Source organism: Mus caroli, unplaced genomic scaffold (genome assembly GCF_978045245.1).
Source record: "Mus caroli unplaced genomic scaffold, Mus_caroli_1 scaffold_3, whole genome shotgun sequence".
Lineage (NCBI taxonomy): Eukaryota > Metazoa > Chordata > Mammalia > Rodentia > Muridae > Mus > Mus caroli.
The window spans coordinates 78258251-78330339 of NW_028227258.1; the positions used below are offsets into that span (position 1 = coordinate 78258251).

At 44.1% G+C, this 72089-nt stretch overlaps 2 protein-coding genes across 3 annotated transcripts; one reads left to right on the plus strand and one right to left on the minus strand.

The window, feature by feature from the left end:
- The first annotated feature begins 1102 nt into the window (after positions 1-1102).
- Positions 1103-6528, plus strand: Tlr2 (toll like receptor 2). 2 transcript variants are annotated; one of them, XM_029474778.2, is made up of 3 exons: positions 1103-1256; positions 1639-1851; positions 4017-6528. In XM_029474778.2, the coding sequence occupies exon 3, from the start codon at positions 4032-4034 to the stop codon at positions 6384-6386; it is 2355 nt and encodes a 784-aa protein (XP_029330638.1). In that variant the 5' UTR covers positions 1103-1256; positions 1639-1851; positions 4017-4031; the 3' UTR covers positions 6387-6528. The 2 variants fall into 2 exon arrangements, with proteins under 2 accessions (XP_029330638.1, XP_021014121.1); XM_021158462.2 differs by having other exon boundaries at positions 1104-1256; positions 1639-1886.
- A 3362-nt stretch (positions 6529-9890) lies between these two features.
- Rnf175 (ring finger protein 175) lies at positions 9891-45393 on the minus strand. The gene is given in 9 exon segments (XM_085836065.1): positions 9891-10011; positions 12192-12293; positions 18931-19064; positions 23165-23214; positions 23217-23275; positions 27233-27345; positions 28912-28928; positions 31186-31322; positions 45140-45393. Coding segments are annotated over 9 exon segments (987 nt in total).
- Between the last annotated feature and the right edge of the window lie 26696 nt (positions 45394-72089).

Consider the following 72089-nt stretch of genomic DNA (forward strand, 5'->3'; position numbering starts at 1 on the left):
GAAAGTGGGGGTGAGGTTGCTTGCTCTGCATCCAATCTCACCTTGCCGAGGTCAAGTGGGATCACAGGCACCAGAGGCAGGTGATTAACTTGTTTTAAAGTAGGGGGTTTCCCCTTACACCTGGAATATGGAGCCACATCTCCATCATGAAGCAAACCAATCTACACTGTTTTCAGAATCACTTTGAGAGGCAGCTATGGGATAGAGAAAGGGAAGCACTTAGCTTCAAGGCCATAGATAGAAGTGAGGGCCCCGGATCTTCCCCATGCTTTGAAGGAGGGCTGTTCTGGGGGCCATGGAAAGAGAAAAATATCTGTGCCATCCTTATCCGTTCATATCCTGAGCACAATGCTGCCATGGAGGCTGGTAGACTCTGTTATCGGATGCTGAGCAGAAATGGATCCCAGAGACATAAGGGCAGGGGAGGACAAAGTGTTGAAAAGGAGGAGAAAGAGAAAATATTCCTGAGCCCAAATTGCAACCTGTGAGGATGGAGAGATAGCAAAAGAGTTCAAAAGATGCGTTTGAGGGAGAAGTGAGATTTTGAGATTAGAGTAGTTAGTTAGAACCTGGGTCATGGCAGCCCTGGCTGTCTAGCCAATCCTTCTGGGCCTCAATCGGGTATTTAAATAATTATCAGTAGACAGCAGAAATATAGCTATTCAGTGTAGCCACATCAGGAAGACAACTAACTAATGAGGGTGTACGATGCCCCCATCCTAAGTTCAGGATCCTGTCACCACAGGTTTAGATTTAGATAATACAGAAAATATCCATAAGTAGGCAGTTTTGGTCAAGGTGTGCTACCCCCCAGTCATTCAGCCATCATTGTCCAGGCCTCCAGTGTTTTCCTCATGGTGAACTGATAAAAACTCCCTGTGACTGGTACAGGGCTGTAATTTTTAACTGGAACATTCCAATAATCAAAGAGAGAGTGTGTCTCTTCAACTCAGCCAAAAGTCGAGCTGGGAGGCAGCTTTCTCTTTTGGACACTTGGGGAATTCCCACACGGAGCCTCTGGACTCTCAGTTCTGTTTTGCCTGCCCTGTGGCTCCTGCCAGCACTGATGCCAGGCTCCGCTCCCCTTGCAGACCCCTGTGGGCGGCGCCTGCCGCACCGGGGGCGGTGCTGGCGACCGGGAAGTTCGGGCCCTGGCCTGGGGACATCCCCTTCCCTCACTTCCCGGTCTTCAGTCTTCCTAGGCTGGTGCCCAGATGGCTAGTGGGCACGGGGAGCGGCGGCTGGAGGACTCCTAGGTAGGTGGGTCGTTCCTGCTGCCGGGTTGCTGCACCCCTCCCCGGGCAGGGTCGAATCGACCGGGCGGCCGCTGTGCTGTGTGGGGACCTGGTTTCCAAAGTGAAGCACCTGCGCCCCCAGCCGGGCCGGTCAGCTTTGGGGCCAGATGTTTGTTTCCTGCTGTGATCCCTGCAGGAAGAGGGACACCCAGGGAAGAGGGGGGCACCGGAGAGCTGCAGCCACTGTCCCAGAGCCCGCGGCTGTGTGACCTGCGTCTTTACAGCCTTTCTGGCCCTGGGGTCACAGAAGGGAGTGTCTGTAGTTTCTCTGAACCCTGGGAAGCTAGGGTGAACGGTGGCGCTGTCCCAACTTACATCCAGTCCATCCCTCTCTTGTCCCCAGGCTCCGGGCAGGCGGTCACTGGCAGGAGATGTGTCCACAATCATAGTTTCGGAAGGTGAAGGTTGGACGGCAGTCTCTGCGACCTAAAAGTGGAAAAGATGTCGTTCAAGGAGGTGCAGACTGTTTCCTTCTGACCAGGATCTTGTTTCTGAGCGTAGGGGCTTCACTTCTCTGCTTTTCATTTACCTCTGGAGCATCCGAATTGCATCACAGGTCAGAAGACAACTTACCGAAACCTCAGACAAAGAGTGAGTGGAGTCTTTTAAGAAGGATCTTATGACTTCTTCAGTTCTATAAATCTTGTGTTTACATCTTAGATGTGAGGAAAAGGCTTTTCTAGTTTCAAAAAGGAGAAATAATATTTCAGGTGTAAAACGCTCAGATTGCCTGGATGCTTTTGGTCTGACAGAAAGTTCTTCAGCAAAGAGCAAATGGTAGGTAAGGTGGCTGGACTTAGACGGAGAGACCCTTTTCCTCCCCAAAAGGGAAATATTATGAGTACTGGAAAATATCTTATTTCATTACATTCGAAGGTTTTTTTTTCCTGTTCTAAGCAAAGAAGATTTGCACCTTAAACCTTTAATTAGTGAATACAAAAACTTCCAGACATTGACAGTATGTTTTGGAAATTTCTAAGCTACCAGGTTTTTGTTTGTTTGTTTGTTTGTTCTAAATTTATAAGTTAACATTTAACGGGATAAGTGCCCAATGAAAAATCACCCTCCCATTTAAAGAAGTGAAGCTTAAGGGAGGACACTTAACATAGGGAAAAAATTCATAACGTTCATAATGCAACGATTGGAAGCCTCCACATATTAATTATATTAAATAGAAGGTACTCCACTTAAATGATCAAGTTAGTAGTGTCAAGAAAGAGTTAACAACTACAACCTACAATCCTCGGCTGGCTTATCTTTTTTGAGATGGTCTCAGGCCTTATGGGCTGAGACCGCAACTCATCGTGTGATTGTGGATGTCTTTGAACTACTGACTTCCTGTCTCCACCTGCCAGAGTCGGAGGTGTCCACCACTGTGCCCTGTTTATTTAGTCCTGGGGGTCAAACACATTAGCATACTAGCAAAGTGCTACAGACAAGCTGCATCCCAGGCCCATTGCCTGCTGTGTCTGAGATAGATTCCTTAGGGGCACTAAAGGGGAAAATGTACAACCAGCTATCGAGAGAAAGCTGTGGGAGGGAGGTGGATCTGCAGTAAGGAGCACTTGCTGCTCTCTCAGAGGACCTGGGCTCAGTTCCCAACACCCACATGGTTATAGGGGCTCTCATGTCTTCATTTGGTCCAGAGGGCACTGTACACACACGGTGCACATGTGCACATTCAGGCAAAACACTCACAGACTCATACCTATACCATAAAGTGGCACTTGCCACCAGGCCTGATGACCGGAGCTCAATCCCCAGAACCCACATGGTGGAAAGAGAGAACTGGCTTCCTCAAATTGTCCTCTGACTTCCACGTTTGGGTAGTAGTGCACGTATGCCATCCCCCAGCCATTACAGAAGCATAAAATGTATTTTGGGAAATTGTTGCGTTACTTCACTGAGCAAAGATGACCACAGTATGTGTGGTTGCATGGAACAGCTACAGGGTATAGGGCCCAGAAGGTGCCCTGGGAGACGAGCCTTGGATTCTCCCAGGAAAGCATACTGGGGAAGTGAGGCAAACTATCTTATTTCCTTTTCATTCATCTAAGTAGCCAATCCGGGATTGGACACAGCTTTCTGAGAACTTAACTCAGCAGAATGAGAAGGTTCTGGGGGCCTGAATGTCTCCCTCAACTGGGCAGACTATTGACGCCTCTCTGCCTAGGGCTCTAGACATTCCTTTTGTCTGGTAGTAGTAGGAGCAAGGCAGAGTGAGTGGGCATGAGAGTAGACTGTTTCCGTGCCCAGTGAGAGATCATGGACCAAGGGAGCAATGAGTTGAGTAAGAGACATCCTTGGTGAGCGTTAAAGACAGGAGCCCGCCACCAGAGAGCCATAGGCCACATCTAGTTCATTTCTTTAACTACTGACTTGTTCATTCTCATCCATCTGTTTATGTTCAACCCACATTTATTGAGTCCTGTGTTGTTGTTGTTGTTGTTTTTGCCTCCCAGATGATTGTTTTTGCATTTCTTCATCTGCTAGTGCTACTGTATATAACAAAATTAATTTTTAATTTTCATTCATGTATTGTGTTTGCCTGTAACTTATTCCTTGCATGAGAGAGAGAGAGAGAGACAGAGAGACAGAGACAGAGACAGAGACAGAGGCACAGAGACAGAGACAGAGAGACACAGAGAGAATGTGAATAAGCGTGATAATAATGATATGCCCTCAGACACACTCACTCACATGAGCTTCGTTTGTTTTAAGGTCAAATCTCAGAGGATGCTACGAGCTCTTTGGCTCTTCTGGATCTTGGTGGCCATAATAGTCCTCTTCAGCAAAGGGTGCTCTGCTCAGGAGTCTCTGTCATGTGATGCTTCTGGGGAGTGTGATGGCCGCTCCAGGTCTTTCACCTCTATTCCCTCCGGACTCACAGCAGCCATGAAGAGCCTTGACCTGTCTTTCAACAAGATCACCTACATTGGCCATGGTGACCTCCGAGCGTGTGTGAACCTCCAGGTTCTGAGGTTGAAGTCCAGCAGAATCAACACAATAGAGGGAGATGCCTTTTATTCTCTGGGCAGTCTTGAACATTTGGATTTGTCTGATAATCACCTATCTAGTTTATCTTCTTCCTGGTTCAGGCCCCTTTCCTCTTTGAAATACTTAGACTTAATGGGAAATCCTTACCAGACACTGGGGGTAACAGCTCTCTTTCCCAATCTCACAAATTTACAAACCCTCAGGGTAGGACATGTAAAGACTTTCAGTGAGATAAGGAGAATAGATTTTGCTGGGCTGACTTCTCTCAATGAACTTGAAATTAAGGCATTAAATCTCCGGAATTATCAGTCCCAAAGTCTAAAGTCGATCCGAGACATCCATCACCTGACTCTTCATTTAAGTGAGTCTGCTTTCCTGCTGGAGATTTTTGCAGATATTCTGAGTTCTGTGAGATATTTAGAACTAAGAGATACTAATTTGGCCAGGTTCCAATTTTCAGCACTGCCCGTAGGTGAAATCAGTTCGCCGATGAGGAAGCTGGCATTCCAAAACTCGGTTCTCACGGATGAAAGCTTTAACGAACTCCTGAAGCTGTTGCGTTACATCTTGGAACTGTCGGAGGTAGAGTTTGACGACTGTACCCTCAATGGGCTCGGCGATTTCAACCCCTCGGAGTCAGACTTAGTGAGAGAGCTAGGTAAAGTAGAAACAGTCACAATCCGGAGGTTGCACATCCCCCAGTTCTATTTGTTTTATGACCTGAGTACTGTCTATTCCCTCCTGGAGAAGGTGAAGCGAATCACAGTAGAGAACAGCAAGGTCTTCCTGGTTCCCTGCTCGTTCTCGCAGCATTTAAAATCATTAGAATTCTTAGACCTCAGCGAAAATCTGATGGTTGAAGAATATTTGAAGAACTCAGCCTGTAATGGAGCCTGGCCTTCTCTACAAACCTTAGTTTTGAGCCAGAATCATTTGAGATCAATGCAAAAAACAGGAGAGATTTTGCTGACTCTGAAAAACCTGACTGCCCTTGACATCAGCAGGAACACTTTTCATCCTATGCCTGACAGCTGTCAGTGGCCAGAAAAGATGCGCTTCCTGAATTTGTCCAGTACAGGGATCTGGGTGGTAAAAACGTGCATTCCTCAGACGCTGGAGGTGTTGGATGTTAGTAACAACAATCTTGATTCATTTTCTTTGTTCTTGCCTCGGCTGCAAGAGCTCTATATTTCCAGAAATAAGCTGAAAACGCTCCCAGATGCTTCATTGTTCCCTGTGTTGCTGGTCATGAAAATCAGAGAGAATGCAGTAAGTACTTTCTCTAAAGACCAACTTGGTTCTTTTCCCAAACTGGAGACTCTGGAAGCAGGCGACAACCACTTCATCTGCTCCTGCGAACTCCTATCCTTCACTATGGACACGCCAGCTCTGGCTCAAGTCCTGGTTGACTGGCCAGACAGCTACAAGTGTGACTCTCCGCCTCGCCTGCACGGCCACAGGCTTCAGGATGCCCGGCCCTCCGTCTTGGAGTGTCACCAGGCTGCACTGGTGTCTGGAGTCTGCTGTGCCCTTCTCCTGTTGATCCTGCTCGTAGGTGCCCTGTGCCACCATTTCCACGGACTGTGGTACCTGAGAATGATGTGGGCGTGGCTCCAGGCCAAGAGGAAGCCCAAGAAAGCTCCCTGCAGGGACGTTTGCTATGATGCCTTTGTTTCCTACAGTGAGCAGGATTCCTATTGGGTGGAGAACCTCATGGTCCAGCAGCTGGAGAACTCTGACCCGCCCTTTAAGCTGTGTCTCCACAAGCGGGACTTTGTTCCGGGCAAATGGATCATTGACAACATCATCGATTCCATCGAAAAGAGCCACAAAACTGTGTTTGTGCTTTCTGAGAACTTCGTACGGAGCGAGTGGTGCAAGTACGAACTGGACTTCTCCCACTTCAGGCTCTTTGACGAGAACAATGACGCGGCCATCCTTGTTTTGCTGGAGCCCATTGAGAAGAAAGCCATTCCCCAGCGCTTCTGCAAACTGCGCAAGATAATGAACACCAAGACCTACCTGGAGTGGCCCTTGGATGAAGGCCAGCAGGAAGTGTTTTGGGTAAATCTGAGAACTGCAATAAAGTCCTAGATTCTCCACCCAGTTCCTGACTTCCTTAACTAAGGTCTTTGTGACACAAACTGTAACAAAGTTTATAAGTAACATAGAATTGTATTATTGAGGATATTAACTATGAGTTTTGTCTTGAATACTGTTATATAAATATGTGACATCAGGAGACCGGTTTCTCTGTTTTTCTTTATCTCTTTCCTGTATTGATATCTGAATAACCTGTTCACTTAGAACATCTGGAGACAGCACATTTAGACTGACGGTTTAGTGCCTGTATCCAGTCTGAAAAAGAAAATGTGAGCAAAAGATTTTTAAAATAATTATATGCTCAGAGGCTTCTTATGATTCAAAATAACTCCATATGTGGTAGATTCCACTGCCTTGAACGTTTATAAGTAAGGTTTGATCATGTATCACATTTTAACGGAATATTCTTTACTAAGGGTTCTTCACTGATTCTCGGCAACTTTCTTCTTGTGCTGGGAACCACAAGCACAAGGAAATGAACCTCCTTGACCCCTTTCAAATTCTTGGCCAGAGCTGGGTTTATGTGGTTAATTGGGTTTTGGAGTCAGAGATACTTAGGTAAACAGATGTGTGATTTTGAGCAAGTCACTTGGCCTAACCCAAAACTTTTTCCCATCCTTAAAAATGGGCAGCAAGGTCTGTGCATGCTGGATTATGCACAGGGCTTGAGCTGAGGTAGAAGAAAACCATACTTCCTGGTTGCCATTGTGGCCAGAAGGATTATGGAGGCAAGGCTATCAGACTTATCCAAAAGGGACCTAGGGGTACTGTGACGTTAGATAGTTGTAGATAGTTGCTACTGATGTTACTGTTTTATAGGAAATTATTTATTTTTATAGGACTGTTCATATGTAGATATGTTCCTATTATGTACACTAGCAGAGAGATTAGAGACCCTGTTCATAGAAAAATGACCTTAAGGAAGAAGTTCACTAGTGTGTAATGAGCTTTAGTGTGGGAAATTATACAATGTTTCTTTCTTTCACAAGCTCCCAGGAGAGAACTGGGCAGAAAACATAGGCCAGCCTGTGAAATAAGTGAACATATTCAGATTATTGTTATCCTTGAGGAGAAACCACAGAAATCCATCACAGCAATAAATGTACTTCCTACTATCCCACTTCACACAGGCGTCTCCACATCACCAAATGACCCAGAAAGGCCAAACAAAAACTCGTTTCTCTCTCTATAACTATATATTTAGCCAGAGAAGTGTTGACTTGATCCATTATCAATTTTAAATAATTTAAACCACAATAGAAATGGCTTCATTGTTTGGTAAGTTTAAAATGACCTTTAATCTTCATTATTCATAGAAATGAAAACTACTTTCAGCGAAGTGGCCGGATGCAAAATTACACACACACACACACACACACACACACACACACACACACACACACACACCAATAACCTCCTATAACCAGTAGTAGACACACTCAATTTCTTTCTTCAATGTCTTAACCATTTTCATTGTAGAGGTGTTTTCAGTTGTCAGTGAAATTTAATGCCCACCTCTAGGGGGTTCTTTTAGGCTACTGTCAATGGTGACATTGTTTGCCTGGCTGAAGAAGACACTAAGGTCTGCTCTGCTCATAGATGCAAAGTATTTCATTATGAAAGTGGCATTTCTATCAAAAGCAGACGACAGAGCCATTGTGACACCAATGAAAGCTCATATATTGTTCTTCATAAAATTAGGAAAAAAGTCTCCACAATTCATTTGGAAGGAAAAAAAAAAAAAAACCCCTACATGATGAAAGTCATCCTAAGCGAAAGGAACGCTGCTAGAAGTGTCACCATAGCTGATTTCAAACTATACTGGAGAGCCATAATAATAAAATTAGCATAGTAGCAGCACCAAAATAGACATGTGTGCCAGTGGGATAAAGTAGAGATTCCAGCTATAATACAGACAGGACAAAAGGCTGAATCTTCAGCAAAAGATGCTAGGAAAACTGTGTATCTATACACAGAAGAATATAGCTGCACTTTATCTTCCAGTCTGTACAAAAATCAACTCTAAATAGAGCAAGTACCTCAATATAAAAATCTCTGAAACTGATAAAGGAAATGGTACCAAGAAGTGGGTTCTTTGCATTGATATTTTTACCTTTTGTAGGCCTTTGAAACTAGTTTGTGGGAATAATGTGGAAGAAATTGGAACTATAGGTGCAACAAGTCCTTGCTTGCTATACTCAGAGATTACTGGCCATTCCACTAGGCTTTTGAAATACCAGAATGGCAATAGAAATGCAGACAGTACTATCGGTTATTTTTTTATTGCTGGGATAAAACACTATGACCAAGGCATCTTTGAGAAGGAAGGGTTTATTTGGGCTTGTGGCTCCAAAGAATAAGAGTGTATCACCATTATGACGGGGCAGAATGGCAGCAGGCAGGAATGGCTACTAAAGCAACAAGCTGAGAGCTCATATCTTGAACTACAAGTGTGAAGTAGAGAGAATAAACTTGGAGTAATACAAGTCTTTAAACTCTTAAAGCTGATTCCAGTGGCTGACTTCCTCTAACACTGCCACACTTTCTAGGCCTCCCAATCAATGGCATCAATAGTGAACCAAGCACTTAAACACTGAGCCTATGGAAAGCATTCTCATTCAAAGTACTATCAGAGTCCAGCTTGGACCAGTTCATTCCAACTGGTCTTATGTATTCTGTTGGCTAAGTTCTTGTTGCCACATGGACTTACTTCTGCAACAAATATTTCTGAATGGTTCCTCTTGCTGGGCACTGCTTTAAGTTCTGCTGTAGGAGATGCAACAGATGAAACTTGGCTTTGTGGAGTGGAAGACAAACAGAAGCATTTGATTTTAGCTACTGGTGCATTCTCCAAAGGAGGCACCATTAGGTACCAAGATGGAATTGTGCTGCTGCCCATCCGTGTGTGCACATATGGGCAGGTGTTTGTGAACCGAGAAGTGATTATTTCTCCTTTATTTTGGCCCTTAGGTGGCATGAATTTGGCAGTACTTGGGGTCTCAGAAAAGCCACAGCCCTGCTGGTAGAGCTTTGAGGGTAGATATGTGTGTATAGAGAGGCTTCACAATATCGGAGCTGTTGCATGCTAGAAAATATGAAGGATAGAAAAGACAAACTCCTTAAGCTGCTGAGTACTTAACATCACTACAGACTTTCAGATGATGTTGAACTGATGGTCATCACTGTGTATGTGACACATGCTACAAGTCTCTGAAACAGTGGGCATAACACCCATGGAGGGAAGAGATGTAGCAAGTGTGCTTCCTGCATGGGTGAGAGGATATTACCGGAGAGATGAAAAAGCATGTGTGCTTATTCCATTGCTCAGCTTTTAATTCTTTCCACAGAGATAAATCATGTTAAGTGTGACATCAGACTTTGTTTCCTGACCTCTTTGGATCATCTCCACCGTCCAAACAGAATGCCAATATTGAAAGCAGCAGCAGGGATTTAAAAATATCCCCAGAATGCAATGCAGTGTGGAAGTCTGTGATGCTATTCCGGCTTCAGGAAATAGTTAATGCCTTGAACTTGTCTAATCACCACAGGCTGCCAGGCCACCAAGTAACGGAGCCAATCCAAGATCTTTGCATATAGCATGTGTGTGCATTCCCAGCTGAGGCTTAGTTAAGGGGTTGTTCTCTATAGAGCAAAGCAGAAGAAACACCCATTAATATCACTTATAAATATGATTAACAATGTCTCAAAGGGGCAATTACTCCTGTAAATTCAATATGCTCTACTAAAAGAGCTTAGTATGCTAGGCCCCCTGACGGGTGTGGTCCCAGCCACAAGAGAGACTGAGGCAGGAGACATGCGTGAGCATGCGGGTTTGCAGCCGGTCTGGGCAATACTTTGAGAGGCTGCTTCTTGAAAAAGAAACAAAAATAAGTAAATATATAAATAAACATCCACAGTATCTGCATCATTCTGGTTACTGTTATTTACATTACATTCAATTTCTGAAAGAAAGTTGAGATGAAGGCCAAACAGTGATATAAGGGTACGGGAGATACTGCAAAAAGGAAAAAGAGAAGTCTGTGGAAAACCAAGCAACACAGGTGCAAAAACCTGAGCTCCACATTCCCAGCCGTGGACACAGCAGAGAAGATTGGGGACAGTGCAAGAGTAGCATTAGTTCGTTCTATATATTAGTTCACATATCTTTTGTTTTCTCTGTAATCACGAATAAATTGTACCAAGAGAGCTTAAGTGATGTGCAGTATCACTGATAGCAACATTACAAATGAAGGCTGGCTTTTTATCGCAGGCTTGCCTTACATGAACCTCAGTAAACGGAGTGTATGTTACATCCTGTGGTTTGTTCTCTCTAGGAATACAAAGAAGCACGATCCCTCTTTGTTATTTAAAGTACAGTTTAAAGTGGTAACTGGCTTTGTGACAGGCGGACTCACCACAGTGTTGTAAGTTATTAACTGAAAGCTCTTGAGCCCTGTCAATTCACACTAGAAGGGAACTTCAGGAGGAACAGTAGATGAAGAAGGAGAGGAGATAGCTTGCACACAGTGGACTTGTGGCTTCAGGCTGGGCTAAGCCTGTGGGTGGGGCAGGGAGTCGCACAGGTGGCCTCAACCACAGCCGGGCCTTAAGACCCAAAGACACACCGATGGGGCTCTTCTTGTGTCCTAGCTGAACGAGTCCAGGTCTGTAGTAGTTAGCGATGGCGCACTATCAAGAGTTACCATATAGCCTCGTGCTATGGGTTGCTGAGGAACAGAGGAGGAAGAGTGAGGACCTTGCCTCCTCAGCACTGTGGAGCCTCTGACTGAGCACGTACAGGACAGCCTTCATGAGAAGACAAGGCTGATACCACCTTCGCAGGGCCCTTCTGTTTAAGAGGTGACATGCTCGAGTCCCTTTGATCCTTAGAACAGATGTATTACAGCCTTGGGACAGAGATGTGGGGGACTGTGTCTTTCTAGTTAATTCTGGTTGAGGGCTGTTACCTTCTTGTGGTCTTAATGGGACTTGCATTTATTCTCCCGGGCATCCTGTATTAGTTTCTGGGACGGCAGAGATGACTCTGTGGTTAAGAGCACTGGCTGCTCTTCCCCGAGGATCCCAGCATTCACATGGTGATTACAACTACTTGTAACTCCAATTACAAGACACCCAGTGCTTCCTTTCTGGCCTCTGACGGCACCAGGTGCACATGCAGGCAAAACACTGAAACACAAGCTTTTCTTTCTTCTTGAAAGTCCTAATTGTTGCTATCAACTTCCTGAGTCTATGGGTCTTTGTGTCCTTCCAATATCATTATTGCCAGGATTTAGCCTAAAAAGTGAGGAAGCATAGGAAGAAATTTAAAAACCTAAGATGTAGGAAAAGAAGTCAAGTCATTTTGGGTAAAGATAAAATTTGTTCTGTGCCCAAGCACCCCTCTCCACACTAACTCACAGTTTTAGCTTTTAAAGTTTCAATTTTAATTTATTTATGATTTACCCACAAACCCACTCAACCTAATTATTTGCTCACCAATCCATTCATCATCTCCACTATTCTTTTTCATACTGTGCCAATTTATTTTAAAAATTGCCCCAACACATTTCCACTAAGTCTCTCAACAGGGAAAGTCTGAGCCATATCGGGTGCAATGATCTTGGGTATTTAATCTCCTAGCCAGAGTTGGAACACAGGCACAGAAAACTAAAGGAAAAGCCGTGTGGAAATAGGTTGTTAGGCAACAAAAGTTTTCTGCCACAGCCTTATGAAGATGATGGCAGTTCGTCCCTGGACATGCTTAAGCTACTGTTTTGTGCACGTCTAGAAGGATACTGGCTACTGATCATCTTCTTCAGATCTACCTTCTCTTTGCAGATAGGGCAAGTCTGCTTCTTCCTGACGATACGCCAGCCTCGGATGCAGAATTCATGAAAGCTGGGGTAGCTCGTTAGGGAAGTTCAGTAAAGAGCAATGCCCGGTGGTGATCGGGAAAGGACTGTTCTGTCTAGGAGCAGCAGGCCACTGTGACTCACTCTGAGTGCGCATATCCCCACTTTAGGGAGAGCAGGAGACAGGGAGGATGGAAAGGCGGCTGCAGCAGCTTTATGGCTCTGTTGGATTTACTTAACATCTTGGCCTTGTTTGTCCTTGTTCTCGCCTTACTTGACTATAGTAAAAATTAGATGAGGACTACAAGGATACTTTTGTATAGTATTTTGTATGCAAATGCATCTTTGCACTCCCCCGATGCCTGTATTTGTGTGTTCCCCACACACATGCTCTGCAATTCCCAATCTGTGCATTACTGGTTATCTTATATGAGTCCTACTGGTAGGCACTGGGGTTATGTGTGTTCTTAAGCTTAGAGTTGTTCTCACTCCTTCCCTCCCCTTGTCTCCCTCCTGACTGAATCCAGGGCCTCATGCGTGATAAACAGTACCACTAAATTACAAATATTTCTAATAACTTCTTAAATGATTTCCCCTTCAACTTTAAAAATTACAGATAAAGGACCATTATTTTAGTACAATATAAACACAACAAACATCTCATCCTCTAGCAAGTACAGATTCATTTATGCACAGCATCTGTAGAAAGTCTTCCCAGTGTCCTTCAGCAGGCATGAATCTCGCTTTCTGACAGGATCGGAGACAGATCTTAAGATACCATAACTTGCTGCATGCATGTCTGGTCTCTCATAGGTTACAGGTTACCACATGACCATGGGCTATTCACCTTTTTCCCCGTGCTAAGCAGGAATGTAGGAAATGTTTACCAAATGAGGGTTCAAATGGACCTTTCAAAACTAACCATTCTTGGAAATTAAGATTTCCATGAAAAAAAAATTCCATGTTTTCCAGGATTGTGGATTTGAAAAAATGGTTGATGGTAAGTACTGATTGATTTACAGTTATTGGTCGGAATGTGGTTTGGAGGCCAAGAGCATATTTATTTTTGGCCAGTCTGCTACCCATCTATGTTGACAGCAATGCTATAGAACATCTCTCCCTTAAAAAAAAACAAAACCCAGAGGACTGTGAAGGTGGAACCCTGGCAAGGCCACTGATCTAAATCCTCCAGACTAGCACTCCATGCAACTAAGAGTTTCCACTATTTTGTGCTTTGGAATCTTGGACATTTTTGTAATGTCCTTGGATTAGCACAAAGTGGTATGTTCTGAGAAGGGTTGTGAACTCACATACAGACTGCCTTTAAAAAGGCTGGCGTAGAGCCACACCTTCCAGACAGGTACAGAGTTCTGGGATCACGAGGCCAGCATCAAACATTCCCTCTTCTGAATTGTGCTCTTTCATCTTCAGCGTTTCTGTGCTGGAAGCTTGCACACTGGCAGAGCTGCTGCAGAGCGAGACTCAGATACTCTGACCTGGCTAATGTGACTCACATTTGCTCCCTCCTCACTAATATGACTCATGCTAAAATGGGCCATTAATAATACTCCCCGAAAAGCATACTTAAAGGTGACTACATTTTAGATTACACATGCACACGTGTATAGCAATCCCTAAGGGCTTTTAGAGGTGAAGAGAGAAAATATTTCCACTTGAAATTGGCAGAAGAGGCTCTGTTCCAACATTTGAAAAGTAAATCATACTTAAAGCTAGGGCCAGACTTGGAAAATTTCTACAGAGAATGATGGTTTCTTGGTGTGTGTGTGTGTGTGTGTGTCGCACAAAAGGAAAAAAAAAACACTGCAGAATTCCATATGGGATATCTTTGTGTTTCTTCCCTGAAGGTTTTAAGGCTTAAATGTTGAAGAAAGGTTTACATTACATTTGAGATGCATTTGGATCCGTTTCTGACTTTTAGCACTGCATCAGTGGAAAGTGTCCAGATTAAACAGGACTGCATCACCAGCCACGCATATCGAAGGCATTAGGCTTGATTGACTGGATTAGGTGGGCGGCAGTGGCAAAGGATAGCCGGTCCAAGCATCTCATCACACCAGGGCTTTGATCTGATCATGCATATGGGGACAGTGCTATACAAACAATGCTGTGATGTAAAGATGAGCAATGCTTTACTGTATACTTAGGAACAAATGAAAATATGGACTGCTGGCCAACCCAAAGACAATGTTGGGGTATCTACAACAACAGACTTGGACAACATGGGTTTCTTTGTTCAAGGTGTCCTAAGATAGCATTTTGTAGTTAGGGCTGCTCTCACAGAAACCTAGTTTATAGGTCCAGGCTTAGCCATTGTAGTCTGGATGGGAAATATCCTTCATGGGTTCATGTGCTCAAGTACTTGTTCCCAAGGAGGTGGTACCATATTGGAAGGCTGTAGAATCATGAAGGGGTGAGGCTTCGTGGCAGAAGGATGCCACTAGGGGTGGATCATTGAAGGTTACCATCTGTCTTTGGTTCCAGCCTTGCCCTCTGCATTATGGTCAGCCATGATAAACAGCACATACCACATGTTGCTGCCCCCATGCATACCCTGCCATGATGAACCCAAGCCCTCTGAAACTGTAAAACCAGCCTTGCTTCTCTCAAGTTATTTCTGTGAAGCAGCTTGCCTATAGTCACACAAAGGTAACCGATATGGATTCCTACCAGTCCAGACCCTGCAGCCAACAGAGAGCAGTTTGAGCAGGAACCCACAGGTAGACGAGCTGGGTGTTCTGAAAACAAGATGCCAAATGCTAGTCTCTCTCTCTCTCTCTCTCTCTCTCTCTCTCTCTCTCTCTCTCTCTCTCTCTCTCTCTCTCTCTCTCTCTGTTGGACTACCTTATGGCACCAGTCTTCTTAAAGGTCCCTGCCCAGAAGTCTTATAAGAGATCTTCTCTTCTCTTCTCTTCTCTTCTCTTCTCTTCTCTTCTCTTCTCTTCTCTTCTCTTCTCTTCTCTTCTCTTCTCTTCTCTTCTCTTCTCTTCTCTTCTCTTCTCTTCTCTTCTCTTCTCTTCTCCTCTCCTCTCCTCTCCTCTCCTCTCCTCTCCTCTCCTCTCCTCTCCTCTCCTCTCCTCTCCTCTCCTCTCCTCTCCTCTCCTCTCCTCTCCTCTCCTCTCCTCTCCTCTCCTCTCCTTTTCTCTTTTCTTTTAATTTATAGATTTTTTATTAAGTATTTTCTTTATTTACATTTCAAATGTTATCCCTTTTCCTGGATTCCCCTCCAAAACACCCCTATCCCATCTCCCTCCTCCTGCTCACCAACCTACCCTCTTCTGCTTCCTGGCCTTGGCATTCCCCTACACAGGGGCATAGAGCCTTCACAGGACTAAGGGCTTTCCCTCCCATTGATGACCTACAAGGTAATTCTCTGCTACATATGTGGCTGGAGCCATGGGTCCCGCCATGTGTACTCTTTGGTTGGTGATTTAGTTCCTGGGAGCTCTGGGCGGTACTGTTTGGTTCATATTATTGTTCCACCTATGGGGCTGTAAACCCCTTCAGCTCCTTGGGTACTTCCTTTAGTTCCTCCATTGGGGACCTTGTGCTCAGTCCAATGGTTGGCTGAGAACATCCACCTCTGTATTTGACAGGCACTGGCAGAGCCTCTCAGGAGACAGCTATATCAGGCTCCTGTCAGCAAGCTCTTGTTGGCATCCACAATAGTGTCTGGGTTTGGTGACTGTATATGGGATAGATCCCCAGGTGGGGCAGTCTCTGGGTGCTCTTTCCTTCAGTCTCTGCTTCACACTTTGTCTCTACAACTCCTCTCATGGGTATTTTGTTCTCCCTTCTAAGAAAGACCAAAGTATCCACACTTTGGTCTTCCTTCTTCTTGAGCTTCATGTGGTCTGTGAATTGTATCTTGGGTGTTCTGAGATTCTGGACTAATATCCACTTATCAGTGACTGTATACCATGTGTGTTCTTTTGTGATTGGGTTTCCTCACTCAGGATGATATTTTTCAAGTTCCATCCTTTTGCCTAAGAATTAAAAAATTCATTGTTTTTAATAGCCGGGTAGTACTCCATTGTGTTAATGTACCATATTTTCTGTATCCATTAATCTGTTGAGGGACATCTGGGTTCTTTCCAGATTCTGGCTATTATTAATAAGGCTGCTATGAACATAGTGGAACATGTGTCCTTATTTCATGTTGGAGCATTTTCTGGATATATGCCCAGGAGTGGTATTTCCGGGTCCTCAGGTAGTACTATGTCCAATTTTCTGAGGAACCACCAAGCTGATTTCCAGAGTGCTTGTACCAGTTGCAATCCCACCACCAATGGAGGAGTGTTCCTCTTTCTCCACATATTTGCCAACATCAGCTGTCACCTGAATTTTTGATCTTAGCCATTCTGTCTGGTGTGAGGTTGAATCTCAGGGTTGTCTTGATTTGCATCTGTTGAATTTGTTGAAAAAAAAAAGATTATTTTCTTACTTTTTCTAGAGTGTAGTTTCCCTCCTTGTGTTGGCATTTTCCATTTATTATCCTTTGTAGGGCTGGATTTGTGGAAAGATATTGTGTAAATTTAGTTTTGTCATGGAATATCTTGGTTTCTCCATCTATGGTAATTGAGAGTTTTGCTGGGTATAGCAGCCTGGGCTGTCATTTGTGTTCTCTTAGGGTCTGTATTACATCTGCCCAGGATCTTCTAGCTTTCATAGTCTCTGGTGAGAAGTCTGGATTAATTCTAATAGGCCTGCCTTTATATGTTACTTGACCTTTTTCCCTTACTGCCTTTAATTCTTGGTTTAGTGCATTTGGTGTTTTGATTATTATGTGACTGGAGGAATTTCTTTTCTGGTCCAATCTATTTGGAGTTCTGTAGGCTTCTTGTATATTCATGGGTATCTCTTTCTTTAGGTTAGGGAATATTTTTTCCTATAATTTTGTTGAAGATATTTACTGGCCCTTTAGGCTGGGAATCTTCACTCTCTTCTACACCTATTATTCTTAGGTTTGGTCTTCTCATTGTATCCTGGATTTCCTTGATATTTTGGGTTAGGAGCTTTTTGAATTTTGCATTTTCTTTGACTGTTGTGAAAATGTTTTCTGTGGTATCTTCTGCACCTGAGATTCTCCCTTCTGTCTCTTGTATTCTGTTGGTGATGCTTGCATCTATGACTCCTGGTCTTTTTCCTAGGTTTTCTATCTCCAGTGTTTTCTCCCTTTGTGATTTCTTTATTGTTTATATTTCGTTTTTAGATCCTGGATGGTTTTTTTCAGTTCCTTCACCTATTTGGTTGTATTTTCCTGTAATTCTTTAAGGGATTTTTGTGTTTCCTCTTTAAGATCTTCTACTTGTTTACCTGTGTTCTCTTGTATTTCTTTAAGGGAGTTATTTATGTCCTTCCTAAATTCCTCTATCATCATCATGAGATGTAACTTTAAATTAGAGTCTTGCTTTTCTGGTGTGTTGTGGTAGCCAGGGTGGGAGAACTGGGTTCTAATGATGCCAAGTAGTCTTGGTTTCTGTTGCTAATGTTCTTGTGCTTGCCTTTTGCCATCTGGTTATCTCTGGTGTTAGCTGGTCTTGCTGTCTCTGACTTTGGCTTATCCCTCCTGCAAGCTAGTGTGTCAGTACTCCTGGGAGACCAGTTCTCTCCAGGATGAATGTGGGTATGGAGAGCTGTAGCACAGGGTCAACTCTGGGGTGCAGAGAGAGTCCAGAAAGATCCTGTCCCTAGCTGATCCTTGGTTCCTGTGTCCTGATGGCTCTGTGAGGGTCCCTTTTGGGCCAGGAATTTGAAGAGAAGTGGAGGTCTTGCTCACAGGTGTGTAGGCACGTCTGGGAGACCAGCTCTCTCCTGGAGGTATTTGTGTATGTAGCTCTATGGCACAGGATCAGCTCTGGGCACAGACAGAGACTGGAAGACTCTTGTCCCAGGCAGCCCCTCCATTCTTGTGTCCTGAGGGTTCCGGGCAGGTTCCTTTGAGCAGCAGTGGTGGTCCTACCTGCACTCACAGGCCTGTCTGTACTCCTGGGAGTCTCCCTCCCTCCCAGCGCTATTTGGGTATGGAGCACTGTGGCAGAGGATCTAGTACAGGCAGAGACAGAAACCGGAAGGCCGAGCTTTGGTTTTCTTCTTCCCCTTTCTGTTGCTACATGTGAGCTCCTTATACATTATTTCCAGTCAAAGTGGAGTTTGAATGTGTTGTTCTACCAAGATTTAAACATCAGGCTCTATAGGAACAGTCTTGGGTTCTCCCCCACACCTGATACACTCCACAGGGTTTTGTGATGCTGGCCTCCTGCATGTTAAACATGTACCCTGGCATCCAGTGATACCCCAAATTATGCATGGCTCTTTTCACTCTCAGCCTACTTCTGCCTCTGTTTTTCTTTTTCTTCACATGCTCACTCATGGCTTCTACCTGCTTCTCCAGGCAGCACCCTACTCAAATGACCAGCTTTCCTGCCCATGTGAGATGAAGAGCCTTCCTTTAAAAGGAAATTAATATAAAGGAGAAGGCTCATCTTAATCACCCGTTCACTATTCAGCATGTGGATCATCAGAAAGCCTCAAGAAAAGATAGGGTCAGAGGACAAAGGTTTGAAGGTGGGAGCTATGCAAGGCAGAGGAAACAGAGATGGAAGGAGAGGTTGGGAAGCCAAAAGCTCCAGGAAATCCAAGAAAGGGTTCCGTAGAAAGGATGCATGTGGCTACATGACAACTGGTAAGTGTTTTCAATGAGCCCTTCTTCGTCAAGTGCCACAAGGATCTTCTGCCTGCAAATCTCACAGATGTCGCCAGACAGGCTCTTGGTGGGGATCCCATTGACACTGAAGAACTACCAGGAAGGAAAAAGAACAGCATTGGTGAGGATAGACCCTGCCATCGAGTGCACACAGGACAGCCAATGAAGATACAGAATCAGACAGTTGTTGGCGGCACCTGTGGTCTTCATTGCTTCTGAACTGTGATCGTTTGTTTATGCTTTGCTCAGGGAGTGGCACTATTAGCAGGTGTGACCCTGTTGGAGTAGGTGTGGCCTTGTTGGAGTAGGTGTGTTACTGTAGGCATGGGTTTTACCCTTATCCTAGCTGCCTGGAAGCCAGTCTTCCACTAGCAACCTTCAGATGAAGATGAGGAACTCTCAGCTCTGCCTGCACCATACCTGCCTAGATGCTGCCATGCTCCCACCTTGATGATAATGGACTGAACCTCTGAATTTGTAAGCCAGCCTCAAATATATGTTGTCCTTTGTAAGACTTGCCTTGGTCATGGTATCTGTTCACAGCAGTAAACCCTAACTAAAACAGAACTGAACTAGTATCTGAGATGCCTTTTCCTGTAAGGACAATGTTCAGAGGGACTGATCATTCCTGGTAGGGCCCATTAGCACCAACAAACCTGGTGCACTTAGCTATAGCCATCCATCAAACTTCTGACCTTATTCTGCCTCTGAGTGGCAGTTATTGTCCACAGTAGCAAATCTGAGCTGAGCTTATCCAGTTCCTGGATCTTCCCTTCCAGTTTACTCTGGGAGAGTCCCTTTTAGAGACCCAGAAAATCCAAGCATATATTTCCCTTTCAAAACTCTCACATTATTATCTGAGCACTCAGCCTGATCAGCCCCTGAAAATAATGCATTTAGAATGTGAACTTGGGATTCTTTCTTTTTCCCAGAGCCTTGGATGACACTCTGATCAATAGTGGTAACACATCAGAATTCCCACGAGGTGAAAAGCATTTTGTTTGAACGTAGCATTCATCTTATAACACTGAGGAGGCATTCTGTAAGTGCCTTTCCACCCTCCTGCACTTGTTCATGTTTTATATCAATCTGACCTCTGGGCTATTTGCTTTATACTCCAGGCAATAATCTAGCTGTGAATGTAGGAGGCTTTTTGCCCTTTGGCCTCCCTGTCATTGTGGGTGTTGCTATTTTCAGTACTTTCTTACCCTAGGGTGCTATGATATGTTCCACACTCATACTGAATATTCCTTACCCAGTTCTATAATTAACTATTTCTCTAAGAAACCCTGGTTCCTTTTATTGTGGGGAGGTATGATAAGCCAGGATCTGGGCATTGGGGTGCCATTGCTTCTATGATCTCTTGGATAAGACGATGAGGAAATGTATCTATACTTACTGACTTGTGTCTATATACATGCCTATAAATATTTTTATATGTATTTGTCTGTACCTATAGTAAAGAACACATATTCATACTGATAGTTGCAATTCTAACTTTATGTTGTTCAGTTCTAACCCCATGGCTAATGTGGTTGTGATGGTTTACTTATGCTCAGCCCAGGGAGTGCCACTATTGGAAGGAATGACCCTGTTAGGTGTGTCACTGTGAGTGTGGGATTTAAGACCCTCATCTTAGGTGCCTGGAAGTAATTATTCTGTTAGCAGCCAGACAAAGATGTGGAATTCTCAGTTCATTCTGTAGCATTCCTGCTTGAATACTGCCATGCTCCTGCCTTAATGATAATGGACTGAACCTCTGAACCTGTAAGCCGGGCCCAATTAAAACTTGTTCTTATAAGAGTTGCCTTGGTCATGGTGTCTGTTCACAGCAGTAAAATCCTAAGACAAGGAGAAACTCAGACTCCAATATCAGCTATTCTTTTATCTAATGGTTCCATTGCAGAATACACATCTAGAACAATCAGACTCATTAGTCCATAGATCTGTCGATGATGATCACTGAGAGTACAGTGCTATGCACAGCTCTCTCTGCTTTTAGACCTAAAATTTCCACTCAGTTTAAAGTCAGCAGAAGCCCCACCCTGTCAACATTTTCAATAAAGTTCGCTTACTTCCATCACACTATGTTTTATCTTGGGATTCTCTGAGCTCCTAAATAGTTTTTAGAAGTTTGCTTGCAAGAAGATATATCCCTTTTTTTTATGTCATTCTGTGAATTTTTTGAAAAGGCAATGCCATTTATCCATCAATTTAGTATCAAACAATTCCACTATTACAAAAAATCTCCTGGAGCTCAGTCAACCCTCTCCGCCCCTAACAAGCATCTCTGCAATTGTACCTCTTCCAAAATGTCCTATGAATGGGATCAGATCATATATAGCCTTTGGAATGGCTCCTCTCACTCAAAAATATGCATTTTAAGGCCCATCCATTTGTGGATAGTTTAATCGATTACTCCTTTTTCTTAGCTTTATTTTATTTTATTTTTTAAACAAAACAGAAGCATATATAGGCTCCACTCCCAGTGATTCTGACTTAATTGATCTGGTGTGAGACTAATACACTGTCATGGCTATAGAGTTTTTTTTTTCTTTCTCACTTCAGTTACAAACACATGTATAAGTGTGTGCCTTTGTGTGTACACAAGAACACCCATATGTATATACCAACTTACTGGTGACTATAAAAATTTCCTGTTGTTTTAAAAATAGATTTTGGAGCTAGAATGAAGATGATTGGTGGTGATAATGTTTAGGCCTGAGGGGTTGGACCACGCAAGAAGTATAGAGAGTTGGTGCTTGATGACTGGGCTGTCCTGTCCACCATTGAAGCTCTTCTTCTTGGTCCATGGGAGAAAAGAACACACGCAATCTTTATCTTCTTCTGGTACTCAAGAACAAGCATGAGAGAGGCATCCGAGATTATCTTAGAGATAAGATGTCTGGATTTTATTGGAACTGGGAGCAAAAATGTTGCTTCCTGTACACATCTTGAGAAGGGCGGTTTTCTGCATCTGTCCCCTAGGCAATGCAGGGCAGAGGAACTGCAAAGGTGTGGTACTTAAAACTTCACATCTCAGAAGTTGGGTTGTAGACTCTAGAAAGAAGGTACAGTTGAGCCTACGGTAGACAGGGAGGATATTAGGAGCCCAGGAAGTCAGATTCATGTCCATTTAAGTCCTGATTCACAATGGGCAAAAGGAGAGCCCAGACCCCACTCTCTGCTTCTCACACAGATTCCCCACGTCACGTTAGCTGTGCACAGGACACAGGAGGAGCAAGATGGGAACTTTTAGGAACACGGAGCCCTTGGTTTGTGAGTGTTCAGAAATGCACACATGCCACAGGGTCTAGAAGCCACCTCACCAAGACCTATGTCCATTCTGAATTTTAACCTTAAAAGCATTAAAAACTATTTAAGCTTTAAAAGTAATCCAGTTACCGAGGTACACTCAGAGCACATTTATCACTTTTTATATTTCTACTTTTCACGTGCTGCATAATGGTGACGAATCTCCATGCCAAGATTACCCTGAGTTGATTCTAAAATGTTTTTGTGCAGCATCAAATACAGATTATATCCTTTCCTTCCGTGACTAAGAAGTCAACTTAGGGCTTCACATGTGTTAGTCAAGAGCTTTACTCTTGAGCTATATCCTGACTCCTGAAATGTCACTTTTATCCCATTAGATGAAGTTTCAGTCAGAATTAAGTGGTTTCTCTTATGACTCATCTTTAATTAATTCCTTAAATGTTGGCAATTAGAATATGCTAGACATGATAACTCGAATAAGTAACACATTTTACAAAATATCACATTTCCCAAGTACTTTTATACAAAGAATGCATTTTCTTCTCATTTAGAAATTATTTAGTGTGTGTGTGTGTGTGTGTGTGTGTGTGTGTGGTGTGGAGTAGATGGGCACATGTCACTGGCTTATATATGAAGGACAGAAGACAACTTGCAGGAGTCAGTTCACTCCTTCCACCATATGGAGTCCAGATCCTGAAGTCATGTCATTAGTCTTATCAGCAAGGGCCTTTATCCACTGAGCCATCTTGTTGGCCATAGGGATGTATTTTCTAATAAAGTAACAACAAATAGTTCTTGATAGAATGTGACTCCAGGGAGCAATGGGTCTGGAGAACCATGACAGTGCTGAAGGGACTGATGTAGAAGATGGGGCTGCTTCTTCCTCCATTTAAGTCAATAAATCAAACAAAGAAAACTCCACTAAGAGTAGATGCCATGTGGTCTGAGTAGATCTCAGCAAAGTCCATATTCCATAGTAAAGGCCATAGAACAAGGATCCAATCCCCAAATCCATGCAGTCTTTGAGTCTATGGAAAAAGCAATGTAGAAGGAAGTAAGAATGTGGCATTTTGGTTGGGTAGGAGAGGGCAGGCGCTTGGGAAATACTAACACCATAATATTTTACAGAGTAGGTATGCATTTGCTCAATAACTCGGTTTTGTTGCTGTTCTTGTTATCTTCCTTTTTTAAAACTGGAGACTAAAAAGTTCTCTTTATCAAATTGTACCACCCAGCTCCAATGGACAGAGGACAAAGGAATTCCTTTGGGTGATATGCCCCAAACCTACCACGAATGAATGAACTCTTGGGTAGTAGTGAGCCTTACGTGTGATGTGTTTTTTTCCTACACATGCACACACATGTATCTATTATGAAGTTAAATTTACAAATTAAACACAGTAAGAAGTTTAAAAAAATGAACAATGGCCAGGCAGTGGTGGCTCATGCCTTTAATCCCAGCACTTAGGAGACAGAGGAAGGTGGATTTCTGAGTTCGAGGCCAGCCTGGTCTACAGAGTGAGTTCCAGGACAGCCAGGGCTAACACAGAGAAACCCTGTCTTGAAAAACCAAAAAAGAAAAAAAAAATGAACAATGAAATAATGAACACAGTGTAGTAAATGTCTGTGCTTTGAGGGTAAGCTTTATGCAATGTGGGACTTGGACACAGGTATCATGATTCATTGATTGCTGATCAAATAACTGAGTTGGCTGCTCAGCAACTAACAGGTCTGTAGCATTCACATAGGCCCTGGACAAAGGGTGATTCAGGTTTCAGTGAGGTGGAGCAGAGGGGAGAAGGATTTCAAAGGCTGCTGAGCTCAGAAAGTCAGGGAAGTCAACGTTACTATTTATTTACAGAATTCCCCACTTAATGTATTGCATCTTTGTAGCTCATGAGTAGCTGAAGCTGCAGAAAGTGAAACCTCAGATAGACAGGGGCTGCTATAGTCATGAAATGCTTCTTTGTAATGCAGTACTTAGACAAACCTGTTCTAACTGGTTTTAATTTTTGCTGGACACAGAAAGGCCTGGGCAATTTATAAAAACTGTCTGCAGCTCGGTCTTCATGTGGCTCCGGAACAACTGGAGCGAGGGCTATCTCTATGGCTGTTGCCTGTCTGTGGGATACATTTTTCTAGCTGAGCTGTCTTGTCTGGCCATGGTGGGAGAGGATGAGGCTAGCTTTGCAGAGACTTGATGTGCCAGGGTCTAGGGACCCACCAGGGGCAGGAGGAGAAGGGGAGGGGCATGTGGGGAGGGATTGTGACAGAGGGGCAGTGATAGGGATGGAAAGTGAAATAACAACAACAACAACAATAATAATAACTGTCTGCAGATGATACTGTATCCAAGTTACATTATAATCTCAGGATAGAATCCTAAATCTCGGGGCGACAGCTGCAAATTTTTGATGGTCCCTTGACCCCAAGGAACTCCAAGGGCAGCTAAGATCAGATCATAAGCCATTAGAGAAGTAGTTCCTAGACATAACATAGATTAGAATCATCTGGGGGCGGGGGAAGGTTTTCTGATGTACTGATGCATGGGGCCTCCCTCGAAGGCTTCTGAGGTCCTGTGTACTGGAGTTGTAAAGGAAACTTTGCTGGGGCAGCTGTAAGGACATCAAAGGCCGAGGATCTCTGCCATAGACTCTGGGCTCTGTGGAATGTTTACAAATATTTTGACTTACCTAAAAAGAGGTCTAGAAAAAATATCATTCCTTCTTCTCATGAGAAAGCATGAAGCCTGGACAGACATTACCTGGTAGGCAAGAAGGAAGCTCAGGGCTTCAGGCCCTTTGTTTCTACGTTGTAGCTGCCACACAGCAACAAGCCTGTGGCTCTACAAGTTGAGTTATCTTTCAAATACACTAGGATTCCCTGTGACAGTCTCCTCCCACATTCTAAAGGAAAGATCTTAAATAACAAACAAACTAACCAACCCATACAATTAGCCCTGATCATAATTCATGAATCGTAACACTTGCACCTATCAGGCAAGACTGATGCATGAGCTCTGTGAGACCAGATCCAGGTCTGGCCTAGAACTCTCAATCCTCCTGCCTCTGGATCCCAAGTGCTAGAATTACACGTGCTCATTCCCATGCCCAGCTTGTCTGACCAGGTTTGTGCTCATTAATTTAAGGAGAATAGAGTAAAGACTTCATATTTAGAAAAACCAGGTAGAGAGAGAGAGAGAGAGTGTGTGTGTGTGTGTGTGTGTGTGTGTTATATGAACTGGGAAATCCAAAGTGGATGGCCATTCATTCTTTCAGGATTCACCCTGTATTTATAAGGACTAAGGCAGTGGGGGAAATAAACTCTATCTTCCTTCCACATGCAGGTCAGTATATATGAATCATCTTATTGATAAAAAGTACAGAAACAAACTCACAGCTTCATACAGAAAAATCTTAGTAGTATATTCACCACCACGATCAGTGAAAACACTAGACCCTTCCAAAGCTGAAGGGATAAGTCCTTGGCATGCCTTCTTGTAGGAACGTTCATGAATAAAGGTCTGAAAACCCTAGGCAGTAATAATCTTGGAATAACTATAGTCCCAAATGTTTCATGAAAGTCCTGTCAAAGGCTTCTACAGTCAAAAAAAAAAAAAAAAAAAAAAGCATTATAACATGTGCTAAAAGAAAAAAAAAAGCAGTCCTCACCTTTTTGCATCTTAAACTAGGAGCATCTGGTTGGCGAAGGTGCCTCTATTCTACTCCGCTAGCAACGTTAGCATCTCTCTCTCTGGAAGTCCTGTGAACCGCTAATAAAACCAGACCGCTGCGCTGCCAAGGGAAGTGCCTATGGCAACACTGGGCTGACTGCTTAGCCACTTACTTTCTTTATTTTATGGCTCAGGGTTTGCCAGTCTCTGTTTTTTCATTTCTGTTACGGACCCAGAGACTTGGAGTGACTTCAGGATGAGGGATATTCTGGGGAATTTTTATTTGAGCTGCTTTCCATAGCTCTGTGATTTTTCCTAAATCCCCATTCCACAGCACAGGCCTGGTCCATGGACTCATTAATTCCTGAGCCAGCCTGAGCCAGCATCTTAATGGAGGAGCAGGTCTGACCACAGAACATGATTACCTATCCCGGTTTATTTTCTCTCATGCCTACCCTTCTGGTATCCTTTTATTTCTGTTTCAGTACCCATTCCCCTCTGCTGGAGATCAGTGATGTTAAATGGGAATATAGCCACAAACACACTATTGGGAACTGCAGCTGTCATTTCTGTAGCGATGGGCCTCATAGGTAATGATGCTCCCATAACATTGAATCATAGTTTGTGGAAAACTACTTGCGAGGGTTACACAATGATGAAGCTGTCTAGCACGATTTGCAGAGCGCGTTATCCTCACTAAGGGATTAGAGCTGGCCATTTAAAATTTTCTAGCAGCCACATTCAAAAGTAAACAGGGGCGGGTGACATTATTCCATCAGTGTGTTTAAAACACTTCCCTTTCAACATGCAATCAATACAGATCCTTATTCTTGCCATGCCATCTTTGAAATCCTTTGTGCCTTTTACGCATGATGGGCATCTTACGTCACAGTTTGAGTGCTCAGTCGTCACATAAGCTAGTGAATTTGTCCATGGCCAGCTCAGTTCTAAGGATTTTAAGAAACAGCATACTCAAAGGAGCTCTGGACACTAAACTTTCATGGAAAGAGCACACAGTTTAATGAGTTATTCTATTCCATGCTGGCCCCATTTTCAATGGTGAGCCCAGTCTGCAGACAAACTATAGATTCTCTTTAAAGCTCGTTATCTTTACAAAGTTTTATTTTGTAGGTTGCCCCTCTCTGGCTTTTCCCTTGGGTCCTCCAATGAAAAAGCTACATGTAGATATCTACTATGGAGAATGTGTTCGCAGAACATGGCAGAGCCAAGTGCTTCCAGGTGAGAGAAGACCACGACCAGGCGAATGACTGAAGCAGGTACGTAGAGATATTAACCTCTTAAGTGAAGACACTTACTTGATATTACATTGATTCCACACATTGGAAACATGATGACCAAATAACTCACTACACCAAGCATGTAACTAATCTTCTAGATTAGAAGAAACCGTGTGTAGACCAGTCTGTGGGAACAGAAATGGGGGAAGCACAGAGGAAATCACTTTGTCTTTCCAAACACTATTTAAATAAAATCTTTCTATGTTGACATTTTGGGTTGAGGGGCTTAAAATGGTTTTGTTCTTTTAAGGCAGAGCCTCAGTATGCAGCCAGGTTAGACACAAACTCAACGTCCTCTCGCCTTAGCTTCTGAAGTGTGGGAATTACCCTGCGTTCCTCAGTTTCCCTCTATGGTTTTGAATTCTCTGCTTGTTGCAACCCTACCACTGTCCACCAGTTTGCTTCCTGTTGGAGGTAATGTATCATGTGCTTAATTAAAATTCCTGATGTTATTAAATCAAGCTTTCATTACAATGTAAAAAAAATGTGTTCTTTCTTTATCATTTAGAAGGAAAGTGCTGAGCAGGCCAATGAATGCCAGTGCATGCCAATGCATGCCAATGCATGCCCAGCAAGATGGTTTACCTCACTGAGTTCCAATTAAAATGGACTATTTGAATCCATATGGTTTGAATATGGCTTGTGGGCTAGTCTGAGAACTGAATTGTTTACATTTTTTTTTAAATGATGAATGCCTTTCCACATTCAAGAAACAGACAAGAGCCATGTCCTGGCACCTCCTACCCAGGTGCACTTATGCCCATGGAGGGGCAGGCAATGGTAGAGTCTGTGGAGCAGACACTGGCACCGCTGCAAACATTGGCTTTTGTTCTCAGGTGTCTTAGTCAGGGTTTCTATTCCTGCACAAACATCATGACCAACAAGTTGGGAAGGAAAGGATTTATCCAGCTTATGCTTCCACATTGCTGTTCGTCAGCAAAGGAAGTCAGGACTGGAACTCAAGCAGGTCAGGAAGCAGGAGCTGATGCAGAGGCCATGGAGGGATGTTTCTTACTGGCTTGCTTACCTTAGCTTGCTCAGCTTGTTTTCTTATAGAACCCAAGACTACCAGCCCAGCATTGGCACCACCCACAATGGGCCCTCCCCGCTTGATTACTAATTGAGAAAATGCCTTACAGCTGGATCTCATGGAAGCATTTCCTTCAGGGAGGCTCCTTTCTCTGTGATAACTCCAGCTTGTGTCAAGTTGACACACAAAGCCAGCCAGTATACCAGGAGACTATGGTGTCTCTAAAGAAGGCCAGAGAAGGTGGTAAGGTCTTTCTGCTGAGAGGTACTTGAGCCATCAGTTACTTTGATCTGCCTGTGATGAGCCGTTTACATTGTTGCAAAAGCAACTAGTTCAAAGTGGAGGTTTATGTTACAAAACTAATGCTGTTAGGAATGTGAACAAGGATTTAGAGGCTCCTCCTGGCCCAGTCTCAGCCCCAGATAGCAACATACAATAGGTTCCTTGGACTCCACACGTAATCAGGATCTTTCTTAGGCTCAGGTCTATACAGGAGATGTTCCTGGCTAACAGCATCTTGAACTGCAAGGCCACTCTATGCCAAGTGACATGCCTTTGGAGACAGAACTTGGTAGACTGTCATCTGTGGCTAGGCACCACGGGCCTTGGTGAACTTTCTTGACAGTTCTTCCATGACTGCCTCATTTGTAAAGTGACAGTGATAGGGCTAGTTCCTAACACTGACCTGAAAGATATGTACGTGTGTGAATATATATATTATACATGTACATATTATATATACAATGCATTCATGTTTAAAAGACTGGGCACACTAAGTCCCCAACATACTGCATCAGTGTCACAAATATATTAGATTATCCCTGTGCTCATCTCCCTGCGTATTGGGTTACACATACTTCTGGGGACAGTAGAACCCGGAGCTTCCAGGCTGCTTGAATTTACTTCAGGTAAGAGACTGTGTTCCTGCCTCAGAACAGCCTCCATATGAAAATATTACCCTACCATCATTTCTCAGCATGCAAATATCCAATTAATGCCATTGTGCTGTGTTAAAACCAAATCCATTTCCGCATGCACAGCCGTTCATCTTTAGCAAAGAGCAAAAGTAAAGGTCCAACAAATAATTGCTTTAAGATAAACCGTGTGGTTTATCATTTGTAAATGTTGGATTCACACAAGTGTTTTATATACCTGTATACCGGGAGGTCATGGAAGAAGTTTTGGGGTGAAAACATTTAAGAAACTCTGCTTCGGAACACGGTGGGAACCTTGACTTTGGGCAGCTCTTGAGGTATATGGAGTGTGGAGCAGGTGGGAGTTGAAAGGGATTGCTGTGGGCACAGACATTGATAGCCTGGTATCTTGGACATCTGAGCTATCTGGGTCACAAAGGCTAGCAAAGCAAATTTGAGTAATTCCTGTAGTGAACTGTCTGTACTGGGTGAGCTGACTTGCTTAGGAGTCTGCACTGAGCTAGGGGAATTCATTATACAGTGGGAAAGTAAAATGCCCTCCTTGCCAGGGCACTACTTGCTCTGATTGTATTTGGGGCATGAACCCAAGTCCATTTGGGTTCTGCAACCCAAAACACTTTGACAAATCTTAAATAGCATTTGGTAGTCAGGAGAGAGGTGGCCATGTTTTCACTTTTTACTGACTTTAAAAAGCTTTCTAAGACCTCTGGCATGTCTAAATAGTCTCCTGACATTGCTCCCAAGGTCTTCCAAATTGACAATTAAGTTAACTATCTGCAAAGCTGCAGTCATGTAACTGATTTTTTTTTTTTTGAGACAGGCTTATCTGAAACTCACTATGTACCCCAGGCTGGCCTAAAACTCATAAACTTCCTCAAAAGAAAATGTTCTAGTTACCATCATGTTTATTTAAACATTTCTCACTCTATATGTCCCCTCTTCCAAGATAAAAAGGAAAACTTCTTGTTTTATCTTTCTTAGTATTTAACAGGGGGAAACAAATCCACACAGAGAGAAATATCATGGCTATATATCCCTGAAGCGAATGATTTTGTTTTCTCCAACAGGGTAAATTTTCACCACTGTCTCACAAACAGTGAACACTACACACTCTCTCCTCTCCTTTCTGCAGGGGCTGCTCAGTGAGGACGTGCACCCCACTCACAGATGAAGGGACAAAGAACTCATCTGTGGCCATAGAAGCCTGGAGGATCCCAGGGAATTGTGTAAGCCCCAAGAGGATGGTGGCTGCCCCTCGATGTTAAAACCCCACTTGTTAGACACGCTTCCGCATTTTTCTGATGTGTTAGGTGTGGTCAGGTCAGATCCTGAACCTTCAGTCCTTGCTGGCTTTAAAGTGCTTTTGACCCAACTTACAGGAGAATAAAACAAAACACGGAGCTAAAAATAATCATGCAAACAGTGCGCTAGAGACTTAAAGGAGAAGCAGTTTCACTTCCTTTTGTTCCTGCCTCTGCCAACTGAAGTCTGCAGCTATGCACTCTACAGGAGACAAGTCAGTCCCCGTTGCACAGGGTATGCGGATTGATGCTGTGATAGCCAGGGTCTACATGGTTTTACTGCAAAGATAAAAAAAAAAAAAAGATTAGGGGATGCCTAGAAACCTGTAGACACTCCACAAACGAGGGAAATTCAATATACTCCTTAATGTTTACAAGAAAGAGATAAAGCAGCTAGGCGTGCTAGTGCAGGCCTGTAAATTGTTTTCAGGATCACTTACCTGTGTAGTTATTTGGTTCTATCATTTAAAATACTAGGAAAGATACAAATATTAATTCCAGCTTTGGGAGAGGCTGAGGCAGTAGGATTGTGAGTTTGGGGGCATATATTGTGAATTCTTATTTTAAAATAAAACAAGAACAATAACAAATGAACAAAATCCAAGGCCAACCCAATAAAAACTTCAGCCTAAATTAAAGATGAACTAAACATGACCACGAGGAGTGACTGGAATACATACTTTGGTGTTTTCCCTGAGAGCAGTTTGCCCAGGAAGCTCTGAAGAGGATGTAACTTGTAACAACGGAGAACATTCCCCACATAGACAGAAACCACCACCAGTAGAGCGTTATTGTGAAGTACAAAGGGTCAACCCACATCTGCAGCAAGGTCACCAGTTATCAGAGAAATAAACACAGTCTCCCTCAGTGATGGGGACCTCAAATGGCGCCCCAGTTTGCTGTATGATGCTGAACTAGATAGACTTCAGTCCTGGGACCTCCATCACTCACTAAACGCTTCACACACACTCTTTCTGGTGGAGAGCAACCACACCATCATGTCTATTCCATAACAATGGCTTACCTACCAGCTGTGAGTTAATTCTACAGATTAGAAAATTGGTAGTTGTCTGAAAGATCACATGGGGATACTCCAGAACGCCCAAGCCTGGTCCTTATACCTGACTGCTTCAGAGGAAGCCGTGTAGGGCCCCAGTAGTGAAGGGCATTGGACAGACAAGTATCACTATAATTGTGAAACTGGGAGCATTGATGTCTGGGCTGTCTCCCTATCCTGCAGGGTGACATAGATTTCAAACATAACCCAGAGAAGAAAGCACTCTGAAAATCACACTGTGTTCCACGGAGCCCAGGGGCTGCTGTTACTAACACATGCCCCCATGACAGGCCTTAGAGAATCATCAGTCAGTGAATCAGCAGCTTCTGGGATGCCTACCTGGGTAACAGTGAGTTTTACCACTCAGCTCTCGTGCCTCTATCATGTCCTCTCCTGTTCCCCTTTCTCTTTCTCCTCTACGGCTACTTGTGCCCCTTTCCAGAGAGCATGGTGTAGGGACCTCACTCTTTCCTTGTTCTCTGTGGCTGTCCCACTGACCAGAGTCCAAGTGGCCTCCAGGAGATACATTTAATCTGGCTGGGCCCAACCCACACTACTGGGGTTCCGGACAGACTGAGCTGATGGGCTGTAAGTCAATGGCTGTTAGGGTTATTTTTTCAACAGTTGTACTTTAAGAGCAGACCTATCAGCAAGCTGCTACTCTTCCTTCCTTCCTTCCTTCCTTCCTTCCTTCCTTCCTTCCTTCCTTCCTTCCTTCCTTCCTCCCTCCCTCCCTCTCTCTTCCTTCCTCCTTCCCTTCCTTCCTTTTTAAAGATTCATTAATTTTCATTTTTTTTATTTATTCACTTTACATCCTGTTCACTGCCCTCCTCCCCAGACACCTTCCCAGAGTCCTTTCCTCAATCTCCACCTCCCCTGGGAGCCCCCTCCCCCGGAACATCAAGTCTCTGTAAGGCTAGGTGCATCTTCTCTCACTGAGGCCAGACAAGGCAGCCCAGCTAGAAGATCATATCCCATGGACAGGCAGCAACTTCAGGGATAGCTGCTGTTCCAGTTGTTCAGGACCCACATGAAGACCAAGCTGCGTATCTGCTACATATGTATGGAGAGGACTAGGTCCAGCCTGTGTATGCTGTTTGGCTGGTGGTTCAGTCTCTGAGACCCCAAAGGTCCATGTTGACTCTGCCGGTCTTCCTGGAGTTCTTTTCCCCTTCAGGGCCCGAAATCCTTTCCCCCACTCTTCCATAAGAGGAGTCCCCAAGCTCCATCCACTGTGTGGCTGTGGGTGTCTGCATCTGTCTGACTCAGCTGATAGATGAAGCCTCTCAGAGGACAGCCATCCTAGACTCCTGTCTACACATATAACAGATTATCATTAATAGTCTCCCATGGGATGGGTCTCAAGTTGGGCTGGGTGTAGAAAACAGACTTAGGAACATAATACCTGTCTTAGTTAGGGTTTTACTGCTGTGAACAGACACCATGACCAAGGCAAGTCTTATAAAAAGCAACATTTAATTAGGGCTGGCTTACAGGTTCAGAGGTTCAGTCCATTATCATCAAGGTGGGAGCATGGTAGTATCCAGGCAGGCATGGCACAGGAGGAGCTAAGAGATCTATGTCTTCATCCAAAGGCTGCTAGTGGAAGACTGACTTCCAGGCAACTAGGGTGAGGATCTTATACCCACACCCACAGTGACACACCCATTCCAACCAGGTCACACCTATTCCAACAAGGCCACACCTTCAGATGGTGCTACTCCCTGGTCCAAGGATATACAAACCATCACATTCCACTCCCTGGTCCCCATAGACTTGTTCAAAAACATGAGTCTATGGGGACCATACTTAAACATAGCATAATGCAAAATGCATTTAGTGCAACTTTCAAAGTCCTCATAGTCTATAGCAGTTGCAACAATGTTAAAAGTCCAAAGTTCAAGGTCTCTTTTGAGATTCATTCAACTTAATTAACTGTAATCCCCAAAGCAAGGCCGCAAACAAGCTGGGCAAACTCCAAACTCTGCATCTCCATGGCTGATGTATGTCAAAGTGGTCTTCAGATCTCCACTCCTTTTTCATCTTTTTTGACTGCAACAAACTGCTTCCTCCTGGGCTGGTTCCACTCCCTGTTAGCAGCTTTCCTCAGCATGTGTCCCATGGCTCTGGCATCTTTAACATCTTTGAGTCTCCAAGGCAAGTTCAATGTTACAGCTTCTTCTTTCAGTGTCTGGGATTCCACTTGATCTTTTGGACTCCTCCTAAGGGCTGGCATCACTTCTCCATCTCTGTCCTCTGTAGCACTCTATGCTCAGGTTGATCCACTCCATTACGGCTGCTGTTCTTGGTGATCATCCCATGGTACTGACATCTCCAATACACTGGGGTGTTCCACTCCAACTAGGCTTCACCAATAGCCTCTCATAGGCTCTCTTCAGGGTGCCAAGCCTCAAATCCTTTGCATGACCCCTTCAATCCTGGGCCATCAACTACAGCTGAGGCTTCACCTTCTCCAATGGGCTTCCCTGGCCTCTCACAGTGCTAAGCCTCAGCTTCTCTCCATGATCCCTTCATTCCTTCACAAGCAGTACCACCTGAGTGACTCTTACACATTACCAAGTCCAGCCGCAGCATGAGCTACAACCTTATCTATCTCTGGAACACAGCTTCTTTGTGCTCCCAGAAAACAATTTCCAGAAGATTTCACCTCAACGATGCTGGTCTCTTCTTAATCACCGCTAATTCCTTAGCTCCAGCTAACCAGCATCAATTTTCCCAGTAGTTCCTTCCATTCTTAACTCTAGAGCCAGAGGCACAATGGTGGAAGCTGCCGAGTTCTGCTGCTTACAGGAATTAGAACATGATCCCCTTGTATCACTATTATCACTAGCTTTATGTTTTCTAAATCCTTCATTGCCTAAGCTTGGCTATCCTGGTTCTTGCTCTGTAGATTGACCCTGAATGTAGAGATCAGCATGCTTGTCTCATGGGATTAAAGGTGTGTACCACCATGCCTGGATCTAATTTAGCTGGGTAGGATCTTGCCCCAAGGTCCCACTCCCTTAATCTTTATCTCCTAGAACACAAGATTTTGCTCCATTTCACTTCCTGGTACTCCTTTAATACTCAAACCATATATTTTATATTTTTCCTTTCTAAGCTTGCTATGCTTGTTCAAACTTTTCTTCATAAGACTTAACCAGAGAACAAAGTCTCTGCTGGGCTTTTTTGAAACTTCTTTTGTCAATGCAATTAATCCAAGTCTCTTCACCTTAGCCTCAGTCAAACTTTTCAGACAAGGGCAAAAAGTAGCCACATTCTTCACCAAAATACCACAAAACCAGTCTTTATGCCACATTCTGAAATTCTTCTCCTTTGAAATCTCATGGGCCAGGTCAACACAGTTCAAATTACTCCCAGCAACAAAATCTTCCATATTCCTACTAGGATGACCCATTAAGCCCCATTTAAAGCATTCCACTGCTTTCCAAATCCAAAGTCCCAAAATCCACATTCTTTCAAATAAAAGCATGGTCAGGCCTATCACAGCAATACCCCACTCCCAGTACCAACTTCTGTCTTAGTTAGGGTTTTACTGCTGTGAACAGACACCATGACCAAGGCAAGTCTTATAAAAAGCAACATTTAATTAGGGCTGGCTTACAGGTTCAGAGGTTCAGTCCATTATCATCAAGGTGGGAGCATGGTAGTATCCAGGCAGGCATGGCACAGGAGGAGCTAAGAGATCTATGTCTTCATCCAAAGGCTGCTAGTGGAAGACTGACTTCCAGGCAACTAGGGTGAGGATCTTATACCCACACCCACAGTGACACACCCATTCCAACCAGGTCACACCTATTCCAACAAGGCCACACCTTCAGATGGTGCTACTCCCTGGTCCAAGGATATACAAACCATCACAATACCTTTAGTCTTTAACATTTTCCAGCGTCAACCTCTTATCTACTTAGAATGGTTACAAAGGACAGCCAGTGAGGAGTCTAGCATGGCTGTCCTCTGGAAGGCTCTACCCTACCAGCTGACTCAGACAGATACAGACACCCACAGCCACACAGTGGATGGAGCTTGGGGGCTCTTATGGAAGAGTGGGGGAAAGGATTGCGGGCCCTGAAGGGGACAAGAACTCCAGGAGGAAGAGGAGGAGGAGGGAAAAGAGGAGGAGGAAGAAGAAATGAGCCTTACTTTAGAAAACAGTACAGTTTTCTTAAGGGCCTGAGATCACTTGTAAGATAACCAAGACTCGAGATACACATCCAGATGCTAGTTCTCGTCATGGTGACTGAAGATAAGGTTCATTACTTCTGATACCAAAGGAGACAGGTGTTTCTCAAAATCCCATCATCTGTTTTTATTTATTGTTTTTGTAGTCTTCATCTTTCTAAGACATACTCATCTTTTTTTTTTTTGGTTTTTCGAGACAGGGTTTCTCTGTGTAGCCCTGGCTGTCCTGGCACTCACTTTGTAGACCAGGCTGGTCTCGAACTCAGAAATCCACCTGCCTCTGCCTCCCAAGTGCTGGGATTAAAAGCGTGCACCACCACACCCGGCTTGACATACTCATCTTTTACATTTCCCCTGTAAAAGTGAATTTTATGAAAAAGAAAAACCTGGGTCTGTTCATTTAAAAAACATTTGAAGATTTATGTTATTATTTTGCTTGTATGTGTGTGTGTATGCCATGTTCATGCCTTGTGCTTGGAGGTCAGAAGTAGGCATTCGATCTCCTGGAACTGAATTTACAGGTGGTTTTGTGTCACCAGGTGAGTGCTGGGAACCTGATCTGGGACCTTAATAAGGTCAACAGTGGGTCCTGTGCGCACCTCTTCCCCACACCTACACACACTTAAAAATGAATCTTAAAAAAATATGGAACCAATTCTAGAAGACCCCAACTATCTGTGTCTGTAATGCCTGGAATTAATCATCAACAAATAGCAGTACTCAGTGTACAGGCATGATTCTTAAAAAGAGGCTACAGAGATCAGAAAAGAAAACAGGGCCCTGGCATCATCAGAAAATGCACATATGAAACAGATCGTGTCTTAAACTATCTTTAAATACTATACCCAGTGCCATATTTTCTCAAGAGAAAGGTTAAAAGCTTGCATCATGAATTGAATAATTGTATGAGGAGGTGTTTCAAAAGTAAGGGTCACATTTCGTAGCAATTTAAAAGATTCTTTATCAATTTCCAACGCAGTTAGAACTCCTCATTTTTAATATTTACTGCCACATAAGAAATGTAGGAGTGCCGTGTCTCATAAATACACACATGCACCAAGTGAGACGAAGGCAGGCACATGCAAAGAAGGAAGCCTGGCACGCGGGACACATTAACAATGCCAGAGGGGTCACCATCTGGGCATGTGAGGAGAATGCACATCTGCATGACTGGCCGAGGCAGCCTGAGCATCTGGATCACATCTTCTCTCCACCCACCCATCATAGCAAGAGGAATTTCCTGACAGATCAGATGCTGCCCAAAGGTACCATGCTTCCATTTTTGTTGTCGGGTATATAAATGAACACCAGAAGATCAACAGATGAAATCAAACCGAAGGTATATTCCATTTCACTTGGACATAAGGATGAACGTGCCAAGAATATTAAAGGGAAGATGTGTGATGCTCGCTTTTCTGAGGGTCCTCAGCTAGTTACAACCGTGTGCATGTGTGCATGCGTATGGGGGGGCAGGAGGGTACACAGATGTAAGGAGGGAAACATTATGGAAATACACGACTCCAGGGAACACTGGTGCTATCAGCACAAAGGCACTTACGGAAAGTGTGGACATGAATCCAGACGGGAGGAACGCATGGAATCCTGGCGTACGATCAGACCCGAGAACGTCGGTTACCCACACTTCTATCTCAATAAAGCCAGATAGTTGATTTTGTCACTTCACTCTTGACGAAGACTCTGCAACGTTACATACACAACTGTGTCTATGTGTCTTGCTTCCTTTTCAAAAGATTTGAGCAGACACATGCATTATTGGCACAATAATAATTTCTAGTGTTTCATGACTGTTAGTAGGGAGTTTGATTTAAGCAGAGCAAAACTTTGATCTGCCATAAATTATTTGTTTTTGTATTGAGGTAAATTAACAGTGTATCTGAGCTCTGCATTCTGTATAGGCAGTTGTGAGGTCCTATTAATTTATGGGGTCATTGAAGGAGTCTTCAAGGGAGATATCTCTCCTTACTTCCTGAAAAATATGAAAAACAGCTTCACATTGTAATGGTATTGAAAGGTTTTACGTTGTAATGAAGGTCTGTTAGAAGCACTTGGAAATGATTTAACCTTGAAGTACTGCCAATGTCTACTCTACATTGAGATTATCATCTTGAGGGAAAAAAATACTGGCTAAAAGAGAACAATTCCAACTTTCAGATGGTTGGTCTATACTGTGCTGAAAATGTGGATAAAACCTTTTAAATATCTAGTAATATCCCAAACAAAGTAGGGGGTTCCCTCCTCTGCACCTACACTTGGTATCACCCAGGCCAGCTAATTATATTTTTATGTTCTATTTGACAAGTAGATTGTGTTCTTTGCTTTTTCTTTGTTCTGGACTCTGCAGCCCCTATAGACCACAGAGCATAATCTGGACAAATTAAAAGATAATTTTGTATGTGTGTGTCTTGTGTAAGGCAGGGTCTCATATAGTTCAGGGTAATCTGAAACTTGCTATGTAGCCTTGGACTCATCTTTTCGCCTCAGTTCTGCAGCACAGGGCATGAGCCTCCATACCTGGATCAGAAAGTGTTCTAGCTTTGGGAATTCTCTGTCCACTTAAATACATGCCCTTAGTTATGCTTGAAAAAATGTGAAAATAATGATACCATCAGAGTATAACCAACACATATAAATGATAGTGTCTTCTGTCTAAAGTTATTTGCCCACATTAGACATTTCCTATCTACTTCTGTCTCTTGCATAGAGTCTGTACACTTCTATCCAAGCAGCAAGCAACCCAGTTAGCTCCCTGTTCACCTAACTGCACACTTCTGCAGATCAGGGTGGAATTCTTATTCCCTACCCATGTGGGGAGCTCCCTTATGCACAAGTGTTCTGTGCTCACGCGCACTCTCGGATGCCTTCATCTTCAGAGCCCACTATCTATCATCTAACATGATTGGAAGTACATTTTGCCACCATCCTCCTTCACTGCTGTTTCCCACATTCATGATTTTCTCAGACTTTTTTCTTATAGTCTACATTCTTCCTTGGATTCCCAATATTTTATGTGAGCTTTAAATATCTTTTCCTTCAGGTCCACTTTCTGTACTATGCAGTTCTTTGGGATCTGACAAATGAGTGTTTTGTATTCATGAATGCAATATAACACAGATCAATTTTACTGCTCTTAAAAAAAAACTGATTCCATCTGTTTATTTCTTCTCTTCCCTGTGAAGCACTCAGTGTTTTACTGAATAGGTTCATGTTTCTGCATATTCTATTTAATTAGAACCATACAATATGCAGCCCTTCTCCAGGGTTCCCTCATGTCTTTCCTTGATTTGAAAGCTTCTATTTTTGTTGAATAATATTTCATTGCATAAATATATCAGTTAACTCATTTATTCAGAGGTTAAAGGGCACCTGGGTTACTTCCAGTTGGGATGATTATGAGTTAAGATGATATCTATCTATCTATCTATCTATCTATCTATCTATCTATCTATCATCTATCTATCCATCCACCTACCCAACTAATCTGTTACATACACACAGATATACACAGACACACAGGCACACACAGACAGATATACACATGTAATCTCCCCACCCCCAGCCTGGAACCTGCTTGCTCAGGGGTGGAGTTTCCTGCTCATTCGTTCTGCCACGCCCACTGCTGGACCGCCACTTTGCTGCTTGGAGCCACACACGTGTTCACCCTGCTACTGGACCCCCGAGTTATTTGGCGGGAATCGGGTTCCCTCCCCATTCCTTTATAACTGAGTGTCTGAACAAGTAAAATTGAGCTTTGAACAGAATGACCATTGTCTTGGCTCCGTTTCTTCTTCCTCCCCGTCTAGTTTCCTCTCTTTTCAGCTCGAGTGGCCATCTCAGTTGAACCGTTCACGTTGCGAGCTGCTGGCCAGCCGCAACACACACACACAGACACACACACACACACAGACACACACACACACAGAGACACACACACACACACAGACACACACAGACACACACACACAGACACACACACACACACACACACCAGATCTTTTAGTGAATGTAGGCTTTAAATTCAACTGGGTAAACACCTAGTGTTGGTCATGTGGTAAGACCACAAGCAGCCTTTGTGGGAGACTACCAAATAGCTCCAAAAATTTTGCCTCCCAATTTTGCCTTCTCAGCAAGGAGAGCTCCTCTCCTGCCTTCTCAGCAGCATTTAACATGTTCAGTTTCTTGTATGTCAGCCTTTGTAATAGCACACATTTGTATTTTGTTATCAGCTCAGTTTTCACTTTCCCAAGACACGGATGATGTGAGCGGAGAGGCTCTTCACATAGGTTCTTTTGCTGTCTTCACATCTGTTCTCATAAAGTGTCCTTCTGGATATCTTGTTACTTTTTAAATTAGTTGTTATAGGTTCCTTTAATTTTGTGTGTGTGTGTGTGTGTGTGTGTGTGTGTGTGTGTGTGTGTGTGTGTGTGTGATATGCATGCAGGAGCCCACAGAGGCCAGAAGAGAACGTTGGTGTCCATGTAACTGGAGTTACAGGAAGTTGTGAGTCACCTGATTTGGGTAGGAACCAAACTCAGGTCCTCTGTAAGAGCGGTAAATGTTCATAACTGCTAAGCCTCCTTCTAAGCCCCAAATTAGTTGCTTTTTTAATAGTTAAAATTTAAGTGGATTTTGGATTCAAGTTCATTTCCAAGTGTGTGCTTCTGTAAATATTTGCTCTCAGTCTGAGGCCTGATTTTTTATTTGGTTTTCATTTTCTTTTCAGTATCTTTGACAGGTTATTTACTTACTTACTTACTTACTTATTTTATATACAGAGTTCTGCCTACATGTATGTCTGCTAGCCACCAAATCGCATTACTGATGGTCATGAGCCACCACTGCTGGGAATTGAACTCAGGACCTCTGGAAGAACAGCCAGTGCTCTTAATCCCCGAGCTCTCTTATCTCTCCAGCCCAACAGGGTAGTTTTTAAGTTCTATAAAATAAAACTTCATTTTTACTCATGGGTCAGATCTTTTGACATCAGGCTCAAGAATTCATCATCAAATCCAAGTGGACTGAAGTATTTTTCCTATGTTATCTTATGAAAGTCTTGGATTTTATATTTAAGACTAGTATATTTTGAATTTGGTGGAAATTATAGATTTTGTATCCAGATTAACTTTTTTTTTGGTATGGAAAGTTGAGCTGATCTATCACCATTTATTGAAAAGCCCAGTCCTTCTCATTTGAATTGACTTTGTCTTTGATTTGGATGACTTGACTGTATTTGTGTGGTCCTGCTAGGGGACTTTCCATTCTGGCCAGTAATTATGTATTTATTCTTTTTGCCAATGCCACACTGTTGATGATTGAAGCTTTATACCAAGTATTGAAGTTGGAGAGTGTCCATCCTTTGATCATGTTCTCTTTCAGAGCTGACTTCCTATTCTGGTTCCTTGGTCTTTTGACATGAACTGTGGAGTGTTTTATTAAAATCCATAGAGCAGCTTGTTCAAATTTGGATTGGACTTTTATTGATTCTAATATTATATATATTAATATATTATATATTATGTATATATGATTTCAAAACTGAAGAATCAGCATCTTAACAATATGTAGTTTGAACACAAAGCATCTTTCCATTCATTTTCGGGCTTTCGGTTGCCTGCGTGTAGATCCTGCCCGTGTTTTCTTAGGTTCATGCCTCGGTTTTCTCCAGGCTACTGTGAATGGGAGATTTGACCTGGATTACCCTCACGCACCTATCTCTGTGATTTTAAGGTGGTGTCCTCAGTTTTCTGACAGGTTCAATAGGTTTTGATGCTCAGTTTTCTCAAGCTGTTTTAAGATGGGAGTGATGATTCCTAAAGTTTTTATATATTGGAACCTGCCAGTTTTTCCTATTTCTTTACTTTCTATTATCTTAAATATCAGGAAAATGTCGGCCACTGTGATTAAAGGAGTGGCTGGAGTCTTTCAGCTCCTGAGCAAGCCTGTGGTCTTCCCTTGCATCATCTTCCCTCCAGTTCCAATGAGTACATCTTTCAAAATTAGCCCAGGGAACTGTTCTCCAAACAAACAGGGCAGAGTAGAGGGTGTGGCAAGGCAGGGCACAAGTGCATTGCTTTCAAACAGAAATTCATCCAAATGCCCTAATGTAAAATGTAGACCAATGACCAGTGAGTCACTTTAGCTTTACCAAAGCCTCTAGAAAAGAATTCTTCCATTGCTGGGCAGTGGTGGTGCACATCTTTAATCCCAGCACTCGGGAGGCAGAAGCAGGCAGATTTTTGAGTTGGAGGCCATCCTGGTCTACAGAGTGAGTTCCAGGACAGCCAGGGCTACACAGAGAAACCCTGTCTCGAAGAACCAAAAAAAAAAAAAAAAACCCAAAAAAACCAAAAAACCAAAACCAAACAAACAAAAAAACATACATACAAACAAACAAACAAACAAACAGAAAAGAAGAGAAGAGAAGAGAAGAGAAGAGAAAAGAAAAGAAAAGAAAAGAAAACAAAAGAAAAGAAAAGAAAAGAATTCTTCCACTAGCAGACTGCATTTACATATGTGTGGATCCTATATACATGCCTTATCTGTTTTGCACATTCAGAATCAACTAATGGTTCCAAACCATCCAGTACCCATGCTAGAAATACTTGTAGAAATGTTTTTGAGATACCCCTCTGTGAGATATGTCCTTGGGTGTGTCTGTTGTATAGAGAAGAAAGTCACAGCTCTGGGATCTTTAAGGAACTTTCTCTTGATGTGAGAGGAAATGACTAGCAAGGCTGGATTCTAGCCTTCTATCAGCAACCAATTAATTATACAGCTTTGGACATTGTATTTACATTGTACAAAATGGATTAAAAATTAAGTACCACTCAAAAAGCCCCCATCATGGCTATAATAGTAATTTGGAAACCTTGTATTACTATAGTAATTATAAAAATTATTATAAGGTGATTATTATAGCAATTATAATTATATATGCTATATAATACTAACATATTGGTTGAAATTACAGCATAAAATGATGGAAATAAACTTTACTATATGGTCCTTTATTATATTATGTTTTAAATTATATGACCCTGTATTGTAGATTATATGACTCTTTGATATGTTGTATTGTAGATGATATTACCCTCTAGTATATTGTAGATGATATAGTCCTCTGTTATAGTATGTTATAGAAAAGAGCTAGAAACTTCACAAATCTTATGAATAAGTTTAAGGCTCTTGGTAGCCTTGGGAGGTACTATCTCAGGTATCCATAGAAATAACTCAGAAACTAGACTCTCTCTGGATAGCAATTTAGGATATCATACTATAGTCTCAGGATATTGACTCGAGTGATACTCTCAGTCCTGGTTTTCTCAATGCAGTTCATTTAACACATAATAAAAAAAAGCAGAGTCTTAACAAGCTATGCAAGCTTTGGATAGCTTCCAGTTCCAGTGGTGGCAGATGTCACCAGAGCCATGCTGGGCCCTGATGACCTACTCTGGAAATGAATTTTCAAGAAGGAATGCAAAGCCCAGAGCAGTCAGGGCTACATGTGGGAAAGCCAGGCCATGGGTACTGAATACCCTCCACAAGGGACAGCACCAGTGGAGACACACAGGGGAACGGCTACTTGACCTGCTCTTTTGGGACAATGCCATTAAGGGACTGTTAGCCTACTTAGTTTCTAAGCTAACCTAACAGGATATGGTCACAGAGACCTGGCTCTGTTCTTGGTCATTGTCAGCACCCCTTTAGCAAGGCTCCCAGCATAGTAAAGAGTAAGACAGGATTGCCTCAAGAGAAGCCACAATCTCAGCCACCTGGTCATCTCCAGGACAACCATTAGAACTGCAGAGCCCTTTTAGGTTGTGTTAAAATAGGAGAGCTATATGATGGGAATCAGAGAGTGCGTGTGGGGTGATTGGGTCAGGCTCGCAAAGCTCACCTGAACCCAATGTGTCCTTAACTCCAATGGATACAGGTCCTCAGGGAGAAGCTGATCGCTGCTCAGGCTGTCCTGTGTCCGGACACCAGCAAGAGCTGCACACATTCCCAGAGCTGACAGAGGAGCAGCCTTTTAAAACACAAGGACAGAGTCCTTGGCATTCACCACCCCAAAAATCAACAAATAAAACTGTATAAGGAAGCAAAGCAAACAGACAGTGGACTCCTGTGGCTTTGTTTCTTTTTAAGGGCAGGCAGCTACCTGCAAAATTCACATTCCATTACTACAGAAACAAACTATCTATTATGTTTATTATCTAATTCAGAGATAATTGTCAAGTGTGGAGAAAAGATGGAGTGACAGCTCAGTGTTTCAGACCACTTAGGTTTTGCAGAGGACTCAGGTTCAGTTTCTAGCTCCCACGTGGCAGCTCCCAACCATTTATAACTCCAGTTCCAGGGGATATGATGCCCTCTTCTGGGCTTCCCAGGTACTGCACTCATGTGATGTGTGTACACACATGCAAGAAAACACTCAGACATGTATAATAAATACGTCCTAAAAAAATAAGAAAGGAAAGACAAACGGAGCAGAGAGCAATGTCTTAGGTCTTCAGGCTCCTTTCTGCACGAGGACTCAGAAGTTCCATCTTGAGTTTTTCCCTTTTAGAGAGTCGGGGCTGTTGTGAGACAGAATTCTTCTGTGGGGCAGATATTTTTGATCCTAGTTTTAATCTATTTAAAATCTATTCAAGTGCAGTATGAGAGGTAGTTTTTGTTGTTTAAAAAGTTTTTTGTTTTCTGAGTTCAAGGCCAGCCTGGCATACAGAGTGAGTTCCAGGACAGCCAGGGCTACACAGAGAAAACCCTGTCTAGAAAAACAAACCAACCAAACAAACAACAAACAAAAAACCCAAAAAACAAAAAAAGTGTTTTTTTTTTGTTGTTATGATGTTATTTTTTCTTGAGATGTTCTTTGGGGTGTATGAGGCACTTAGTGCATCTATCCCGCTCTCCCTCCCACTCCTCCGAGTCTCCTCCATATCCGTATCTTATGTCCTTTATTAAAAAGAAATGGCCAACACCAAACCCCACTGAGTCCAGGTGGTGCCACCCATATGTTCAGGGGTGTAAGACCATTCATGGGTAACCCACCAGGGGCCAAGGAGGTGCAGTTTTTATTTTATTTTATTTATTGATAAGATAATAGTGATGTACAGTTTTGATGGATCTGTTTAAAAAAACAAGATTATCTCACTAAAATATTAAAAAAAAATCACCTAAACTTAAGTAATATACGGTACTGAAAATTTCTCTAAACCCTGGGCTGCATAGGAAATAATGTTTCTGATGGAAAGGTTAAAATGAAATACTGGTCTAAGACGACAAGTCTTTGATAACCAGTGCAATGCTCATTCCCACAGAGTGCCCACAGAGGACCCGCTCCTCTGCCAGAGCCTCTGCATTTAGGCCATGCTTACCTGCACACCAGAGGTTTCCCAAGTGTGATCTCAGGAAAGCCCTTATCAGAAACACCTGTGAACTTAGTTCCAACTGAATCAGAAATTCTGTCAGAGGAGCCTTGGATCTGGTTGGCCAAAGCCATCAAGGGAATTCTGATGGAAGACTGTGAAGGTAAGCTCTCAGCCCGCAGGGATGGCAGGGTTCGGTGGACACGCTCTGGTGAGATTGGTCTGCAGAAGGGGATATCCTGATCTGGGTTGCACATTTCCATGGATATACAAACCTTTTGTGGCAACATGACAGCCAGCAATATCCTAGTTAGTATTGTTTCCTTCGGATGAAGCAATGCTAAAGAGCTTCCACTTTTGATCTCTGCTATTCTAAATTTCATTTTCTAGGTTTTTGGCAGAGGATGTCCATGCCCAAGGGGGAAAATGGTAGGTAAGCCAGGGCCTCTCACCTTGGCCTTGGTGGCATTTAGGCTAGGCCATTCGTGTTGCAGGAGCTGGCCCGCAATGAAAGTTTACCAGCATTTCTAGGTTCTTCCCATTGGACACAAGGAGAGATCTCTCTCCCTCACCACTGTCCCCCCAAAGCCACGTCTAGACAATGAGAAACCTTTCCCAGATACAGCCAGGGATTGCCACTGAGCAAAAGTGCACTTGGCTGGGTAGGAGTGACCTAAGCCAAAGCAACACTACTCCGTAGTGGCCACAAAAGAGAAAGGTGGCAGCCAGGGGACAGGATGTCCAGAGGACTCATGTTGTAGGAACAGCCGTGCCTCTGTTTCCCTGCACCAGCGTCACCTGGACTGTGATCAGGGCAGAGAAGAAGATCAAGAACATCTCCTCGTGCATGGCCTTATGGCCCCGGGGCATCTGGAGCATCTCCTGGTTTAGGCTGCAACAGACAGACAGGTATGGAGAAGGCCCTGGCCACTGCATGTGTGGCACAACATGAACACCACCCCTGCTCAAAGGAAAATGAAGATTTCACGTTGTTGGTGGGTCAGCTTTGAGCATAGTCTTTCTTGACTTCTTCCTTTCCCTTGGGATTGGGGGAAGGAGCATCCAAAGCCATTCCTCTGATCCTTTGCTGTGTGTGACTTTGATCTCAGCCTTGTCTTCTCATGTAAGAGACCATGTAGGTTGAGAAGGCTTAGGCTCCCGTTGGTTCTAGATAAATCACTTCACTGTCTCAAAACCCCAGGAAAGTCACCTGTCTGCGAAAATTCCTTAGTAACTCATTAACCATGTAAGTCTATAAAAGAAAGTGCAAATTGACTTCAAGTATTTTCTACTATCTTTAAGCAAAAAGCAGTCCCTCAGACAGATGGTGTCTGTGCCAATGTTGATGTCCTTCACTGAAATCCAAATGATAGTTCTAGAGTGGGCTGTATAAGCTGTATAATCTGCTATGTTAATACAACCATTACAGGGGGAACAGCAGGTCTAAGTGTCTCCTTGGACAAGAGCACACACATTGAGGTGATAAATGGATTTCAACTTTTAGCTGGACACTTGGTTTTGTACCTTGATGGATAATGTCACTAAACAGTATACCAGCTGAAAAGAGACCTTGAAAAGAATCTAGAGCAGTGGTTTTCAAGCTGTGGGCCCAGGGGTCTCATATATATCACATGTTTATAATTCACAACACTAGTAAAATCATGGTTATAAAGTACTCATGAAATAATGTTACAGTCAGGGGTTCCCCACAACTTGAATAACTGTATTAAAGGGTCACAGCATTAAGAAGGTTGAGAACCACTGATCTAGAGCAAGTCTCTTTGACTCCGACTTAAGATCATAAGGGAGCTTTCAAAAGTCCCAGTGCCCAAGATGTACCCCAGATTCATTAAATGGCAAACAGGGAACATTGAGAGCTGACCCCCACACTGAAGTCTCAACCCCTAGTTCTTCAGCCTGCCAGAATTCATGAACTAATGACATAGCCATTGTCACCAACCCTTGTTAGCCTTGTCAACCCTTTGATCATAGCCCTTCAGCCTCTAGAGACACCAGGAAATCAATGTTCGGTACTTAAGCCATCCTATCTGTGGTATTTCATAATGGTAGCCCAAGCAAAGTAATGGAGATTCCCAGGACAGAAATTTAAAAATTTAATCATGTTTCTTTTTAATGACTACATAAAACTACATTTGAATTGGAGACTATGTGATATTTACATACACATACAGGCTGTGTAATGTTTAGAGCATCAGTTATTTTAACAAAATAATTCTCATGTGATTTCAAGGGTGGTTAAGACTGGGAATCACTGGTCCAAAGGAGAGAGAAGGGAGAGGGAGGCAGAGAGACACAAACTGGGAGAGAGGGAGAGGAGGGGAAGGAAGGGAGAGAAACAGGAGGGAGGTGGAGGAGAGAGGAGGGAGGAGAGGAGATGAAGAAGGGAAGGGAGAGAGGAAAGGAGAAAAGAGGGAAGGAGGAGGAGGAGGAGGAGGAGGAGGAGGAGGAGGAGGAGGAAGAGGAGGAGGAGTCAGACCTAAAGTCAATTCAAACTGGAGAGAGGATGGAAGTGTAGTTCCAAGACAGTGTGATTTAGTTGTTGGTGGTGGTGGGGGGGGGGGCACCCTCAGTCACTGCTCTTCTGGAGATGCTTTTCCACATCTGGCTGGTTACCACATGCAAGTGCAGTTAGCTAGTGTTGCAGTTAGAAGCCTGTGACCTCGCAAAGGGTCTTGTTGGATATGCTGGCCATTTAAGGTCTCTCCTTTCCCAGCATTTCTACAGGACCTGGAAGGAGCCAGCACTTCAGAAAAGGGCCCGAACCAAACCCCAGGGGTGCCCCCTGCTGGAGAAGGCAGAGAAATGAGCTTTCGGAGATAGTCACGCCTCGTGGAGTTCTGCCTGGAGATGGACTTAGGGCGTCAGTGCAGAGAGGGACGTGGATGAGTTAGAACCCTTCATTTATCAAGCGAAGATGCTGGAGTCAAATCGGGGAAGTTACATATGTAAGGTCAGTGGGTCTGTGGGAAGCTGATCTCAGAAGGCGGGAACTATTTTTAAAAGCCTGTAAGAAATACTCTCACTCACTCCCTGTAAGAAATGGAAGCAAAGAAAAAGAAAGGACAGATTCTAAGAACTTATGCCTTTTACAGACCTAAATCTAAAATGACCATTACATATTCTGTGAAATGAGTGGATTTTCCACACAGTCCGGGTGGATGGACATGTGGATTAATCATCAATCTAAAAATGGGATTTCCATAGATAGAAAACCACATCTGCCTCATGATAGTAATCCATTGTGTGTATATGTGTGTGTGCGCTCACACATGCACATCCCACCACACATGCCCATATACATGTAATGAAAATCCATCTCAAGTGGCTGAACCTATATGGAAGTACTTTGAAGAGCATAAATTAGTATACGCATGTAATAAGTATCTCCTACTTTGAATAGGAATACATCCATAATTGATTACTATAATGCAAGAAGGGAGGGGCTTTCGTTTTTATTTCTTTCATGTGGTGCTCGCAATACCCAATGGCCCCACTGTGGGTCCCCAAACACAGAGAAAAACAGCAGTTAAAGAAAACCATATGTCTCATGTGCCTAAAATAAACGGGAACTTCATCGTGCCACATTTCTAAGAAGACACAAATCTAACTTGGTGGTACAGCACAGATCACATTGCAGAGGGAACATAAAATCCACACTCTCTGGGTCTAAAGTATCAGCGTTACACAGGCAATGCTATCTTACCCCCTCTCGATCTTAGGACATTTACAAATACAACGATGACTCCATTTAGTCTCTCAAACTGTTAAGAAGAGAATCTTGTTGTTAGTAAAAACAGCCATTAAAAATTCTAATAACCTACTTCCATGCATCATCTGCAGAAAGCCTCAGAGCTGGAGAACGTAAAAGGACACATTAAAATCACTTTATTTTCTCAACATGTATTTTAAAACATTACATGAGAAATACAAACTAGAAAATAATAATAATTAAAAAAAAAGAGTCACGGTCTCCACCACTGGAATCGTTTAGGATGAAAGTAATTATAAAATAACTTGCTTACAGAGTAAAAACAAAACAAACAAACAGAAAATACAGTAAGACACCAGCAATCGAGTCACTAGTAATAAATATTGGATTGTTTTCCTAGGTCAGAAGACCAGATGTGTCTCCATTCTTGTACTTTTGTTTTGTCAAATCAGTCAAGATTGTAGAGTGGCCTCCCGTGGGCAATGCCCTTTTAGCTTCAGGGACATGGCTTGTAAATCCAGTATGCCTAAGAACCATCTGGTTGATAATGTCTGGGCAGATGCCAGAGAGCAGACACCAGCTCCAAGTTCAAGGCTTTAGAGCCAGAGCTGACTAGAAGTTGTATTTGGAGTATTGTTCTGGCTTCCAGATAAGGAGGCATTATTGAGCAGAGCACATATCCTTGCAGTTGAACTGCTGAGCATAGACATTCTCAGCACAGGATCCACCAAAGACTGCCTTCAATTAACTAAAACCTTATAACCGATCAATAGAAAAACATAACCTTACGAGCTCTTTTCCTAGGCTAAGCAGTGTTAAAAGATACTGTTCAAAAGCTAAAATCCCCAGCGACGGCAAAGAGAAGGCAGACAGAACATTAGTTATACAGACACAGTACCAGCCAGGTCACACTTTCTTCAAAAGGTGTAAGCAATTCTGACATGGCTCATTCGAGGATTTCCAACTCAAACAGACTCTGTCTGAATGTGCAATTCTGTGAGAGGCATGAGGAATCCGCTGAGAAGAAAAAGCAAGGCTCTGGGTGACTCTCTTAAGTTTCTCAGATAGGCTTGTGCAATGTTTTCCTGGATGATTCCAGGAAACAGGAAGGGGTTAGTGCAGCACTTGACACTGACATCCATCCCAGGGCTTCCATAGGTGGGACCTAGAGGGAGGTCACAGCAGCTGGGCTCAGGTGCTAAGTTCTAGGAACACAGAAACTCTCAAATAATAGCAGTACCTGTGCGTGGTGGTTTGAATGAGAATGTCTATGTAGACTCATGTTAGCATGTTTGGTGTCCAGTCGATGGGCTGTTTATGAAGCATTAGGAGGTGTGACTTTGCTAGAGTTAAGTGTGGCTTTGTTGGAATAGTTGTGTAGCTGAGGATTTCAGAAGCCTATATAGGGCCCAGTCTATCATTCTCTGTCTGTAGCCTGCAGATCAGAAGTAAGCACTCAGCTACTGCTCCAGGGCCTGGCTGTATGCCACCATGTTTTCAGCTATGGTGGTCATGGACTCACCCTTTGAAATTGTAAACAGGCCGAAGACTCCCCTCCTTTAGCTGTTAGAGATCTTTAGGCTAATGGCGCTAATGTTAAAATTAGACTCAAATAGGGAACTGAGTATCCAATAGGGTGAACAATCTATTTGCCTTTTTCTAGGATAGAGTCCTGGGCATAGCTCTCCTAACATAACAGTCCTAAGGATCCTGTCATGTTTTAAATAGAGAGTGATAAATTATTCTTCTAAAGCCTAGAACGGTTGAAGGTGAAGAATCCAACTTAATACATTTTTCTGTTAACTACCAGTGGTGAGTACCTTAGGTAACACGCTATTGAAACTATTATTTCCTAACAAAAGTTGATAGTGATATGACAATAATAATCTTACAAATACTTTATAAAAAGTTGTTAGAGTCCTAAGTAGTACCACTTTACCACGCTGCCAGGGTGGTGCCTACTTGTGAGGCCATATTTTCCGATATACCATTGCGTAAGCTTATTCAAGGTCCCCAAGAGTCTGGAAATGATATTGAGATTGAAATTCTTCTGAAACGATGAACGTATGAAATAAGTCAAGACTGATGAGGAGCACCGGACTCTGAAATCCATGACATGTCCTTAGAGACCATCTGAAAACTGTACTGGCTTAGGGATAGGAAGACAGGAGGGAACAGAGCGGTCCAGGAATTAACCCAAGCGCACATGATAAAGGAGCCACTTAGAATCAGTTTGGGGTGGAAGGGAGGGGATGGTTCAATAAATGGTGCTGGGGCAAATGGCAAGGTCTTTGGAAAAAAGTAAGTCGGATCCATCTATAGTCATTCTGTATTTCAAAATAAGCCCCATATGGATCAAATATTTAAATGTAGGGATAAAACTCTTAAAGCCTTAGAAGACAATGTGGATAAATATTTTTATACATCTTGCGGTGGATGAGACATTTAGAAGGATGACACAGAGCCCAAAATGAAGAGCAAAGCAGCTGATGGGTTCTGAGCACATAAGAATCAAATCTATTGCAGCTGTCTCCACTGAAGGAGAGACTGAGACAAGACAACCAGTCTGACAGGCAGAAAGTCAACAACCTAGGTGTACAAAGAGCTATGTAGTATATATTTTAAAAGATACAAGATTCCAAAGGATGGAGTATGCGAACAAGAAATTTACAGGAGAAACACAAATGGCCATTATATTTGTGTAATGATGTCAAAACTCACCAATAATAACCATTTTTTTAAAAATAAGAGAATAAAGTAAAAACAAGGTGTTCCAGTGAAACGTGGCAAGTCATATGTATGTAGTTGATTCTTCCCCTTTACACAGAGCTGGGATGCCATCAGAAGGAAAGACTGACATGGGCCTCCAAACAGAAGAAGAGAAGGTGATTTGATCAACAGTTACAGGATTGGAAAGCAGATGACCTCTGGGGAAATAACAACGTGGAGGCAGGATAGTGATGGAGGTCACAGGAAGACACAAAGCCAGCTGACTATGCCAACACCCTGGTGTGTGTGTGTGTGTGTGTGTGTGTGTGTGTGTGTGTGTGTGTGTGTGTGTGTGACTGAGGAGCCCCAGGACTTCTGGGGCAGCCGCACACCTGTGATTGATAACAGTAGGTTCAGCTGACAGTCAGTGGACCTCCCCTGTGCTGGCACAATAGGAAGAACAGAGCCCCTGTAGCTTCCAAGCCTAGCAGGCTGTATAGATCTGGGGTAGATAGGCCAAGTATAGTAACTAGGGTCTTGGCAAGTGGGCTTCTGTTGTGTTATTAGCCTTCACTTACTGGACACAGACCTGCCCACTTGACTCAGAGTGTTGGCGACCAGACACATACCATGCATGGAAGATGAGAAGGTTCCATTCTGTGGAAAGAGAAAGGACCTATAGCTGTGTACAGGTCTCGCTCACCCTGAGAAAATGTCCTGCAAGCCAGCTACAAGCACTGTCTGCTGCTGTGTTCTCTGTTGCAGGAGAGCATCCAAAGTCTCCTGTGGGTATAAGTGGACAGTTAAAGGTCATAGCTGTTAGAGACAGAAGGTTCTCCACCCATAATGACAAGAACCCCATAAAGAAAGTAAGATAAAGTGACAGACATACAACTGAGTGGAAGGATTGGGTGTAAAACAAGAAACTCTCTGAAAGAATTTACAGAATTGTAAGAATTGCCCTTTTACATAGGGCAGAAAATATAAGATTACTAGAGAATTTTCCCAGGAGGGCTCACATCCAAATAACTGTTTCTAGCAGATGACAGAAAAACCTAAATTACACAAGAAAGCTGCCAAAGCCTGAAAGTTACTCTTTTTGAAATACTTACCAAGTAGATGGAAATATCCCCATTTATCTTTCCTTTGAGATGAAGTCTGCGGGGCCTTTGAAAGGATAACACGGACTGTTACTCCATGACATATTTAGAGGAAGGCATATGACAAAAATAGCTGCTTCTAATACATCTCCAGGTATGTAGGAAATGCATTCTCATAAAAGGACATCCAGATGACCAAGACACCCAGGATGCATACACTATGATGGAGAATGTCCCCCAGGTGGGAACATGTCTTGGGACAGGGGCTTTCCTTTTGTATGCGTCTTCATGAAATGTCTACCTGGAGATTCGTTTCCATTCCCAATCTTTTTTCCTTCTGTCCAGTCCACCGCCAGACATCTTTCTCTCTACCATTACTTGTTTGAATCTACCTCTTACCTTTTTTTCTTTTTTTTTTTTAGCCTTGCCAAATTGCACATTTGAGCTTCAGTTTCTTCTCAGTGCTTCATACAAACCTCTACTCAGCCTGTAGCTCCTACGGTGAGCCAACCTGACTCTGTGAGGACGTTACCTACTCCCCTCTCCCTCAGACACCCAGTGCAGTGCCTCCAATTTTGCACCATAGACCCATGTCTCACCTATCTAACTGCTGATGAAAGAAAGATGAAATTTCAATACCTGTAAGTCATATAAAGTACTCAGAAATTGCTGGTTGTTTGTGAGCCTAGAGGCTGCCTGGGGCTGAGAAAAAAGAAAAACAAACCTGGGTATGCCCCGTAGTTAAAACATTCCTGGGAACATCTTGACCATAAGATAAAGGGGAATGTGAATACATAACAGGGCTATCTGAACTGAGTCAACAACTCACAGAACTCTGACACCCTGCACATACATGTAATTTTTCTGCTGATGTTTGAATAAGCCAATAGTGTGTCGCTGTGCTGAATTCCACACCCCTAAGTCCCTTACCCCATTAAAAACCCCCTAGCTTGCGAGCCTCGTGGCCGACATCCGTTATCTCCTGTGTGGGATGCATGTCGGTCTGGAGCTCTGTAATTAAACATCCTCATGTATTTACATCAAGATGGTCCTTCATGATTTCTTGGGTGCATGCCAAATTGGGAGTTGGGTGGGGTTTTCCCCACTAGGTTCTAACACTGAAAGCAGGAATCCAGAGCCCAGTTCTAGATCCTAACCTTTTGCTGACCCTACTTCTAAGTATGACCTCATACACATGTTCACTCCTTTCCACCCCTTAGGACTGATAACTATCTTCTCATTTATCAATTCATCCATTCAGCAACTAAGTCTTGGCTGTGCTAGGTGCTAGGTTAAGAGACGGCATACACTGGTCAAAGAAGACAGGCAAAGGTCCCTTGTTACAGAGGAAATGAATGACTACAAAGAAGCCATCAAAACAAGTGCCCAATCTTGCAAGCACTATGAAGAAAATAAACAGAACCTGCCATAGAGAATGAGCAACAGGAGGAAGGCCTTGTCACCCTTGAGCTGGGATGGCTATGAGAGTCTTGAGGACAAGATAGAGAAGGACAGTCCAAAGCTTGCCCCACTCCCAGGAATCTCTACTGCCTCAAAATTTAAGTATGATCCCATTAGAAGCATACAGATCATGACATAGAAAAGGTTCCATGCATTCAGAGAAAGTATGCTTCAAACAGTCGCCTATAATATCTTCATATGGCACACCACACACTCAACAGGTTTGGAGAGGTGCTACTTTTTTCAAAGAGCCACTGAAACACGAACGGGTTTTGTTAGCGACAGTTCAGAGTCCATCATGGTGGGGAAGAGAAGGTAGCAGGGGCTTGAAGTAGCCAGTCACATCATATCCATAGTCAGACACCAACAGAAGGTGTTGGTTAACTCCATTTTTATACAGCTCAGGGTCCCCTGCACAGGGGATGATTCCTCTCATAATTCATGTGGGGCTTCCCATATTAATTGACATCATCGAGATAATCCCAAAAAGACTTATATGCCAGGGAATTCTGGGTTCTATTTACTAATTCTAATAGCTTTCCAAGTGGCAAAGCCAGAACAATGAACTCAGAAACTACTGATGTCCCCTGGCCACATCTGAGCACATGCTGAGTCCTGGCCATAGGTCATAAAAACTCAAAACCAAGCAGACAAAAGGAGATTGGGCTGTTCTAAAATGCCAGACAGAACATGAGAGAGTGCTTAAGTCATGCCTGCCTCCAAGTGTACTTTTGAGGCTATGCAAGTTGCCGCATCCTGTAGCTACATGTGGAGAGCTACAGTTTTCACTAAAGGAGAACATTTCAATGCTGGAGACCTCTACCCAGGTCTTCTTACCTTCAAGCCTCCTCTTCTCAGAAAATTCTCTTTGTTCTTATCATTTCCCCTTCTTTTCTGAGAACTGCTCTCTCTCTCTCTCTCTCTCTTTCTCATATATGTATATTGGGATCCAGGATCTCATACATGCCAGAGAGGTGCTCTTCAGAATGTAATCCCCCTCTTATAAGACAGCGTGTTGTCCTAACTGCACCAGAAAAAATTCTTGAAAGAAAAAGTTATGACCTCTCTTTCTGCCTAAGTGGTTCTTGCCTTTAAAAATTGTTTGAAATCGCTTGTGAGATTTGAGAAGTTTCACATGTATAAAAGGTATTTAAATTGGCTCACTAGACTACAGGGCCGGTGGTTGGTGTTTGCCTGAGGAGGAGGACTGGGAGCTGAGGCCCTAGGTCATGCTGTTTGAGCCTATTTTTCATTTGGTCAGTGAATTACTCACCTAACAAGTGTATACTGAGGATTTGCCATTTGCTAGACTCAGTTCTGGATACTAGGAAGCCAGCAGTCAACAAATATGACCGGGAGCCAGCTCTCTTGAACCTTTGATGCTGATGGAGGTTCTCAGACAATGCTCAAGCAGACATGCTAAAGGTGATGAGGGGAAAGAAAACGGGCTGAGGTTTAGAGCTGTGGGGAGTTATCATATATAACCTTGTCAGGCCCGGCAGTGGTGGTACACGCCTTTAATCCCAGCACTTGGGAGGCAGAGGCAGGCAGATTTCTGAGTTTGAGGCCAGCCTGGTCTACAGAGTGAGTTCCAGGACAGCCAGGGCTATACAGAGAAACCATGTCTTGAGAAAAACAAACAAACAAACAAACAAACAACCTTATCAATAGCTACTCCCGTCTTTCTTTATGTCCCCAGCTCTGTGAAGTCTAATTGAAAGCAGCACTCAGTTCTCTAAGACCAGCTCAAAGGAATTCCCTCCTGCCAGGCTCCCAGCTCCTCCTGCTCTTTTCCTTACATCAGGAGCAGTCCGTTGTAGCCAGTCTTCCACTTTCAGTGGGATACTTTTGTCCTTATTTTAAGGATTCAGGCTCCAGAAGAAAAGCCCGTCTCTGATAGTATCAATATCTCGCCTGTACATATAGTTCTAGTGTGAGCCAGAGCAGAAGAACTGTCCCATGAGCAAACAGAAAAATTAGACTGAATTTTCAGTTCCCACCAAAAGGAGGCAAGAATTAGCCTGGAGAAACTTCAAGCATCAGTATGGTCAACTCCCTGGAGGTAGGCCCCACCACATAGGTTTGAATCAGAGCCTTGGGGTAGAGCCCAGCAAGGAACCCTTTAAGGTGACATCTAGTGACTCAGAAGCGCTCTTAGACTGATTACCTCAAGGCCGAAGGAGAAGGTAGAAGTACAATGCCTCACCTCTCTTTTACCCTGAGCCAGTGGGAACGGATCGGGAACAGCCTGGGAGAGAGGATGAAGAGAAGGAAGAAAGCCCTGAGAGGAGGAGGAACGAGAAAGGGGCCATTTCCCAGAAGGTCCCGAGACCCTGCCTCTGTCCTGGGCCGGCTTACACCCCTGTGGGCGGAGTCTTGGAGAACAGACCGCGTCTCGCGCTTGCCGGGCCACAACCTCAGGACCCTTGCGGGGTCTCTGGCTCTCGCCCCGCGGGTACCTGCTCGAGCTGCGGGGCTACCTCCAGCACGGCCGCCGCTTTGAGCGCTGCCAAGATCGTCGCCGCGTCGGATCCCCGCCGGGAGAGTGTGGCAGAGTCCGCGTTGGAGCCGAGCCGACGGTGGCCGGGCGGGCGGCCTGGCTGTGGCTGCGTAAAGTGGTACCTCCTCCGGAGCCCAGGTCACCATGCACTGCGTACCTCCCTAGCGCAGTGCGGGGCTCCTCAGCCTAAGGACGCGTGGCATGGGCATGTTTTGCGGGTCCTCCTACATGATGAAAGGTCCTGCGTCCCACCACTCCCTGTACTCTCTGCTGGAACCAGAGGTGACTAGGCTGGAGGAGGGTCCGGAACAGGTAGGAAGAAGTGTGGGGAGTTCAGAACCAATGTATCAGAGCGGGCAAGGGGCAGGGGTGGGGAAGAGGGAGGGTAAAGGAAGAGTAAAGGGAGAGGGAGAACGGTGTGGCGAGGATAAGGCAAGGGAGGAGGGCGACCAGAGGGCATGAGAAAGGAAGAAGGGCAGAGGAGGGAAGAGAGGAAGAGGAAGGAGAGGAGGAAAGAAGAAGAGGAGGACAGGGACAGGAAGGTAGAAGAGTAGGAGCGAAGGAGGGAAGAAAGGTAGGAAGAGAGGAGGAGAGCACATAAGAAAGGAAGGGAAGAGGAGGAAGGAAGAGGAGATGAGCAGAAGACTGGAAGAAGCTGAGGGAAGGGGTTGATAGAAGGAAGGAGGGGGAGGCAGAAAGAGGTTTCCTTTTTAGCTCTCTGGTAGAGGGGGTCCATTAGGAGAACAGAGTCTGGCTGGCAGCCCACATGATGAGCTTGGAGCTTTCTTGTTTCCCGGGTCCACTGTTCCTCCACCTTCAGTACTTTCAAAGATAACAAAGCTGAGAAGTCCCGCAGGGAAGAGTATGCAGGACTTTATGGTCCTCAGGGTGGTGCTCCAGGACCTGTAGGGTCTCTTGGGAGACCACTCACAACGTACCTTTGCCCTCTACCTTCAGAGGGCACCTCTCTCCTAACATCAAGTGTAGATTTACTCAAGCATACAATGAAGAAACACCCAGTCAATCATCCAGCCTACAGGATGTGCCTTTACATCATCACTCACAAGATGTTACTACCGTAGATCAAATGACCAGCTAGATGGTCACATCTCTGCAATCAGGAAACGTACTGCCTAGCAGAGGATAGGGACAGACGCAGGTCCAAGGACCACTCGTGAGGATCAGTGTGCATGCTGGGAGCTTGGCTTTATCAGAAAGGCTACAACAGCTCCCCACTTCTGGACCCTCCCTGAGGTGCTCTGGTATGGGAGATGTTGGCTAGGGCATGATAATTTCTCTTTGAAACAGGGTTCTTGGTGATGCTGCTGCTGTTGACTATCTCCAGAGATCTCCCTGGCATGGTCAGGGACAGTGCTCTAGCTGGAGGGAAAGGGGATGTGAAGGCCTGGAAACTGAACGGAAGTAACCAAAACCAAAAGCTTAGCTAACACAGAATGCTTGCGGTGTGCCAGGTGCTACAGCAGGTTGTTCATATTCAAACCCCCCACCCCCACAGGCATATTCTTGCCGTCTCCATGGAACTAAAGCATGACGATTCAGAAGCTTGGAAAAGTGGCTGGGGGTATACCTCGATGGTGCTGCCCTGGCCTATTGTGTCAAGCAAGCCCTTGGATTCCATTTCCAGTACTGGGGAAAAAGTTTCTCGACCCTTTAAAGCTGGTAGGTTGTACAGTAGGAATTTGAAGCCCCAGAGGCCTGAATCTATTGCCTTGGCTCTTAACCACTCCAGACCGTGGTTGTGAAAGTCTAGGTAAGTCATATCAGGCAGCGTGGATCATGGACTCAGGAGAATGGAAAGTAATTTCCAGTTTGGAGTGAGGGCATCACTACACTTGTCTCTTGGCTCAAGGAGCCTTCAGGGTGCCTGTCGGGATATGTGTCAGAGGGGGAGGGTGGAAAGATTCAGGCAAAACCGGGAAGTTCAGGTGATAGGCTCTGCAAGACTTGAGTAAGCTTCAGTGATGAGGCCCTGGCCTGCGGCTGGTGCAGTCTAGCATTTATTTACTTAGGTGTTGCTGTTACTGAGATTGAGTAAGGCAGATTTGGAGGAAATGGGATTCTTTGAACAGATGACATCCTTGCTTTAGCTCCTCGCTTGCCTTCCGGGGCAAAGGTCAGGATTATCTATCCCGTGTAGCATGTGCTCACATTTATCTGGATTTTCCCAAGTCAGTCAAATAAATAAGACAGTAAGACATTTCCAGATGAAAATAGGAATTTTCTTGTCCTATAAAGTTCTGGCCAATTATTATTATTGGGTTCTGGCTTCCTAATTGGAGACTCTCTTCCCTGGTTTGATGTCATAAAGGTCCAAATACTGCCCTGAACACATGAGGCACCTTAAAGTTGGCATCTTCTCACTGGTTTCACTTCAACAGTTATATTTGAATAAAACCCCAAACACACCTCCTATGCTACTTCTCTGAACCCCAGTGCTGTGGTTTGCAAAATCCTCAGTCAAGGTAGATATGACAGGATTCACTGGAGTATTGGGGTGAGTCTCTCAGAGGAGTTAATCTATTCCTTCCAGAACAGAGGTTAATTTCCATAAGAACAGGTGTGGTGGTTTGAATGAGAATGGCCCTCTTTTATTTGACTGCTTAATCATCAGGAAGTGGCACTGTTTGAAAGGATTAGAAGGATTAGGAGGTGTGCCCTTATTGGAGTTGGTGTGGCCTTGTTGGAGGAAATATGTCACTGGGCGTGGGATTTGAGGTTTCCAAAACCTAAGCCAGGACACCAATCTCTCCCTCCTGGACCTCAGATCTCCCCCTCCCCCTCCCCCTCTCCATCTCCCTCTCTTCCTCCCTGTCTCCCCCACCCCCCCCCCCCCCCACCCCCGACCCCCCACCCCCAGCCTGTGGATCAGGATATATCGCTTAACTACTTCTCCAGAACCATGCCTGCCATGCCTGCTGTCATGCTTCCCACCATGAAACTGTAAGGAAGCCTCCAATTAAATGCTTTCTTTTATAAGAGTTGCCATGGTCATGCTGTCTCTTCACAGCAATAGAACAGTAACTAAGGTAGCCGGTTAGTATAAAAAGTAAACCTGGGCCCTAAATCTCTCTAGCTTCCCGTGTCTCACCATTGTGATGTTATCCATGATGAAAGGTCCTTCCCAGAGCCTGAGCTTGGACTTTTCAGCCTTCAAAGTTTTGTTATAGATAGCTCCTTTTCTTTAAAAGCATTTAGCCTCAGGCTCTTTGTTTTACCAACAGAAGTGACATATAAGACTAATTTGCAATGTTGTTTCCAAACCAAATAGCTTGTAGTGGACGACAAATTAAATTCTGGGCTAAATTAACTATCTTTCTGTTGCTTGGCACTAATATATTTAAAATATGAGGTTGTTTATGCATCTTCCTCTCATCCAGACTGACTGTAATGATGTAATGGATGAAGTGGGTGACTGTAGTGGAGGTGTTAGAAAATACAGAGCGGGTTAAGAATAGATGCAGGATTGGACATGCGGACCCATAGAAGAGAGTGGAAACACCCTAGAAAGGCACATGCATTTCTAGAGAAATAGTTTCATGAGCAAGAAAGGGATTGACTAGAAACTGACCTATCCACATGAGCAGTTATATCACAGCAAGGTTAGCAGATGACCTATCCACATGAGCAGCTATATCACAGCAAGGTTAGCAGATGACCTATCCACATGAGCAGCTATATCACAGCAAGGTTAGCAGATGACCTATTCACATGAGCAGCTATATCACAGCAAGGTTAGCAGATGACCTATCCACATGAGCAGTTATATTGCAGCAAGGTTAGCAGATGACATATCCACATGAGCAGCTATATCACAGCGAGGGAAAAGAGGAATTGGATAGGATCGGTTACATTAAACATGACTCAAGGACAGGCACCCTACCTTTATGTAAGGGACCTAGCTAGATGGCTGGGAGCAGGTGGCTCCCAGCGTGATGGCCTGAGTTCAATCCCAGGGATCCATGAGGTGAAAGAGAGACCTGACTCACACGGGTTGTCTTCTGACCCAGGCTGTGTGCCCTTGTCCCCCAGTAAAAAGTAAGTAAGTAAGTAAGTAAGTAAGTAAGTAAATAAATAAATAAATAAATAAATGTAACACTGCTTCTTTTACCCCCTCCCTCTGCCCTAAGAGGCGAGCCGTGTTCCGGAAGAAATTACTTGTTCATGTTTACCCGACCAAAGTCCCAAAAATCTGGACGCAAGCCTCCATCCCTGCTATGTAGAAGGCTGAGGCAGGAAGATCACAAGTGCAAGTCTCCCTGGGATACACAGTGAGTTAATACTAGCCTGGCCAACCTCCTGAGACCTTGCATCAAATAGGAAAGTACAAGGGGTATAGTTCAGGAATAGAACACTTGCTTGCTTAGTGGGATCAAGTACTAATTAAAAAACAACAATAACAAAACAGCAACAACAACAAGTCCAAATCACAACCAAAAGCAAATATAGTTTAAGGAGAATTCCGAGTCAGTAGGAAATGGGAGCAGTCATGGACAGTTGGGAGAAATGAAAGGCTTTGGAATTTCAAGGGAAGAGTTTCATTTGCGAGGATGTGTGCTAGTCTGGAAAACACTACAGAGGAATTGTGTAGAAATTAAGCTCCTGGTCTCAGCTTTCCTGGCCATTCTCTGCCTGGTCATCAATTCTTCCCCTTTCTCCTGGCTTCCTGGGGTCAAGCTAACTGCCTCGGGCTGACAGGTCTCTAGTTGGCTAGATCTTGCAAAACTCCTTTGTGTTGTTTTACAAATGAGATTTTCCTTTCATTGATTCACCCCCCCCACACACACATAAAATATGTAACTGATTAGCATTAAGCTAATTCAATGTCTCCAAATGAGTCCAGCACAGCCAAGGGCACTTGGACAAGCAAAGGTACAATCCAGGCACCTGGAGGGGCCAGGCCTCAGTGGAGCATAGAATCGGTGTCTGTGGGGGTGGGAGCATTAAATCTCACTGTCATCCAGGCAGTGAGAGTGGAAGTAGCTTGTCTGGTCTCAGTTACCAGTGTGGAAGAGGCACTTGGGTTCTGTGCCCTGATTACTGGGGTCAGAGGCCAACTTGTGCTTCAGCGGTACTAATCACCTACAGAGCCTGAAGTCAGCTTCCATCTTAGGTGAAGGAACAGCTGTGTAGTCTTGACCAAGCTAAGTTCTCTGCTTTGCTCCCCCAGGATGCTTTGGGGATAACCCTCAGGTGCAGGCATTGGGCCCTTGAGAATTGCCAAGATCCCTGCAAGTTGGTATGACCCCAACTACCCAGTCTCTATAGCCCCAGTTTTCCTGGGGTCCTGAGCCTGGCTATCCAGACCTACTGGTGCTCTTTGAGGCCATCTGGTTTTGTTTAAATAACGAGAATCAGTGCAAAGGAAAGATATTCAACTTAATTGCTTTTCTCATTCTTTAGTGATTGGTATTGTGACACTACTGATTGCTATTTTTTATTCCCACTTAAAATGTAGAGATCTTGACCCCATTGTGTGTGTGTACGTGCGCCCCTGGATGCCCCTGAATGCTGGCCTGTAGCCCCAATTGTCACTTATTACCTTGCATCTATGAGGGAAATGCCTTCTGCCTTTCAAACCACAGCCTTGCAAATGCACTTTTGGAACACAGTCTGTTTGTAAGCTGGGCCTGACAGTATTAACAAACAGCTCATGGCCCAGGGCAGCCCCACAACCAAATGACATGTGGTTTAAGGTTCATGTAACAGCCAGTTCATTTAAATAATGTTAGCTAGACCCGGGGCTTTCAGGTTCTCCGGTTTCTGGGTAGTTTAGAGTGGAGGGCAAGAGTCTCCACAGCGACAAGGGCGGGTGTGGTGTGCCCACTCCCTAGGAGAAATGCCACATTCCTGCTTTTAATGGCTTGCCCCACAGGTTTTTAGGACCGATCCTCTTCCGAAGGCAAGCTTTTCAGTTCTGCTGAACAATTGATCTTGAGAAAGAAGAACTCCTTTTAAAAAGCAGCCTTCGTTTCAAGCTTGGAAGTTCAGCCAGGGTCATTCTGGTTTATTGAGTGCAGGGGCCCCTCAGTGGGAGGGAAAACCACATTTCAGTCCTCCCTGGGGCGCCTGTCCCTCCCCTCGCCCTGTTTTCTTTTTGCCAGCGCCTTTAACATGTCTCCTCTTTACTAAGTTAGAAGCCAGACAGCCCATCCCAGGCAAGCCAGTCCATTGACCTAGCCATAAAAGGAGCTGATCTTTCGCAGACACTCAGTCAGCCCAGGCACAGGGCTAAGCATAGGTTGTGTCTGATATCATTTCATCTGTGGACTCATCCCCCGTGGTAGCTGTCACCAGTTTATAGCAAGATCAAAAGAGAGTGGGTAGCAGCATCCAGACTGTCCCAGCAGCCTGACCTCAAGCCTGTGGTGTGGGGTCCTCTATGTAGGACTTGCCAGCATAGCTTCAGAACTTCAGTTTAATTGCCAAAATCACACCACAGCTCTGTCCCACCAAAGTCACACTCTTAGGAAAGAGAAACAAGAATGCTCTTATAGAACATTCTTATGCTCAGCTATAGACCCTCCATCCGGAGGTTAATTTTGGCTTCTAACACACGTTTGGCCTGATCTCCCACTCTGCTTCTTATCCATAGCAATAGCTGAAAATTATTATTTATCATCATCATCATCATCACCATCATCATCATCATCAATATCATTAGTTTCACACTAGGGGTAGAACCAGGGCTTCCTGCATACTAGGCAAGTTCTCTGCCAACAAGCTCCATCCCCATTCTAGGTAACTGAAGCTTTTTGTAGTACCTACATCTAAGGACTCTCCCACCCCCACCCCCAAGCTTGCAGAACACTCTCCCTTCTCCTTTGACTCTTTGGGAATCCCACCCTCATCCCAGGGCCTGGCTGCCTCTGTTCCCCTACTGGTCTTTCCCAGACCCCAGTGGCAATATGCCTCTTTCAATTCTTTGCTCTCCCAGTCTTTTGCATCCAATTCAATTCCAGATTGCTTAGTAGTGGATTGCTCAAGGTGCTGGTATGTAGAATAATTCCCCTTTGTGCTTGAGGGAGGCATCCCAAGACATAGTGGATTCTTAAAACTGTGGACAGTACCAAACGGCATATAAAAGGCGTAGTATCTCCTCAGTGGATCTAATAACTGAAGGAATTACTAAGGAACTAGCCGATGGGTAGTGCATAGAGTGTGGACACAGTGGACAAAGGGGTGGTTTATGTCCTTGGCAAGACATCACCAAAAGAACTTTCATTGTGCTACCCAGGCAGTGCAGTTTTAAACTGGTGAATTGTGTATCTTTGGAATTTCCCACTCAATATTTTAAGGCCACAATTGACTACAGGCAAATGAAACTAATCGAAGCAAAACCATGTGTGTGTGTGTGTGTGTGTGTGTGTGAGAGAGAGAGAGAGAGAGAGAGAGAGAGAGAGAGAGAGAGAGAGAGAGAGAGAGAGAGAGAGAGCCAGGGAGGGAGAGGGAGAGGGAGAGGGAGAGGGAGAGGGAGAGGGAGAGGGAGAGGGAGAGGGAGAGGGAGAGGGAGAGGGAGAGGGAGAGGGAGAGGGAGAGGGAGAGGGAGAGGGAGAGGGAGAGGGAGAGGGAGAGGGAGAGGGAGAGGGAGAGGGAGAGGGAGAGGGAGAGGGAGAGTCTAAACCTCTGAAGAGTAGAGACTGTCTTCCATCTAGAGCCAAACCAAATGGGTGTCATTTTGCTCCAGGCCTGTCCCTGGAATCTGGAGGGAGAGGAAGGACAAATGGTCTCCCTCAGCCCATCACCTGCAGAAGGTCCTCTTAGGAGAGAGCACTGTTGTTCCTGTGGCCACAGCCTTTCTATACCTACCCATTCCAGAACCATTGAGAGCTTCACAGGGTTATGGGTTGCAAATAAAGAAAGAGGCTGCTAGTGTGTCCACACAGTTCCATGAAGTTCAGAAGGATCACCTGCTGGCACTTACAGTACAGTGGGCAGGAGGCACACATCTGTGTGAGCAGGTTCTTATTTTATGTGAAACCGTTAATGTTTTGTAATGGGCATGCGTTACAGCCATGTGCTATAACCATGTTCTAGCTAACAGTAGACTCTGTGCTATTGTGGTTCCATAAGATTCTGTGACCTATGAGTTACCAGAGCTGTCCTTGGTTTGTGTGGGTTCACTGGGTGATAAACATTAATAGGATCGCCTAGTGGTGGATTTCTTGAAACACAGCCCAGCTGCTACCTGGCATGTTACTGTACTTCTTCATGTATAGCTTGTTAATTAGGATGTGCGTTTTCACCATTACTTGGAGGTGCGCTGACGTGGTTGGGAGAAGGAAGTCAACACAAAGGGCAAAACCCAGGTCTGTCCTGTTTCTTTTGATTTTGTATTTCTATAGAACAATGATCACGTTATTTGTGTATGTGTGTGTTTTGTCAGAAGACAAATGGAAACACAAAGTTAGGGGTAGAGAGCTGGTGTTTGACAGTAGGGGATCCTTCAGGAGTGACTGTGTCAACAGGGGCCTGTAATTTGAGACAAGAAGAAGGTCCAGGAGCAACACTGGTGGTGGAAGCTGTGGGGTTTCTAGTCAAACAGCTGGGGTTCACTCAAGTCTCAGTGACAACACAACCTCATATGATTACCAACCTTGGGACACCAGGCTTTGTTAAGAGAACACTTGAGACATAACTTACACACTGCATCATTCACCCTTTTAAAACTGATGGTTCTGTGCTTTTTATAGATTCACAAAGTGGATCAGTCACCACTTCTGACTCCAGAACATATTCATTACCTGCCCCCCTGTCCCCCCAAGAAACCCTAGGTTCATTAGCTGTCAAGATTTATTCTGTCCCTGGCCTCTCACGTGGTGACCATCAATCCACCCTCTATCTCCATGGCTTGTCTCTAATGGACGTTGCTGCGCATAAATGCAGCCCTCTATTATGTGGGCTTTTGCCTGGCTTCTCTCATAGGTGTAGCACACGCCAATGCTCCATTCCTTTTTGTGGATGAATAGTGCTCCAGTTTGGGAACACACCATGTTCTGTTCACTAATCAGGCACTCTGGGGTTGTTTGTACTTTGGGACTAGTGTGAATAATGACTCTATGAAAAATTGTAAACCAGCTCTCTTTGCAGACATACATTTTCATTCTTCTCAATGTGTCTCAACAGGTGCGGCCAGTGATTCATACAGTTAACTGTGTGTTTAGAATTTTGAAGATCTACCACACCATTTTCCAAAATGGCTGCATTGTTACAATTCTGCTTGTTGTGTGAGGGATTTCACATGCTCACGGGAAGATCAGTCTGCCATTCTGGTGGGTGAGAAGTAGTGTTTCAGTGTGATTTTGGCCTGTATTTCCCTACCAAGCAGTTACACAGAATCTTTTTGTATGCTTGTCACACATTTCACTGTCTTAGAAGATACATGGTCTGGGTCTTCCCCTGGTTCTTTGTATCTATGGATGCTTGTCTCTGAAATACAGTTTTCAGGTATTGTCCCTAACTCTGTGGCTGTATTTCTTTCCTCAGTAAACTGTGGCATGCACTTAGTCTTACATTTATCTGTGTTTTCTCTTGCTACTTGGGACTCCTGTGCTGTAGGTGTTGTCTGTTGCTTAATCCAAGGCTGTGGAAATTCACTGCAGTTTCTCTAAGAGTGTGTGGTTAGCTCTGAGTTACTGTTACATCTGATGTAAGGTTAGGGTCCATCTTCTCTGTTGTGTGTTGTTTTGTTTGTTTGTATGTATGTAGATAACCATTTGTCTTGGTAGCATTCATTATAAAACTATCAGATCTCCATTGAGTCGTTGAATTGTCTTTTATGATTATAATTATTTATTTCTACACACCTGATTCTGTTCGTTTTTGAGTGGGTCTGACAAACTATCTTACTTCTTGAAGGTTTGTATTAGAGTTTGAAATGCTAAAATTTAAAGAGTGAGTCATTCACCTTTGTTCTCTTCCACCTCATCTCGGCTGTTCTGTATTTTCATAAGAATTTTATAGTTTGTCAGTTTCCACAAAAGAGGCACCTGAGATAGCTAGCAACTGTATTATGCTGTACTTGTAGACTAGTTGGAGGAATGTTTTGATGTTTATAATATTGAATCTTAGAAGTCATGAACATGGGGTGCCTTCCCATTAATTTAGTTTTTTTTTTTTTACATTTTCTTTCTGTGTAGTTTTTAGTGTGAAAGCGTTGAATTTCTTTCATTAGATTCTATTTCTCGTTATTTTTATTAATATGGTATAAGTGAAACCATACTTTTAATTCATCTTTAGGATTGCTTACTGTTATAGAAATGCAATTGTTTGATGCATTGTATTATATCCTGTAAATTTTAGGAGCTTAATTTTTAGTGGTAATATTTTCTCTTTCTTCCTTTTTTTTTCTCATGAGTGTGTGTGTGTGTGTGTGTGTGTTTGTGTGTGTTCCTTATTCTATTGCTAAGATCCTGTTATTTGCTGGTTTTAATTTTTTATAGCATATTTTAGATCATCTTGTTTGTTAAAAGGTTTTAGATCTTCCTTTTCCAACACACATTTTCATGATCTCTTTGCTCCCCTCCTTTCCATACATGAGTATGGAAGTTCTTCCCAGCACTCCTTTATCATCGAGTGTATTTCTGAAAGGTTGCTGGCACTGCCCCTCCTTTGTTCTTGGGGTTTGTCTCTTTGTTTGGTCAGTCAGAGCTTTTGTTGATTGTGTTGACGGACTTTGTCTAGAAAATTCCGGAGACTTTATTGTCCTTCGTGCTAAGCTCTCCTGTCCCTTTCCTTCTGTTCACTTTGGGTGTGGTTTGTGCCCCTTGCGGGTTCAGGTGGAAGCCCGGTTACTATGTGAGAGCTTTTACCTTTTCAGTAGCTACTCCTGCCTGACCATTGATTTAGCTCCGTCCTGTGCTTCTCCATATGGTTCCTTTCATTTATTACAATTTCAATGTCTAGGAATGTGTTAATTCCCACTTTTTTTGTGAGTTTCCCCGACTTCCTCTGTCATTCATGTCTACTTCCGTCCGTCGTCTTTGGGACAATCCTTTCAGGTGTGCTGAGGTTTGTCTGCCTCCTGTGTTATCTGAGCTGGAGGATGTTCTGCGCTTGTGTCACAGTGAGTGCATGACTCTCAGGGCAAGGCAGGAAAAGATCACAAGTTGGCACTATCACAGTGGACCCAGCGGATGTATTAGGTAGTGTACAGGTAGGATTGTAGGAGAGGTGACTTTCCTCACAGTCGCAGGCCTTCCAGACGCAGCAACTGTCATTTAGAAAAGGAAGGTGTTTTCTGGGTTATCATGGAATATCACAGATAGCAAGGTAGGGAGTCTTTGGATCAGATACCCCCCAAAGGGGCAGTGCTGTGCTAGTTACCCTTCTCATTGCTGTGCCAAAGTGCCTGACGCAAACAGCTTAAAAGGAAAATGGGTTGTGTTTGCTCTTGGTTTTAGAGGGTTGGAGGACATGGCAGTGTAGAGAAGTTCATGCCAAGTCATGGCAGCCAGGAAACATCAAAAGGGAGATACCAAGCAAGACACAGCCCTCCACACACCTTCCCTATGACCTCTTATTGTTTTCTTCCACCTAGGTTCTACCTCCCACCTCGCACTGCTTCCTAATAATGCTAGCACATGCCGGGTGGTGGTGGCGCACGCCTTTAATCTCAGCACTTGAGAGGCAGGGGACAGGCAGATTTCTGGGTTCGAGGCCAGCCTGGTCTACAAAGTGAGTTCCAGGACAACCAGGGCTATACAGAGAAACCCTGTCTCAAAATCCCCCACCCCCAAATAAAAAGATGCTAGCACGTTATGTACCCAACAAGGATTAGATCAGAGCCCACAGGATGCCACAGTCTCCAGGATGCCCAGAGTAGTGCTTTCCTGCCGCACTTGACATTTCTCCACTCTCCAGTCAGGTTAATAGCTCAAAGTAGCCATCAGAGGCAGTGTACTCTCCCTTAACTGTCTTAATAGACAGCACCCCACAGTGACTCACTGGCATTTCTATCCCTGTAAGCATTTATATGATGATCCCAAAGTGGACCTGAGCTCAGCATTCCATGTTCTATGCTGGCTAACTGTTCTCTCCTCTGTGCATTGCTGAAGGCCGTGTGCAGCTCCCTCCGATACCATGTTGACTATGCCTTTCTTCTTTATTGGGTTCTGAGTCCTTTTGGAATGCCCACTCCTGTATCAGCAGAATGGGATATAATTTCCTCTAGAGTAAAGCTGGGGTAGGGCAGAGTTGCTGCATCTATACCTACATTGGCTCATGGCTTGTGGATACACACTTGGTGTGTATTTATTGAAGAATAAACCACTGTCAAATAACTGGTGATCAGTGAATATTTGCTGAGTTAATAAACTAGTGTGTGCGTACATGATGTGTTTCATAGGCAGTTATCACACTGCTCAGTCCATCAGCCTCAGTAACTGCGTAAGGGAAATACAGGGTGAAGAGTAGTCAAGGGGGCTCATGCCTGCATTTGATTTCCAGTGTTGATACCTCTTTCCCCCCAAAACATTGCAAATCTCAGACATACTGTTGTTTGACCAGAAAACAGGGAACGAGGGATGGAGAATAGTTTTGGGTAACTGAGCCCTTTGTGCTATGAATCTCTACTGAACTCTGTTTATAAGTGCATTTATCCTTTGTGGAGTTAGGAAATGCTACTCAAAGAACTCTTAAGTTTTGTCTTTATGGATCAAATCCTATCTTGAGCTATTTACTAAAGGGATGAGGAATGAGCTGCCTAGGGATATATAATTTTAATATCCTTTAGCTTTTCTGTTTAGGGAACTCTCCCACTTTAAGTGTTTGAGCTTCTCCAGGAGTCACAAACCATTTCTAGGAACTCAGAAGTCTAAAGCTCTCCCCATTTCCATTCCTGGGTGTACATTCATGGTTCCATCTGCCTACAAAAGAAACCTAGTAACTGAAGACGTAATTAAGACTACAGTTACCAACATAGCAATAAATAAACAACAATAAACAAGGTTGAGCACAGACCTACCTGCCCTACTCTGGGCCCACTTTATGGCTTGTGCCTACATCAAAGATGGGAACAGGATGAGTAGTGGCCAGAGCTGGAAAGTCCACCAGAAGGCGCACATGGCAAGAAGGAGACAGAGCATGAGCTACAGTGACTGACAGAAGCCCTTTCTGGCATCTGCTTAGTCTCTAGAGCCCAAGGTCCTGTATCCCGTTATATAACTATGTAACCTCTGGCTTGTTTGCAGAGAGAACATTCAAGTAGATTTCTTTCTTTCAAGTGTGTTCGCTTGTTGGCTTTGACATGCTCTATGGTAGCGCAGGTTGACTTTGGACTTGCTGTGTAGCTGAGACTGAACTCCGGATCTTCTAGCCTCTACCTCCTTGGTGCTGAGAGTGTATCCTTTGACATTGCACTTCTCTTTTTTCCAAGTGTTTCTTTTCACCACTTCTGCTGAGTGTGTCCATCCCACTCTGACTCCTGACTTTGGATGAAGTGGATCTTTTATTTACTGTTTGCTTCTTTGTCTCTTCCTTGTTTTTATCCTTTCCCAAGTCCCAAGCTTCGTGGTTGAACTGTCTGACTATGAGTTCTGGGAGTGGCACTCAGCCCTCATACTCACATACAACACTAGGGGAACCAGAAATGTTAAACACGGATGCTTTTCTCTTCAGTGGAAGTGGTTTATACCCGTTTCTGCCTGGAAAGCTGGGAATGGGTGAGTTAATAACTTGGTGATCTTTGCTATCTGTAGGACCAAGTCTCAAATCCCTCAAGACTCTCACGTATACTCCAGACCCTTTCCAGGCTCTTGAGCATTGCTTCTGAGTCAAAAGGACCCATTCTTATGGAAGGGGCAGCAGGTGCTTTGCAAAAGGGTTTCCGTATAGGCGTGCCTTAAACTTTATAGCGATCATTTTCTCTTTTTTCTCCTCTCAAAGTTTTTTTTTTGTTTTTGTTTTTTTTGTTTTTTGTTTTTTGTTTTTCGAGACAGGGTTTCTCTGTATAGCCCTGGCTGTCCTGGAACTCACTTTGTAGACCAGGCTGGCCTCGAACTCAGAAATCCGCCTGCCTCTGCCTCCCGAGTGCTGGGATTAAAGGCGTGCGCCACCACGCCCGGCTCCCCAAAGTTTTACCATGTAAGTCTGTCAAAGATAAATGGCTCGGGGTCAGACTGTAGAACTTTGAGTCAACACTGGCTGGCTAAGTCATGCTGAACTGGATCTCCTTCTTGCCTCATACTTCTTGTTACTCTGCAGGCCGGCAGTGTCTGCAGGGAGCTCACAGACCTCCCCCAATCCCCCTCTCCCCACCCCCTCGAACTGCTACTCCTGCTCTCATGCCCTTTAGATATCCATGGGTTTTGCCTTGAGGATCTGATGAGAAGCAGAATCTAGCGGGGGTGCAGAGGAAAAAAATGACAGGTATCAGCTGAGCAGTGGGCGGCATTAGCTGTGGAGGCAGAGGAGCCTGAGGTGCTGCAGAGAAATGGCCAGGGATAGAAGGTGAGAGCCTACTCAGCTAGACAGGTAAAGTGCTGTGAGATGAAGCCCTCACATGACAACCATTAGAAGTGTCAGACTTGGGGCACGAGAGGTGACTCGGGGGGTTAAGAGCATGTGCCTCACCTGCAGACAACTCAAGCTTATTTTCCAGGACCCGCACTGGGTGACTCACAACTGCTGTAACTGCAGCTTCAGGGTATGTGATGTCATCTTGTGGACTTGCCAGGCATTGCACTCTCGTGTAGACAGCTAGCCAGCCAGCCAGACGGATGAATGGGGACACACACACACACACACACACACACACACACACACACACACAGGGATTTTCTTTTAGAAAATCAGAGCTGTTGAGGCACTGCTATGTTCATACTGTCTGCATTCCGTCTCCAGACAAGCCACCAGCTTCACTGACATAATCTTCCTGCGCTTCGGTTTTCTTCATTTCCTTACACGGTCTATAAGGAATAAAACCGACGCCTGTGTCTCCAGTCCCTAAAGCACATCTGGCACATTATCAGTCACTATTTGCTCACTAAGCACCTGGTCCAAGGCGAGCATCCTTGCGCTTCTGCAGTGCACTCCCACACCGAACAGGTGTCAGCATCTGTTTTCTCCCTGGCTTGAGTGTTTTAGGAGCGCTGCTAGCTGGTCCCTGGGCCGCACTTTCATGTGCTGGATAGAATGTCTAAGCAAGTTTTATAATAAAATAATGAAGTATGGGGATGGTCCTTGCTGAGGTCTGTTTGTGTTCCCCTGAAATTCGTCATAAGGTGAGATCCCCAGTGAGTTGCTATTAGGAAGTGGAGTCTTTGAGATGAGGTCCTGCTGGCAGAATTGAGATTGCTGCTCTTATCAAAGCGGCCCAGGGAAGTCTTGCCACCCCTTTGTCATATTAGTGAATAGTAAGAAGGATCCATATATGGAGCAGAGAGGCTTCCTAGGACACGGAATCTCCTGGCTCCTTTCCAACTGTCAGGGTTGTGTGAAATA

What these genes read in the sequence shown, in the direction of transcription:
- Tlr2 (XM_029474778.2), top strand. Translation starts at nt 4,032, where the DNA reads ATGCTACGAGCTCTTTGGCTCTTCTGGATCTTGGTGGCCATAATAGTC.